At 40.4% G+C, this 60,948-nt stretch overlaps 1 protein-coding gene across 1 annotated transcript; it reads right to left on the bottom strand.

Moving 5' to 3' along the window:
• Positions 1 to 1,709: 1,709 nt before the first annotated feature.
• C7 (complement C7) lies at positions 1,710 to 59,065 on the bottom strand. Its single transcript, XM_057789991.1, has 18 exons — positions 58,926 to 59,065; positions 54,348 to 54,403; positions 51,539 to 51,614; positions 46,227 to 46,368; positions 43,260 to 43,407; positions 42,210 to 42,348; positions 35,109 to 35,279; positions 33,699 to 33,942; positions 30,741 to 30,854; positions 27,822 to 27,988; positions 24,927 to 25,155; positions 23,835 to 24,006; positions 20,493 to 20,580; positions 18,205 to 18,337; positions 15,441 to 15,632; positions 6,932 to 7,025; positions 3,715 to 3,899; positions 1,710 to 2,167 (listed from the first exon to the last, which is right to left on the bottom strand). The coding sequence occupies exons 1-18, from the start codon at positions 58,929 to 58,931 to the stop codon at positions 1,986 to 1,988; spliced, it is 2,538 nt and encodes an 845-aa protein (XP_057645974.1). The 5' UTR covers positions 58,932 to 59,065; the 3' UTR covers positions 1,710 to 1,985.
• Positions 59,066 to 60,948: the final 1,883 nt, after the last annotated feature.

Raw genomic sequence — 60,948 nt, 5'->3', positions numbered from 1 at the left:
CAGGAAGGATTTATTCCCTTCGCCTTTTTTTTACTTATGACATAAACAGTCCTTTCTTGCTTTCCTTGCAGACTTCTGCTTACAGAGCTTATTTTTAAATTTTCAAAATATCTTCCATGAGTCATTATCAAAAATAACTTTCTTCTTGAAGACCTGTGACAACTGTTCTGATTCTTTGTAGGTAATTGTGGATTCTCTGCCTGGATTGAGAAAAGGTCAGTAGGCATAAAAATGTTTGGAGCAGGACACACACACACACACACTACACAAATCCCTCAAAATGCCTTTTGACTGCTCCTTCCCTCCTCCCATCCTTCCTGTGACTCATCAGTCCTTTGTGTCTCCTCCAGGAATGCTGTTGAAACTTCTTTCCCACACACCTTAGCCTTTAAATGTGCTCTTCCAAAAGGTTTGACCAGGAGAGTTTGTGATTTCAGATACTTTTGGATTTTAGAATATTCACATGTACATGGTGAACTATTTAAGAGACTAGGATGCAAATCTAAAGACAGATTTCACGTAACCTGAAGGTCATTTTTTAGGATATGTTTAACACTTTGATTGTGACCTGTCACTATGAGAACAGAGGCAAAATTTTCCACTTGTGGACATTTTCTGCCATGTCATCAATAGGTTTCCAATTTTAAAGCATTTGAGAATTTGGATTTTCACATGGGAGGTACTCATAAGTAGCTGAAATGTAACTCCAAACTAGAAAAGTAAATAAAGGAAAGACTGGAGGATGTTGAGATTGGTCCTCCTACATCATTCCTTATCTAGTTCTTCTTTGTGCAGGGTAGAAGTCTAAACCCACAGCTCCCTCTAACCAGGGCGCTTAACATGTTAAATGTATTGTTTTCAATAAGTGAAATCTACCTCTGTGTATCTTCCATATATTACATCTGCAGCAACTCTCAAGGGAGATTCTAGTATAAAAAGCTAAATCTGGCTCAGTCATATCAAACACTATACACTTCAAAAAGTTGAATAACAGTATCTTGGTTGTCTAACTCTTAGCAACTTTAAGTTTGTTTGGAATGTATCTATCAGCCTCAAAAAATATATACAGAGATAGTGTTTGTGCATTCTTTAAATTCTACATCAGCCCACACACTTCACCCCACAGCTCATTTTTTGTTTATTTTTGATGAAAGATGAATAAGAAATAAACCAAATGCCAATGTTGTGTTCTTCTGGAAAAATCTAGGGGAGTAGCCACTTTAGAGAAGACTATTCTCAAATATGCATCACTCAATAGCTCTAGCAGAAACTGGTGCTTCTTTGAATAACAGAGGTGATTTCAGCACTTGCATTTGACACATAATAAAGAAAACCTCCCAAAAGACTGAATCGTATTTGTTCCCAGACAAGAAAGCAGACGGTGCCCTGTGACCACAGCATGATGAATTCTGCTCTGACATTTGAATGGTTCAATCTTCTGACAAGTATAAAGATCCCACACATGGGGCTGACTTTGTAGGACAAAGCATGACATTCCCCCTCAGGATGGAAATAACTGCATCTGTTTCTTTCAATTTGTGTGAGTGAGTGTGTGTGTGTGGGGGGGGGGGTGTTTGATTTCACTGAGGAAAGTCAACCTTGCTAATTAGGAAATTATGTTCCTTCTGTTTTTCTCACCAATCCATAGGCCATGGACTAGGTCATTCATATTTAACAGAATCATAGGATGAATGGAGAATGAAACCATCTCTAGTCCCATCCTTTAATTTTACAAACACACACACACACAAAGTCAAAGACCAACATGTTTTTCCAAGAGCTCACAAGTAGCTCATACCGTAAGGAAAATAAAGATTGTTTGCACAGGTGTCTGAACACAGAAGGAAGGAATATATACCGGAGGGAAAGGAGAAAAGATGGTGCCTTCATGGTAGGAAAGTCATCTAAGTGCCAGGTACAGATGTTTTAACTCATCATTCATTGACCATTAGACTCTGATGAAAAGGACCAAGGCTCCCTGGATCCTACTGGGCTTCTTCAGCACAGGGCTTTATGGCTGTTATAGAGATGCTCTGCCCTCTGCATCTTAAGACACCTGCCTCACACTCGGACATTGTCTCCTCCTTGCCATTCACATCCACGCAGATGCTGTACCCTGCTTCCTGGCACTCCGAAGCTTCTCTGCAGACACATTTGCTGTTCTGAGCTGAAAGAACAAGTGGGAGAGACTTAATGGCACATTGTGGACGTGGGAGACTCAGAGCACATTCCCTGCAAACCAATGGCACGGTGATTAGGGAGCCCCTGCCTTGAGTGATCCAATAAACTATCTGCTGGAAAGGAAGGAAGACCAGGAAATGGGGCTATTTTGTTTCACTTGGTATAAATGCGCTTTGAAATTGGTGCCAAGCTTTCTACTGGCTAGACACATCTGAGGCAGGTCTATCCAAGTCAAGAATTCTTCCTCTCTTTCCCCATATGGGCAGCACTCCTTGTGGCCAGAAATCAAGGATAATTCCTTGTTCCCCAGACCAAATAAGAAGGTTTCAGCAGACAGTGAAGGGAGAATCAAAGCTCAGAGACACAGAAAGAAAAGAAGAAAAAGTTTTTTGAAAGTATGGCATTGAGAAGGGCACTTGTCCTATAAAAACTAATCAGAAACAAGGATAAAATGTGGGAGGTAGCTTGGTGGGAATCCATCACCTGGGTCCCCTGGGGGAGAATAAGCAGGTCAGCCAGAGAACAGTAAAGCAGGAATGAGCCTGATGTGGTTAGAGTTACATATATTGTCATCCTACTGCAAATTATGAAGAACGGAGGGAAAGGTCCCCATGTAGCACACGGGACAGAGAATCAGGAAGCTTACAGATGTCACTATATATCACATAGTTTTATTTCCATGTCTACAAGGACAGAAACCCTGGGCAGAAGCTTGGTTCCTGCAGCCTAGCCCTTCCCCTTTCGCCATATTCCCCAAAGTATGGGTGGTGTTGAATATCATTGCTAATCTCTGGTTAGCCATATCGTGGGATAATGAACCACAGTCTGAGAAAGCAGCTCCTTTGTCTAGTCTCTTCAGGATTCCGATTATTTCAAGAAGGGTCAGCTTGGCACTCTAACACTTTTTAAACACCCCTTACAACAAGGAGAGGTTTCTTTAATCTCAGAGAAGCACCTGGCTCAAATCTTCAACTTTACTTTGTTCCACTGTATGTATGTATGTATGTGTGTATGTGTGTGTGTTTGTGTACATGTGTGTGTGTGTATTCACAAACCATGATGTGCATGTGGATTCCAGGGACAGAACTCAGGATGTCAGACTTAGCCATAAGCACCTTTACCCACCGAGCCATCTAATCAGCCCAGGGAAACTTCTTCACAGGGGTGTAAAATACAATGATCCAATTTTTAGAAGGTATTTTTCTGTAAGTCCTCTTTTTCCTTTAATATTTTTCATTTTTATTTTATGTACACGGGTGTTTTGCCTGTATGCATGCATACAATGAAGATATACTGAGAATTAGTGGGGCTTGGAGGGACACTTAGATGATCAGGAATGGATTTTTGCCCTTTGACACTCATCATCCAACCCCCTCTCTGGGGAGAGAACTCAAGAGGAAGTTTACTGTCAAGCTAATCTAATATATTTAATATTTTGAGGTATCTGCTGATAAATTGGAAAGTACATTGCTCAAAACTCTTGGCACCGTCGCCTTCGCATTCGTACAGTCACAAACATGGAAGGTTCCTTACCATCACATTTGCTCCATGGCGGACATGCGCCACAAGCTTTCTCAGCTGACGCAGGAGGAGTACAGCTGTCCTTGCCAACGAGAGTGTAATTTCTTCCCTGACAGTGGAGAATGTGCATCTTGCACACGGTCAGAGACAATACCCTTCTGCCTCTTGCGTCTCGAGCACATACATCCAAGGAAGATCTAGAAAGAGCATTTTAATTATGTTATTGGCAAGATTTATTTTCTTCAGAGCTGAGGAAGGTAAACAAAAGTAAGAGTTCATGTTCACGACTCTACAATGCAACCAACACAACAACAACAAAAGCTATGTTTTCTCTTCATGTGCTTACAGTTTTCATATGCCCAGATACCTAGCACTGGTTTATTTTCATCTAGGACAGACCAGACGCAGCAAATTGGATGAGGTGAGGTCTGCCAGCAACTGCAGATGGATTGATACCAAAGGAAACAGAAAACCAGCAAAGACCAAACAACCCCAAGAGATTATGTGAAACCACTGACCTCCCAGCTCAGCAACCCTCTGAGGCTATAATTGTGCGTTGTTCACTAGAGTCCTTAAGTAAACAAGTGAAGATGGAGCTATTTCTCGATGCTGTCTTAAAGGCTTATTTGTATTGTTTTAATTAAGTATATATAGATCTGTGTGCATGCGGCTGTGCACACATGAGTGTAAGTGCCTGCAGAAGCCAGAGGGCTGAGATTTCCTAGAGCTGGAATTACAGATGATTTTGCCTGATGTGGGTTCTGGGAAGCAAATTCAGGTCCTCTGGAGGAGCAGCAAGTGCTCTTAATCACTGAGTCATCCCTCCAACCCCTACAATGTGATTATATATATATAATATATATTTATGATTATATATATATGATTATATATGTGTGTGTATGTGTGTGAATCCAGTGATATAGATTGTTGAATAAAGACATTTGCCACCAAATCTAACGATGTGAGTTTGATCCCCAGAACCAACAGGGTGGAAAAAAAGAGCCAAATCCAGCAAGCTATCTTCGGACTTTCTCACTTGTGCTGTGACTTGGTAACCTCCCCCTGCTGATAGACATGACTGTGCTTACAAAGAATTTAGAAATACTTCCACTAAACATGCTAGTGTGGGTTTTTTTTTTTCTGTTGTTAAAATGGTTTGTGGTGATTTGAAAGAAAATGGCTCCCAAAGGGAATGGCACTACTGGGGGATGTGACCGTGTTGGAGTAGGTACGGCTTTGCTGGAGGAAGTGTGTCACTGTGGAGGCAGACGCTGAGGTCTCATATATGCTCAAGTCATGCCCAGTGAGACAGACCACTTTCTGCAAGTCAAGATGTAGGACTCTCAGATCCTTCTTCAACACCGTGTTTGCCTGGATGCCGCCATGTCTCACTATGATGATAGTGGACTGAACTTCTGGAAATGTAAGCCACCCCAAAAAAATGTTTTTCCTTTCTAAGAGTTGCTGTGGTCATGGTGTCTCTTCACAGTAGTAGAAACCCTAACTAAGACATGGTATGATATAGCTATTTAGAAACATCATTTTAAAAAGGAATATTCCCTAAAGTGGGCAGAGTGGCACACATAGTCTCAGAATTTGAGAAAAGGAAGCAGGAGGATGAGATGTTCAAGGCTAGCCTGGATATACAAGACTTGTTTCAAATTTCCCCTGAACCCTATATTCTCTCCACAAAAAAAAAATCCATTTCTGAATAATGATGGATATGGAAAGTATTGTTGCAGGGAAAAGTCTTACACAACAAAGCATGTTTTATATACTTGTCATGAAGATTTTACTTTCACATACTTCATTTTCTTTTTCTCTTTGCCCTAGAGCTAAATTTCTCTGGAGTAGCTTATGTAGAAAAAAAATTATTATGGATAAATCTTTTTCTCTTTTTATTTAAAATTTGAATATAGCTACTTATAGTGGTTTAAGAAGAAGAAACTTTACAATGCGATGTTGATATTGGCATCCTAAACTGTGAAATTATACTAAAAATCATGCCATGGCTATGAATGACAGAGTGAGAATAAACTGAGAGAGATGAAGGAGTTAGAAAGAGAAAAAAATGATTGAAATAAATAACAGCTATAAGACAGCAATAGCAGAGTTGGGACACTAGGATAAAAACATATCTGGACTGATCACAATCTCACTAATTTTCTGCATATGAAAAGAAATAATAGGTTATCATTATCATCTAACATTAATTCAAGAAGTAGATATTGGTTTTGAGGAGCATGGAAATTACAAAATATTCAGTAAATTGCTGTTTTGATTCCTAAAGGTGAACCAATTTAAGTTCTTAATCTTAAAAATGAAAATGGTCCAGAGACTGAATATCTCCTATGTCTCCCAGGCCCATCTCCATTCCTGCTCATCTTCTTTGAAATCTGGCATGGAAAGACCATATGAGACCATGCTTATCCTGTAGTTGTGAGTGATTCTGTCATTGTGGAGCCCTGGTGGAGCGGTTTTAACCACGGAAGGAAGTGTTTATAACCCTGGATTAGACCTGTGGTGCCTCTCAAGTTCCTAAAGGGAGTCTGCTCCTCCTTAGCAACCATCCCGCCATAGCCGCATCTGTCTTCACATTTCATAAATGTCTTTCTCCCTCTTTCAGGCCTGGGCATGGATATACACACATACGAGATTATCGTTTGCTTAATTCTGCTTATGTTTTTGTAGGCATGCTGATAAACCTCTCCTAGGTTTGGAGAGGTCCAAATTGTACAAACTGCATCTTGCTAGGCTCCTGACACAGGCATCCAGGAGCTACTTCCCAAATCCTCCTAAAAGCAGGGACCAGAAACTGGTAGCATTCCTAGAAGGCAGATCTAGAAAGGAAGCTTCTGACATCAGAAAAGCAGCTGCTCTATCATCTATTGGCATTGCTTTTCGAATTTTATGTCCAACGGGAATCTCAGCCTAACCCTCCAAGGCTCTAAATCGTCAGGTGACAGTACCGTCATTTTGCTTCAGTTTATATATAGAACAAGCAGTGTTCAAGCGGCCCTTCAGTGCCTTGCCCCTTCAGATTAGAATCCTGCTTAACACCATGGCTGTCACCCTAGGTATGACCTGCAACGGCAGCAATGGGACAGACCAAAGTGCAAAGACCCTTAGCTATTCAAAGCTATACCTTCATCCAATAAGCTGTTCGAAGCCACCCCATTTACCCTGGCTAAAAGCGAACGGAAGAGGAGGTGCCAAAGACAGAGCTTACCCACACTCGTAGGGCATTTTACAGACGCACTTTGAGTTCTGCAGTTTCTCCCAGGGCTGACATGCAGGAGCTGCTGGTGGGAGAGGGGTGGTGTCTGAAAGAAACGTTGAAGAGAGATGTGATTCTTAGTAGAAGACAACTGTTTTACAGTAGAACTTGCTGGATCAGGATCTATAGGAGTCTCAGTTGTAAGGATTTCCTATAGTTAAAAGGTGTGGATTTGGGTGGGTGGGGTAGTGGGGAGGATGAGGTTGGGGGAAGGGGAACCAGAAAAAAATTGTGTGAAAAAAAATGCATTTTCAATTTTAAAAATTCAAAAAAAACTGTCACCTCTCATGCCTAACCAAGCAGCCATCTCTAATTGGCATCTGCTTGCAAAGGAAAAATGAGTTTTCTCCAGTAGCATCTCCCTGGGTATATTAAGCACACTTAAGGGTGGGCTCTGTGCCCAGCAGGGAGAGGACAACACACAATGAACTCTATGGTATTTCTGTAAATTTTTTGTCTCATATTGCTTGTTGGAGCATTTTTTTTTTTTGCATTACTGGTCTTTTACTTGTATATTATGGTCTCCAGTTTTGTGTTTTTATGGTGTGTATATAGTTTGTATACGTCTGCGTATTTCTTTTTTTTAAATTCTGGTTTGTTTGAATTTGTTGTTGTTTACCTGTTGTTTTCTAAAGAAAGAGAAAAAGGGCATGGAATTTTGGTAAGGATCTGGGGAGGGCGCAGGAGGAGTTGGGGAAGAGAAACCATAATCAGAATATATTATATAAAAAAATAGTTTCCAGTTAAAAATTATTTACATATTTAGGTGTGTGTGTGTGTGTGTGTGTGTGTGTGTGTGTGTGTGTAACAGCAATTAAATAAATAGAATGCCATGAATTTGAGAGAAAGCCAGCAGGTGCATGGAAATGGTTGGAATGAGGAAAGGGAAGCAGAAAAATGATGTAATTGTATTTTAATTTCAGAAAATAAGAAAATTTAATGTATACGTTATAAAACTCTGAAGCATTTCACGCTATAAAACCCTGCAGAGTGGCAACAGCTACCCCTTCCCAGGCATGTTGAACTGATCATGCACGGTTCATACACTCGATGCTTGATCCCTGCTAACAAGCTCCTATGCAAGAGATGAAAAGCCTAAAAATGGAAGCTATTTCAAATATTTAACAAATGTTCACATTTGAATCCAGGGTTATGAAGCAGGTTCCCTTTAACGAAACCAAACCTTGAAAACTGTCATTTTAGACTACACTTCACCACAAGGCCCACACTGGCCACAAAGCCACAGAAGAACTCAGAGCACTGGAGCGATGGTTCGGCACTTATGAGCCCTTCTTAATTTTCCAGAGAATTTGGATCTGATTCCCAGTGCCCACATGGCAGCTCACAACTATCTGAAACTCCCATTCCATGGGATCTTATGTCCTCTTCTTTTGTGGGTACCAACCATGCTTGTGATACACATAAATACATGCAGACAGAACACCTATATACATTAAATAAATAAACTAGTTTGTGGGTTTTTTGTTGTTGTTGTTGTTTGGTTGGTTTTTTTGTTGTTTTTTTTTTTTGATTTTCAAGACAGGGTTTCTCTGTAGTTTTTGGTGCCTGTCCCAGAACTAGTAGACCAGGCTGGCCTCGAACTCACAGAGATCCGCCTGCCTCTGCCTCCTGAGTGCTGGGATTAAAGGCGTGTGCCACCACCGCCCGGCTTAATAAACTAGTTTTTAAAAGGAACATATGTTGGAGAATTTTCTGGTACCCAAGGTACAAAGGTACCAGAGCCTCTCACATGCAAATGTCCATGTGGTCTTCCCTCAACAGTGTGCTCATGTCTGGAGTTGCTTACATTAAAAATATTCTATGTAGAAATTCATTATTTTAAGTAAACTATTGTTTGAATTTTGCTAGGAAAGCACCTTGGTGTGGCTTACAGTACCATAGATTGAAAACCTTTGCCTTGACTCTGGCAGATGGCAATGTGAAGTCTAAAACACTCATTTTTTTTCCACTTTCTGCTTGCTTCATTTTAATGAAACTTATTTGCATCAAACTTTTGGGCATAAAACTAGATATTTATATAGTAGATTGTAAAGAGTTTTATTAGAAGAACATGTTTTCTTATTTTTAACTGTGTGTGCATGTATACGGCACACATGTAGAGATCAAAAGACAACTTTCCACTGTGTTAGTCCTGGGGCACCAAACTTAGGCCACCAAGTTTGGCAGAAAGTGGCTTCATACACTGAGCCATCTCACTGTCCTAAGGGCATAATTTTATAAGTAAAAGCAGCATAGAATACATATGTCCCTTCCTGTAGGAAATATGAAAAAGTTAGACAAGATACTACAATCTCCCAAGAAATTCACAAAATGGGAGAAACGGTAACAATATGAACCGTCTTCCACAGCTAGAAATCTCAATAACAGTCCCTGTTCTCTAAACACTTCAACTTGATGCGATGGCACTCCAAATGCAAAGCAGAAGCTGAATCAGATCCTAGAAATTACAACTGCATAGGAGGAAACATGGTTCTGAATAATAGGTTAGTCGGTAGCCTCCTAGTAACGTTACTTTCTCAATTTGTTTTTGCTTTGTTGTTTCCTTTGCTTTTGAGACCAAGTCTTATAGCTCAGGTTAGCCTCAAAGTTGAGATCCTCCTATCTCGGTTGTCAAATACTACCATGGCTTGGGAAGTGGTCTAAATAAGAATGTCCCTATCCACACCATGGACTCATATATTTTCATTCTTAATCCCCAGTTAAACTGTTTGAAAGGTTTAGGAAGAGTGTCCTTGGTGGAGGAGGTGTGTTATTAGCGGTGGGCTTTGAGGTTTCAATACCCATACCAGACCCAGTCTCTCTCTCTCTCTCTCTCTCTCTCTCTCTCTCTCTCTCTCTCTCTCTCTCTCTCTCTCTCTTTCTCTCTGTGCCTGATGTCTGCAGATCAGGAATGGAAAGTTCTCAGCTGCTTCTCCAGCACCATGCCTGCCATGATGATAATGGACTAACCGTCTAAAACTATAAGCAAACCCCCAATTAAATTCTTCCTTTCCTAAGAGTCACTTTGGTCACAGTGTCTCTGAAGAGCAATAAAACAGTAACTAAGATAACAGATATGGGCCACCACAACTGGCCGTTTCTTTGCTTTCATCAACTATGTTATGTCAATTTAAAAAAAAGTGAAGATAGGTGAAGATGTATAGAATCGATATTTTGCAACTTTTCTGAGATCTAAAATTATTTCAAAGCAAAATGGTTTTCTATTTTTTTAGGAGCATGTATTTTGGACTGAATTAAAAATATCTCCCATAAGCTCATGCATTTGGGCACTTGGTGGCACCCTCTGAGGAGATATGGAAACTTTAAGGGGTACAGTCTTCCTAGTGAAAATATACCATTAGAGATGGGCTTTGAGAATTCAGCCTTTGATCAAACTGGTTTCGTCCCAGAGATGAAGGGATGGTTTAATATATAAAATTCTATCAATATAATCTACCATATAAAAAAGCTGAGAATTCACCCGGGGCCCCACCTCCAATTCTCCCTCTTTGCTTCCTAGGTGCAGCTGTGATGTAATCAGCCAGCTTTCAGCCTCTGTCACCTGATCCCACCCCCAGCACCAACACCATTATAGACTTCCCCTCTGGAACCAAATAAACTCTTCTGTAAATTGCTTTGGGTCATAGCATTTTATCAAAGCAACAGAAAAGTCATGAATACAACTCATAAGCTAATAGATTTCATTATATCTTCATTTATGAGAATCATTGTATGTTGTTATATTAAGCTCCCTATTACTCTCTCACCTTCCTCTCCCTCTTGCTGGTTCCCTTCTTCCCTCTAAATAGCCATCTACTTTAATATCAAATACATTTAGTACTGTTGCTTTTATTTTTGTTGTTGTTTATATGTGCACACAGGGACATAAGTATCACAGTGTCTGTGCGTGTGTGTGTGTGTCTGTGTGTGTCTGTGTGTGTGTGTAGGTCAGAGAACAACTCTCAGAAGCAAGTTCACTTTTTCTACCCATTTTGGAGACAGGGTTTCTTGTTTCACCCCACACTCCAGATAGCTGACCTATAGCCTTCCATTTCACCATAGAAGGGCTAGGATTACAGACACTCACTACTGTATCTGTTTTTTTTTTTTTAACTTGGGTCCCAAGGGTCAAACTCAAGTCGGCAGGCCTGTATAGCACATGCAACACCTCTTAGCCACATTACCAAGTCTCACACACATATTTCTAAGTGTGCATTGTACATATGAGAGGAAAACATGTTTGTCTCATTCTGCTTGCCACAGTGATCTCCAGCTCCACTATTTTCTTTCAAATAATACAGTTTTCTTTTTGAGGTAATAAAACCCCTCTGTGTTTATATGCCACATTTTATTCTTGTTCTAATTTTTTTTTGTTTTTTTGTTTTTCGAGACAGGGTTTCTCTGTGGTTTTGGAGCCTGTCCTGGAACTAGCTCTTGTAGACCAGGCTGGTCTCGAACTCACAGAGATCCGCCTGCCTCTGCCTCCCAAGTGCTGGGATTAAAGGCGTGCGCCACCACCGCCCGGCTTCTTGTTCTAATTTTTAAATTTGTATTTAATATTAATATTTTTAAAGTATCAAACTTACACCTCATTCTCTCCCCTCGAATACTTCTACTCTCCTCCCCCACACACTGCTATCTCCTCCCAACTTCTTATGCTCTTTTTTTTTAACCCAGTGAGTCCACTTAGTGCTGCCTATATGTGGGTGGGTGTTTGACCATCTACTGGGGCAAGGGTAGCCTCTCACAGGCTGCGTTCCTGAAGAAAACTGTTTCCACACACAGCAGCCATCAATTACCCAGCTTCTCAGCTAGCAGGGGAACTTCATGACTTTCTTCCTCATGCATGCTGGGATTTCTTTTCCAGTTTGATCTTAGGCAGGTCTTGTGCATAATAAATCAAATTTTGTTCGTTCATTCATCTGTTGGTACAAATCTAAGCCGATTCCATCTTTGCTGTTGTGAGTGCTGTGATAAATATGCATGTGTGGGTATGTATGTCCTATGATGACTTAGATCCCATCAGGTAAGTAGTGTCATTGGAATATATGGTACTTCTAGTTTTGATTTTTTTTTTTAAAGATTTATTTATTATGTATACGATAGTCTCAGTACTCTGCCTGCAGGCCAGAAGAGGGCACCAGATCTCATTACAGATGGTTGTGAGCCACCATGTGGTTGCTGGGAATTGAACTCAGGACCTTTGGAAGAGCAGGCGGTGCTCTTAACCACTGAGCCATCTCTCCAGCCCCTCTAGTTTTGATTTTTTTGAGGCATCTGTGAACTGGTTTCCAAAGTGATTGGACTAATTTACATTCCCATTAGTAGTGTATAAGGGTTCCTTGCACTCCCAGAAGTTGTGATTGTTTGGTTGAAATATTTTTTATTTTATTTGCTAGATCAAAACACATTTATATGCAAAATCTTGGAGACAGGTAGAGATGATAGCTATTCATCACGGGGTGTGCTTTATATTAGTTATCTGCGTATTAAAATGATTAAAATAGTGAATCTTATGTATATCTTAGCAAAATTCTTAAATGACTCAATATTTAGACATTAAAAGATCTAGTACTTCATTCACATATCTATCACTTAGCTGATATTTGTGTGTGAGTTTGTATGTGTGTGGAACATGCATGTGTTCGTGCGCTTAGCACGGTTTCTAAAGGATTAAATATTCAGAGGCTAGTACATTATTCACTTATTATTTAATATTGTGTGTGTGGTGGTAATGGTGGTGTGTATGTGTGTGTGTGAACATGTGTGTTAGAGGTGTGGGTGTTGGTGGTAGTGAGTGTGTATATGAATGCGTGTTATTATGTGTGTGTGTCTATGTGTGAGTGTGAATGTGTGTGTTAGAGGTGTGGGTTTTGGTGGTGGTATGTGTGAATGTGAATGTGCGTGTTACTATGTGTGTGTGTCTATATGTGTGTGTGTTAGAGGTGTGTGTGGTGGTGGTGGTATGTGTATATGTGTGTTAGTATGTGTGTGTGCCTATGTGTGAGTGTGCATGTGCATGCGTGCAAGTGTATGCGTATATGGAAGCAAGAGATCAATGTTGGGGTGTCTTTATCACCCTGAACCTTATTTTTGAAACAAGGCATATCTCTGCACCTGGAGCTCACCATTTTGGCTGGACTGGCCAACCAGCCAGCTGCCAGCATCCGCCTGTCCCCACGCCCTCAGTGCTGGGAGTAAGGATAGCACAACACCCGGCTTTTCTCTGAAAGCTGCAGATCTGAACTGGGCTCCTAGCGCCTTTGCAGCAGACACTGCACTCTCTGAGCCATCTCCCCATCCCCGTGCTCAACTAATATTTTAAAGCACTAGCTCTGAAGGCTGATAAACATGGGAACTTTAGTTTGTTATAGGTTTATTTTAAGTGCACCTATTTTTATTATCTACATATTCAGAAAAATACACAGGTCCATAAAACATCCTTAATTAGAACCAACCATAATACCATTTTCTTTTACTGAGTGGGGGGATGGAGCACACTAAATTATACAATAAAGTGACAGAAGCAAGCATTTCAGAAAAACAGCTACCTAATTTCCTCTGGAACCAAAATATATCTTCATTAAGTGTATATTGTTCTCTTTCCTCTTAGAATCACAGGTACAGGTGCCTTACTTGACACAACGCTATGCTAGAGGGAATGCAGGAGACAGCAATTGTTTTCTGATGTGTTCAGAAGAGAGTTCGCACCAGAGCTAATGCAGAAGGTACTCTCCATTAATCCACTCTCCTCCTCTCTACTGTCTGTACGTCACCACAGTTCAGGTCTAATGCAGGGGAATAGGGTTCCAAGAAGTCTGATCTTTTCTGTTGTAAGCATCGAATTCACTTAACTGGGTTTGTTATAGAATCTAGTACTTCATCCTCCTAAGTACAGACAGATTTTAGTTGTGCATTAAAATGTTTATACTGATGACATATTATGTAGAATAGCACGTCCATGAGATTTCCCTCTTTCCTGGTTATAATTACTAAAAGCATCTTTCCAGGCTGGAGAGCTGGAGCAGCAGTCAGGAGGACTTGCTGTTCTTGAGCAGCCCTGGGCTCAGCCCGTGTCACACACACACCTCTCACTACTGTCCTTAACTGCAATTCCAGGGCTTCCAGTGCTCTCTTTTAGCCTCTGCATGCCTTGGTCACACATGCAGTGCACTTACATACATGCAGGCGAAACATGCATACACACACAATACAAACAAATTCATCTTCTTAAATTATTAAGTAAATAACACACTCACATTTATCAATATATAATCACTCAATGAATAAACTTTAAAAACATATTCGGCCCATTTCAAAACCTCTGAAAATACATAATTTTGTCTTCCTAAATTGTTTTTTACTGTCTTTGGTGTTTGTTTTTTGAGACAAGGTCTCTCTACATACCCCTGACTGTCCTGGAATTCACTAGGTAGACAAGGTTGATCTCCAGCTCACAAAGATCTACCTCCTCTGCCTCTGAGTGGTGGGATTAAAGATGTGCACCACAACACCCAATTTATCTTGGCTTCTTAAAAGAATATTCGCAAGTGACTAATGCTTAGAATAATAGTTTGCTAAGAGTAAAAGAAGCCCCCCCCAGCTCCCACACCCCCACTCTCAGCTGAAAGCCAAGGGCCTGAAACTGAGCTCAAAGTCCCAGCAAGCAGCTATTCGGGATCTGACACCAACTCCAGGAGCTAGTGGTTGTAGAGACAGCAGACCCTGCAATCACATAGCTCATCTAAGAAAAACAGCTACCTCCCCCCCACTCTGCCCCTAACAAGGCCCTCATGCCCCTTCCCTATCCTTAGCTACAAAAACATTAACCTAAAGCCTAGATCTGCATCTCTTGAACTCCAGTCATTGAGAGATTGGGTCCTATGCCTTCATCTTGGGGTGACTAGGATTAGAGACATCACCTCTCTGGTATTAAATAAAGGAAGCTCTACCTGCTGAGCCACCTAGATTCTCATCTTTTCCTTCTTCCTGAAAACTTAATTCTTCCTTACCCTCACAAAGAGTTGCTTCACTAACAACAAGATTTTTCTTTGACTAATGTCTACTTTGCGGTGTTAAACACAAATGCCTTTCAAATTTTCAACTTTAATATCAATAAACTCTGAGATTCCAGAAACAAAGCATTCAAAGTTGAAAATAAATTATCATGTTGACTCTGAGTTTCGGACATCAGAAGAAAACTAAACATCAGCTGGCAAAAAGCCTTCTTGGTACTCTGGCAGATATAACTTTCTATGGAGGAGTGAAATTCTGTGTGCGGCATCTTCTCCTGCCCCTGCACTCCACGAGTCTATCGTGAACCGTAAATGGCTGTTACACCATCTACACACTGACCTCCTCCTCCCAGGGAGCCAGATGCAGAGAATGATGTGACGGTCACCATAAGGACGTTCACCTGTCTGAGCACAGGTGGCACTGAGGAGACACAGGGACCACTCACCTTTTTGCACACAGCGGGCATTCTTCAGCTCAGGACTCCACTTAAGGCTGGAGCCGCACAGGAATGCTGAAGGACCTTCTAAGGACATGCCAGCGGCACAGGAGAGGGTCACCTTCTCACCGACCGTGTAAAAGGGTTTCTGGGGGTGGCTCTGCAAGCCATTCATCAATACAGGGAGAGCGCAGGCAATTTCTGAAGATGAAGGAGAACACAATGCAAGGGTCACTGCTTCCCCAAACAACCTTTTTAAAGACAACCTGGCTGTGTGCTAAGACCCAGGCTCTGCCTTTTTGCATCAGAGAAGCAGGGAAAACAGAGTCTACTCATAGGGCGCTTTCAAAGGCAGACTCTGAGGTGTCTGACACATAATTGACCGGCGAATGACTGAAGACAAAACAGCTGTCATCTCCTTCCCCTGCCCTCAAAGCAATGTGACAACCTAAAATGAGCAAGCCTACAAATAGAGTCCCAAAGCCCAGGCTGCTGCTAAACGCAGCCTTCACAGCTGCCTCTTATCTCTGTGGTGAGGTGAGGTCCCACCAGAACTTCCCCCAAGAGCTTCGCTCATTTGCATATCATTCGCTCTAATTAGATGTGTCATTCTCGACAAATCTAAAGCACCACCTTTCACCTTGCAACCCTGAAAGTACGCAGTGCTCTGTATTCTTCCCATTTCAAACTTTCCCTTAATGGCATTCATTAGTCCAAATCTATTTAAAAACAAAACAGCAGGAGAAAAAAAAAAGTGAGAAATATACATAGTTAGGAAGAGCAGGTCAGGAACCATGACTGGAAACAGGAATCTTTGCCAAGTCCCTCATGGATTTCGGACAAGTACGACGTTGCTGTTTCAGCCCTGACTTTATCAGAAGGCCCGTTCATTCATTTATACAAACACAGTATTTATCATTTATTAAGTGCCTGTATTTTGTCCAATGGGTTGTGTACTGGTAGATAAAGCTAAGTACTGGTCACATGCTGTGCCTTCAAAATCTGGCCGTGAGTTTGTTTCTGGCGTGATACATCTGCCAGATCTATTACGAGAATGTCCTTCAGCCTCTCTCCGACCTAGACAGATAGGATGTTTGCTCAAGATTAAAGGAAAATGTTTCTGAGACTCAGAGAGTTGTCAAACGAGTGCAGATTCAAAGGTCCAAGACTTCAGGGAGGAGAAATCTAAGGCAGTGGTTACAGATCGGGCAATGCTTTTCTCCATGCGGTATTTGCAAGTTTGATAAACTAACACAAAATAAAAACTAAGAAGGTAAGGTAGAACAGACAACCTGGGGGGAAAACTGCAGCTCAAAGATTAAACTGTTTCTGGAGCCTGCATTAGAGTCACAGGGTAGAGAATCCAGGGCTCTCATACTGTCAAGAAAAAGAGGGCGGGGCAAACAGCCAAGAAGAAAGTCCAGACTTTTCCTCGCGAGCACTTAGTGACTAGACACCATTGGAATAAAGGTTAACCAGTCGAAAAGCTGCTTCATTGTTGCCGCCTCCAAAGATGTCATCAAAGCCTCAAATTGTTCTTAAAGTTTTCATGTGTAGAGTGGCATTTGGTTAGAACTAATCTAACGTTCAAAAACATAAGACACGCCGGGCGGTGGTGGCGCACGCCTTTAATCCCAGCACTCGGGAGGCAGAGGCAGGCGGATCTCTGTGAGTTCGAGGCCAGCCTGGTCTACAAGAGCTAGTCCCAGGACAGGAACCAAAAAGCTACGGAGAAACCCTGTCTCAAAAATAAAAAAATAAATAAATAAAAATAATAAAAAAAAACATAAGACTGACCAAAGTTTGACCACTAAAAATAAAACAGAAACAAGAGGTGCAAATAAAGAGATTGCTAGAAATTTATTAACTAGCGCCTTGAAAAAACCACAGTTACTTTGTTGAGAAATCTAAATGATGTCAAGTGTCATTTTTCAGCCCTAGGAGGCTGAGGCAGAAGGACTGCCATTAGTTGTGATCAGGTGAATTCCGTGACAGCTTGACTATTGAGTAAAATTTTTCCTCGAAAACAAAACAAAAACAAAACAAAAAAAAAACTAAATGACAAGATGGAAATTTTCCACAGAACACTGGAAAATAGCAAAGGCAGTAGTGGTGCGCACTCGAGAGTCAGAGGAAGGGAGATCTCTGAGTTCGAGGCCATCCTGGTCTGCAGCATGAGTTCCAGGGCAGCCAGGGCCACACAGAGAAACCTTGTCTCGAAAAACATAACAAAACAAAACAAAAAATAGGAAAATATAAATATACAAAATATTAACAATTCAATAGGATTCTTTTAAAAAAAAACTATAACCACGATTACGCAGAAAATTTATGAGTGAAAGATAAACCAATAGAAATACTTACCATGAAAAGCAAAGCAAATTATATAAAGTATTATACATACAGTGATTTGAGCACCAGCATCCATTTCTCTCAGCTTTCTGGCTGAGGATGCTATGGGAACAGCCACCCAATCTCCCTCCACCAAGGCTTCCTCATCATGAATATACCTTCCCTGTGAACTGTGAGCCAACATAAGTCTTTATTTCCTTAACTTGCTTTGACCTGGTATCTTTGTCACTGTGGTGAGAAAAACAGCTGATGCAGGCTCCTGACAGCCTTTCAGGAAAAGGAGATGAGTTGCTGATGTCATAGAGTTGGCAGTGATTTGTTCTAGAGTATTGGGGTTAACATGAGTGCTATTTATCTTGATTCACCTCTTTCTCTATCATTCTGTCACCTTAGGATATATCCTACAGCCAAGACCACTCACTCTGACAACGCATTTCTCCGACAAGCCACTGCAAATCTTCTCCACATCTGGCAATGGGATCTCCAACAAGGGAATACCCTTCATTGCAAGCATATACTATGGTTTTCCCAACAGGAAACATGGTACCTTCATCCTAAACAAAGGCAAAAGATGGAGAAAGGTTGAGTTTGCATGTTTCTCATTAATGAAATGTTTCTTTAGGCTTATTTGTCCTACAAACCATAATTAACTTTAAGCATTGGTGAACCTGCTTTCAAGCAATTGATTTAGAAAACCAATATAAAGCATTTTACCCTGTAAGGGTCTATTCAACAACACTAGTACCACCATTGATTGAAATAAAGCCATAAATGCCAACATATAGCAGATGTATAGACTGTTCCCCAAATATCAAGTGCTGCACTGAGCATTTGACTAAAATCACTTTAGTGGACACTATTATAGTGATTTCCTTCCCTTACACTTGCAGTAAAAAGCAGTTTGCCATCAGATTTTGGAAGCAGTTTTTTTTTCCCATCAATTCTTCATCTGAAGGATGCATATTCTGTTCATTGACAATGCTACCTAATAAAATATCAGCATAACAAAAATATTCCCATCTTCTCAATATCATCATGAAAGTCTTTCTCATTGATGATATTTTACCAGGTCGTTGTTTGCTTTGCTTTTTGAGATAGGGTCTCACTGTGCCTCTCAGGCTAACCTGAAATTTGCTAAGGAGCCCTACCTGGCCTCAAGCTCAGAACCTTCCCCTTCTAACTCCCAAGTGCTGGGATTACCACCATGTGCTACCACACCTAGCTCACTGATTACTTAAAATAAAAACCATGCTGTTCATCTCCTCCCACTCTTCACTATAGTTATGGAAACGCTGCTATGAATGGATTACATATGTTATTAGCCTATAATGTTGGGAGGGAAATTGTCATAATAAAGGAAGGAATTTCAAATCCCAGCCTAAGAGGAGATAATTTTAATAACCATATTTGGGGTTCTTGCTTCCTTCCTTACTCTCTGGTTCTCCCCACCCTGGGGAAATTTCACTTTTCTGGTGCCTCATTATCATTGCCAGACATAGTACTCCAGACTTAGTCTGCCTCCTTCATAGAAGCTAAAGAAAACAATAGAGAAGGTACATGTCAGTTTTTTTTACTGTAGCCCTGAGGCCTTCTGCTACGTTGCAAGAGGGACTTCATGATGAGGAGGTTTGACTCAACACCATCCAAATATTTCTATACAGAAACCACTTTCAGAAACCAGGAAAGAAGATTTCCAGGCTCCACCTGCCACCTACTGAGTCCGAAAGGGTTGGAGGATGGGAATCAAGCACTGTCTCTTCGGAGGCTCCTCAGTGACCTATGTGGACATTCTGAAACAGTATTTAAAAATGTTGGCTCCTTAAAAAAGTAAAAGAGCTTCAGAGGCTAAGATGTATGAGTTTGCAATATATTGCTCTAAACGTGTTTCATTCAAGCTCCACAGATCATGGTGAGTGTGTAGAACATTCTACCACTCTCTACCTCATCTCCTTCTTCCTCTGCCTCCTCATTTTCTCAACAATATATACATTTGTGGAAACTTAAGCAAACTCTCATTATTGAAAGCTTAAGAGCCTAGAATTTAAGAATCAAAATGTTCCCTGAAGGAGATAAAGTTGGCAGCATTGAAGGCATCCTCATGAAGCATATCTATTGTGTGAGCCATCAAAAGATCTCATTGAATTTGGACTCAAAACTCAATTGTAAGAAAAACTTGGAGCAGAACTAATTAAGACCATCACAATGCCAAGTGACATTACTAGAACAACCAATGGAAATGACCAGGGTCCTTTCATGACAATAAAGATTGGTAAAAGTACAATAGCCTCCATCCATCAGACAGTGGTTAAAAATATCTCTGGAGGTAAATAAAATACATCATGATGAAACTTTTTAAGATAAGCCTTTTTCAATGAAAAGAATAAAGAAGATTCTTTAGTCTTAAGAATTTGTGTGTACATTCACACAGTAACATTGGCAATGTTGACTAGCCCTCCGGTATGATGGTAGCTCCCATTCATTAGGTGGCAGTAGTGACATCCCAGACCATAGAAGGAATGTTACCTTCTACAAAATTTGAATCACCTTGGGACAAAGAAGAAATGTCACAAATGAAGTCCTCCACTACTGAAGTTTAAGCACCTATAAAATAGTTTACCACTATTTCACCGGGGAGAAGGAGATAGATTATAGCCAAGAGACAAAAGCAGTAATATTTATAAAGGAAAAAGATATCTTTTCATAACCAACTTGAACAAATCCATCTTTTAAGGCAGGAGGTGATGGGCAGAATCCTTTGGGAACCAAAGACAAAGGAAAGCAATGTGGTTCAAGTAATCTGGAAGGAAAAAAAAAACAGAAACAAATGGAAAGCAATGTGATTGGTTTCCACAATTTAGATAGTATATTATATTATATTATACTATATTTTCCATTTATATCTGAACATATGCAAGTAGAAAGTACAAGACCATGGGTAAATATTTTGGTCATTCTCAGAACCAAATATGTGACCACATTATATTTTTTGAATACCTTGGGTATAAACTCAATCTAGCAAAAGACAGTGATTTAAGTATCTACAGGATCAGTAGTATGAGAAGCAAGAAGGAAGAAAGATGAAAGCCTTTGGGTAATGCATCCACATTATATGATTTCTAGAGTTTATCTCTTTCAGATATTGCTGTCTCCTGCTGTTGGGTTCTGAAATTCTTTGATCACAAAATTAATTCTATCTACCTGGTGAAAGAATAGCAAGTCTAAAAGGAGCAGAGATCTTTAACGCCACATCACCACAGTATTCTTGAAAATTTACCATCACTGTGATCATTCCAGCAGAAGCTTAGAATTGTAATGATAATGGAGACACCATCACTAAACAGTGATTGTCCATGGTGTCTCTGTGCTCATTTTACTACCAGTCCTCTCCAGCGAGCGAAATCTGAATGAGAGGAACCCAAGTAGGCTGTGACACTTCCTTCTCAGCCAAATTTTTCATCTTTTGCAACACCCCAAGGAAACCAGAAATGTGAAGTAATAATCAAAAATTTCCTATATCTACCAATCAGGAGAACACATTCCCTCATTAGAGGAGGAGGAGGAGAAGAAGAAGAAGAGGAGGAGGAGGAGGAGGAGGAGGAGGAGGAGGAGGAGGAGGAGGAGGAGGAGAAGGAGAAGAAGAAGAAGAAGAAGAAGAAGAAGAAGAAGAAGAAGAAGAAGAAGAAGAAGAAGAAGAAGAAGAAGAAGAAGAAGAAGAAGAAGAAGAAGAAAGAAGAACAGGAGGCAGAGTTCACTTCCATGTCTCCTTTAAAATGTTCCCCTACTCTCTGGCTTTGTATATAAAGGTTTGTTATTCCTCCATCTGATAGACTTAGTTCTGTGTAAAAGGCAGAGACCGACTTCCCACACTCATCCTCTTGGAGGTACAGTGCATTCTCACAATAACCCACATGTCCTTCCCCATTGACACTGGTTATTGTCATTTTACAAGGCATGAAAGACCGAAGGTCAAGGCAGCCTATGCTTTCATTTATCACACACCTTGTTTCTTTCGTTAACTCACATGGCCTCCAAATTATCTTACTGAAATCTTTTGTATAGTTTCTGAACTTTTGGAATGTGGCACAAATGGACCAACAAATGCACTTTGGGAGTCTTTCAGATAGGTCCACTGGAAAAGTACCACAAATGCCACACACGATACCCCCATTCAGCTGTCTAAAATGAGATCAGTCATTACTCCAATTCCAAAATGGCAACTAGCATTTTTTTTCTTCAGAGTGGAAATGATGAGGAGATAAAAATTGACTCAAAAGACCCAAAAGAAAAGGAGCCTGTTTCTTTTGTGGCTAAAAGCCAAAAATTACTTTGTACCTCGTTGGCCAACTCATCTTTGCCAGGTACTATGGATTCCAGAAGCACTGAGGGCTGTGATCCATGGTCTGGCTCCTAAATGATTTTAGGGTTACGACTTTACAACAATAAAGCCGCAGTAGGAGGAAACTCCTCTGGGGCTGGAGAGATAGCCCAGTGGTCGAGGAGACTTACTGTCCTTGCAGAGGACCAGAGTGCTGTTCCCAGCCTCCAAGTCAGAGGGCTTATAACAGCCTGGAACTCTAGCTCCAGGGGAATCTTTAACCTCTAACCTTCTTGGGTATGGGCACCTACATATACATATACAAAATTAAAAGTAAGAAAATAATTTTAAAAGAGAAAAAAAAAACGCCTTCTGGTCAAAATAATAAAGTCTCTAGGGAGACCAAAAATTTTAGTGAAGCCAGATCAATCACTTGGCCCCTAAGTGGGCAGGCTCACCTTAAGCTATGCTATATTTAGACAGAATAATATTTCTGTTAGGCAGAATAATTATCCCTTTATTGAGATACTATACTTTGCCTTCGCTGAGCACTCCCTAGCATGGTCTCTTATAGAGCACCACCATGTTGCTTCACACATTAACTACTCAGGGAAATATAGCTTTTCCTTGTCTGTCTGTCTGTCTCTGCTCAACTTTGGATTTCCCTGCGTGTGACACTTTTTTCTTTGTTCCCTAAAGCTCCCCTCCCCATCACATGACTGCTAGTGTGTCACATGTCTGACCTCCATGTTAGTTTAAATAGCATGGCTTTCTTCCTTCTTTCCTCCCCTTCCTTCTTTTCTCCCTCCCTCCCTTTCTTCCTTCCTTCCCTTCCCCCCTTCCTTCCTTCCCTCTTTACTCTTCCATTTTTCTCCTCTGGGAAGTTGATGAGATTTATAGCTCACTCGCCATAAGAGTGTTTCTTTTAAACTCTAATAAAATTGCCTCCATGCTTAGAAAAATAAAATAACTCTGCAACAGAAAACAAAAACAAAGAAAACAAAAATCGTGGTCCTAGTGACGCAAACCATAATCCCAACGCTTGGAAAGATCAGGAGTTCAAGACCATCCTTATTCACCTGGCGAGTTTGAGGACAGCCCGGGCTACATGAAACCCGGGCTCAATTAAGTGAATAAGTAAATGCTTTAAAATAAGTCTGGCATAGAGGTTCACTTCAATCAAGAAAGCTGAGAGAGCTTCTGCTTGATCCTCACCAATGTAAAGTTAGAGTCAGATCATCACTAGACCAGTCAGGCAAAATATCATCCATCTAAAGTGTCTGACTTTATGCTTGTGCCAGAGATCAAGAAAGTAGGAGACAGTGCTGTACCTGACCATCTACATGTTTATTGGCGTTTTCCACAAGCCTGTGTCAGTCACTTTTACGTGGTGGATTTCATTTAGCTCTTATATCATATTATCGGTTTACCTACAACTATTATTCTGACTTTAAGGGTCGGTCAAGTGACTTGCTCAGGGCTACACAGCAAGGAGGAGGCAAAGCCACCAGCCCACTCCCAATTACTAGCCTTGTATATCCCTGGTGTCTGGAACACCTGAAGTTCACAGTCAGTGATACTGACCATGACCAGCCTTCAGTGCTAAGGGACAAAGCAAACAGTGGTAAAAATCACCACTCCCCTGCTGGTCATCTAAGGGCAGCTATCATCAACCTTGTGCTCACTGCATAGGATATATTCTCGACGTAACAGCCAAGAAGTTTGGTCTCCATTACCGCAAGTGCTCCAAGTCCTGGTCTTCACATTGCCGGCTTTCAGTTGTTTCTCCAATACAGGCCTTTCCACCAGCACTGGGACGGGGATTATTGCATTCTCGACTCCTTGATTTCTTCCCTTGAATGCAGGGGCCCCAAGAGGACCAACAACTCCAACCTCCATCAACCCCTCCTAGAAAGTAAGAAAGAGGCTCTTGACTTCTGGAGAGCAAGACTTCAGAGCTTAATGCTGGTCTTGCTGCTTATGTGTTTACTGGGGAACAGGGATAATGAATGACCTTGTGAGAGATTTAAAACAGGCACATTGTAAGCTTGGAAGTGGCTGGGTGGGAATCCAGCGATGGTATTTTATTAGTTCATGGACTTGGACAAGTCGTTCAGACTTCTTGTTCCTTTGTTATTCTCCAAGTACTTCCAAGTGTTCTCTAGAATGTTTTACAACAGCCAGAAAGGCTCTCCCCTCTGACGTGAAGTATCCATATCCAGCCTGCTATAGCGAACATCTTGCAATACCTTAAGTGTGTTAAATATTTTGAGAGTGTCAAAGTACATTCACGTACATTGTATCATTTCTTTGCTTCTCCAGACAATGACCAAAGTGAAGGGGGGAAGACATTACCATTTACACTTTAAATTCCAATTCCTACTAGCAAAGGATGCTTCCATTTGAATAGATATTTGAAAACCCACCTGTCTATTGAAAAACATTGACTAATGGTACACAATACAAAATTGTAGGCATGGTCCAAAGAGCTTGCTGTCAGAAAGGCTAGGCAGGCGACACAAGAGCTGTTGTAAAGCAAAGCCTTGTGAGACAATTATGAGAAGCTGGGTGATATTTTAAACATAATTCTATTCTACAGAGAATTCAAGAATGAGGAGTCAAACCAGAATGGTGTTTTGAATTCACACGAGTAAGAAGAGAGAGCAAAGGACTTAACCTTAAAAGCTATACTGTGGAGATGGAAAACCAACGGAATCTGAGTACAAACGCAACTTCACATCTGCAAACACCAAGCAGTGCATGTCAAGGGCCAAGGCGTTTCCTTTGCGGTGTATCCCTCTTGATGAGTGAAGACCCATCCCACTGACCTGCTTGATTTCCGACAAGGACGCCTTGCTCACATGCTATTCCAAATGTGTATGGTTTGCAGTGACACTGACACTGTGTCCCCACGACAATAGCGAGGCCACCATTCCGACAAGGCTGGCAATGGCAAGGGTCAAATTCATCCAGGTACTCCTCAAGAGCCCGCTTCAGGTACAGTCTTTTGACAGCGGCACAGGGCACCTCCTTGACCAGCTCATACAATGGCGTCAGCTACAAAGAGAAGACCTCAATCATTGCTCAGACTTCAGTGAGACTGTGTTTCTTATGATATGTATACACAGTCCCACTGGAACAAAAGGAAAAGTCACTCTTGCTTTCGCTATAGCTGCTTCAGTAGTTCATATGGCTGAAGATTTCCAATATAGTCCCCAAAGCAAGAAAGAACCAAATCCTACATAGGCTGCTTCTTCCTGTTTATATGCACCTCTGATAAAGCATTAAAATGCTCTCTCATTCTCTCCATCTCTCTCTCCCTCTCTCTCTCTCACTGTGTGTGGTGTGTGAGTGTGGTGTGTGTCTGTGTGTCTGTGAAAGAATGGTATATGTATGCAGGTGCCTGCAGAAGCAAGAAGAGAATGTCACTAATTACAGGCAGACAGGCAGTTGTGAGCCTTCCAACATGAGTGACAGGAACCAAAGTGGGGTCCCCCAGAAGAGCAGCAAGTGCTCCTAACTGATGAGCCATCACTCCAACTCACTGTGACAGAGTTTGGTTTAGAAACAAGGCTGAACATGGAATTAACAATAACAGTTAATAATAAAATGAAACTTGTGAATTGCCTATTTCCCGATTTTCCGTGAAATGTCTTCAGACTGTGAAAGCAAGGGAACTGAAAGGACTGAGGAGTGTGTGCTCTGTACAACTGCTTCTTGTTGAACGTTTTTAAAAATAAATAAATAAATAAATAAATAAATAAATAAATAAAAGGGGGGGGACTCGCTCTCCTTGCAACAAAATCTCCACAAACCTAGGAAAATTTAGAACAGATAGTGGAAAAATATTGCTTACATCTTGAACATGCATTAAACTAAAAAACAAAAAGCCAAAGAACATTCATTGTCTAGTTAATTAAAGATTGTTTTAAAGACAATGCTTTATCGCCTCCATAGAGCACAGAAGAATACAGAAGAAAAGAAATTGGGTTTGAATTACAGCAAGTAAGCAATTTCAATTACACATAGGATTAAATTTCCTGACTTACAGATGTAATATCTCTTTCCTGGAGATCAAGGCCCTCTGCTGAAGAAATGTAAAGCAGGGAGACTTTATTACTTTGTGTTTGGTTTTTTTTTTTTCTCAGAAGAAAAGCAACTTTGAAGTCAAAGGTGCGGTGGCTAACCTTTAACAGCAAGGCTTCTGCGAAAACATGCTTTCCCAGGAACAAGAAGGCGCCGCTAAAATTCCCTACACCCTGTTGTGATGGCTACATTCAGATGCCACAATGATGTCACCAAGGGCTCGAGTGGAAGGAGGAGTGACCGCCAAACTCTTCTGAGCAATGGCCTTCAATGATCATAAAGCTGGATGGTGTCTGTTCATTCCTCTTACTTTCCTGCCCAACAGGAAGTTGGCTCACCTGCGACATTTTATGTGCCTTGTAGAAAAGAATGTAGTTGAAGCTGTGAAAAAATGCCTTCTTTCCTCTCAAGACTTTCATTGCTAAAGAAAGAATGGAACGGTGAAAATGGCCCCATTCCAAATACTGAAAATGTCCTCATTTAAGGTAAACAGGTAGAGTATGTTAGGGATGCCTGATGGGCTGGTGTAGGTTTATTTTTATTATTATTATTATTATTATATAAAGTATGTATGGTCTCTTAATTGCTTCAAATTGCTTAGATTGCTTAGACATCATCTGGGATACTGACTACCATAAAGAAAATAGATCATACAATCAGTTTCACCAAAATGTTTCCTTAGGAAATGTGGATTTGCTCTATTGAGGTTGACACGATAGAGAACAACATAAGCATTTTGCAAATTTTGTGTTTTCTTTTGTGTAGTTGTATCAACAGATGCTCAGAGTGAGTGGGCACAGAACCTCACTGCTCAGGAACACATGTGGCATGCATGCACACACAGCTCAGGCATCCATGCCTTTTCACCTACAGTATTATAAACAATGTACACCCATCCATCTGGGGAACTGTCTACCAGATTTCTGATTGTTCTACTTCATGATCTAGAATACTGCAAACTTCTAGTGCCCAGGAAGCTTCAGTGTTTTCTAGACAAACTGCCTTATTTATGGCAGCATCAGTGCATTAATTAATAATTTAACATGCATGAAACCTTGCATTTATTGTTATCAATGCCCCCCCTTTTTTTGAGACAGGGTTTCTCTGTAGCTCTGGAGCAATAGAATCCGTTACTAAGGCACATACATCATGTACATACACTGATAATAAATCAAAGAAAGTAATTTTTTTTTGAGACAGGGTTTTTCTCTGTATTGCTTTAGAGCCAGTCTTGGAACTTAGCTCTTGTACACCAGGCTGGCCTCGAACTCACAGAGACCCCCCTGCCTCTGCCTCCTGAGTGCTGGGATTAAAGGCGTGCGCCACCACCACCCGGCAAGAAAGTAATTTTTAAAAGAAAACATAATCATATTTAAGGCAAAAATTAAAACACGAATTCCCTCACTAATTTGCCCTGGGGTTGACAGGACATTTGAGCTTTACTGCTGATCTGTGAACAAACCACATCCCCTGCTTCTTATTATCATGTGTGCATTCATTTTCTATATAAAGCCTAATTGAGATGCACAAATGCTAATTGCAGCCAATTCTGTTTAATCACCTTGATGTAATCTCATTTTCCCAACACAAATAAACACAACTGCTCCCCTCCCTGCTTCAAGCAGAGCATCACATACCTTTTGTTTTATGACGTCAGGAAGACTGGTTACAGATTCGGCCCAGGAAGAGTACCTCTCTTTGTTTCCAGCAGGATTATCCAGCTCCAGGTAGCTAAGGTCAGAAACAAAGCCAGAACGTCCACCTCTGACAAAGGGTTTTCCTTCAAGCTTCCTGCCCTGGCTTCCTACACAGGAGGAAACAAGTCAGCATAAGCAAATCAAGCAAAATCAACAAGGTAAAGTGTAAACTCCGTCAAGTGTTTTCAAAACAACTCCATCAAACGGTGTGGCATCTTGAGAAGAGCAAAAGACAACAAACCAGATGGACAGGCAGAACCCACGGAGGAGTTTCAGAAAAGCTCAACATTCCGGACAACACTGCAGTCATTATTATCCATCGAGACATCCTTAAGAAGAGACATAAAATACACAATACCAAGAGCAAACCCTAATGTCGATTGGTGTCATCTGAAAAGCCAATTAAGTCGATGAGATTCGTTGTTTTAATAATCGCTCCACTATAGTAGAAGATGAGGCTAGTGTGAGAAGTCTGGGGGCAGGAATTATACGGCACATCTTTATCTTTTCCTCTTGTTCTGCTGTGACTCTCAATGAACAGAAAAAATAAGATTGAAAAGTAGGCGACTGGGGCTATAATTTAGGTGGTACAGCACTTGCTAACCTTTGGGAAACCCTGAGCTCACACCTGCAGTACATAAAACTAGTTATAGGAGCGAGCCCAGGCCTATAATCTCAGCATTCATTCAGGAGGAAGATGGGATCGGGCGTTCAAAGTCACCCTCTACTACAGAAAAAGTTGACTGTCTACCTGGGACCCTTGAGACTCTATCTAAATGACGATGGAGAAGAAAAAGAAGAAAACATCTGTGGACTGAGATAAAGGATATTATAAAATTAGTTTTAAATACCTTATTTCAATAAGAATATCATGCATGCTTTGTAAAACATCATTAGAAGAAGCATACGTATATTAAAGGATGAAGTATCATGAAGATGAAACTTACTTTCAAATAATTTCATAACTCACATAAGCTTTTTAAACACATGATCATTGATGTTGTTAAATAACCTGTCAATATTATAAACATTTATGTATATGTGTGGCAAAAGGTCAAATAAAGTTATTATGTATAGGTAATCGGTATAGAAACAACTATTATGTCCCCTACATTTTCTGTATTTGAAATTCTTTGTGATAAAATATTGGAGAAAAAAACAATAGCCCTACATATAGCATATTAACAATTTTTAAAAGCTGTTACTTAACAGGAAGACATTACCTAAAATATGAGAAGTGCTCTGAAAAGTTTGAATGCTAATTGAATTCCTATTTTCCATTTATGTGCCTCATAATTTCAGACATATTTTTATCTCCACTTATAATTGGCTCTTACAAAGGTCACAACCAGACATTTCTAATCTTACAGATCACATTTTGAATGATTTCCATTTCCTTTCTTGTAACTGTCCAAATTTTGCAATTTTTTTTCAAATGAACACACTGTACTTTTATAATGAGAAATTATGAAAACCTGGTATTTTTAATGAATTATCTGAGTGTCTCCTCATTTTCATTGTTAATTCTGGGTTTGATATGCAAATAGTAGCCTTTTTAATGTAATATCTCACAAGTCCAAGCCATGAGTTAATGAGTCACCACCAGTTGGGGTGTCTGGAGATTTCTGAGCTCAAGCAAGACCTATAAGAATATCCGGGGAGGTTGAGAGATGCCTCGTGGTTAAGAGCACTGACTGCTCTTCCAGAGAACCCAGTATCAATTCCCAGCACCCACATGGCAGCTGACAACTGTCCATGATGCCAAGATTTTACACCCTCACACACATCCATGCAGGCCGAACGCAAATGCAAAACATTAAAATAAATAATCATTATTTTAAAAAGAGAGAGTGAGAAAATATCTGAGGAAAAATACCTCGGAATCTACATTTTCTCTCTTTCCCCAAGTGGCACTTGTGAGCATGAAAGATTGGGAATCGTTGCCTTACTGACAAACCAGATTAGGATGAGCAGCTTCTACAAAATTAGTGCAGTTTTTCTGCTTTTGTGTGCTCTGTCTCCAGACCCCATAAACCCTCTGCTCTGGCTAAATCACTCCCCCTCCCCAAGAAAGCATGGCAAGTGCAGCAACAAAAACCCAAATCCATGCATTTACATCTGCAGCAAGCTTTCTTCATGGATTAGCTTTGGGGCCCCAACCTGCAAATAATGATTCAGAGACTTATTAGTTATGAAAGCTTGGCCTTAGCTTACGCTTTTTCCTAACTACTTTTTATAACTTAAATTAACCCATATTTTAAAGTCTACATTCTAACATGTGGTTCATTATCTTATCTCCATAGAGCTCACCCTGCTTCCTCTGCCTCTGCCTCTCTTCTTCCCAGAATCCTCTCTGTCCCTGGAAGTCCTGCCTAACCTGTTCCTGCCTAGATATTGGCTATTCATTCATCTCTTTATTAAATCAAAATCAGAAGGTGCCTTAGGCAGAGAAACATCTATATAGCGTAAATAAATATTTCACAATATACATCTCATGTTCTTGTGAGGTAATATTGTCCACAAACTTTCTAGTCAATTCATTTTTAAATTATTTAATCAACAATACTAGGACTCTAAAGAGGCCCTAATTTTCCTGGTATCACACAGTGCCCAATATGGGGGTCCCCAAATTTCCTTGTGACAGAAGAATAATAAGAACCCAGAGATTCAAGTGTAGATTAGTAACATAGTGAGAACCTATCTCAAAAATAGTAAAATAATAAAAAATAAAAATAATCAAATAAATTTTTGAAGCAGAATGCCTGCTAATGATTAAAAAGCCTTGGAAATCAAAACTTAATTAATTATAAGACAATCCAGGCCAAGCTAGTAATGAAAATTGAACTCTTTATCATTTACCTGAAGCTGATTTGAAAGCGTCATCCAGCTCCTTGCATCTCTCATATGATGAACGCACAAAATAAAGCTTAACAGCCGAGGAAGAACATTTCTTCCTCTGGTCTGACGCAGCATCTGGGAAGAAAGGCAAAAACCAAGGTTTAGTTTATGTGTTCATTAAAGAAGTTCTTTGGGATATAGCCAGGGGTGAACGTGGGAATTAGAAGTGGTTTCCATGATGACAATTACGGTAGTCACCAATCTGATTATAGGGGAAGACGAGTTCAGGCACCCTGCCCACTACTGCTAGGACTCTTATCTGGGGTCATCCTTCTAGATTCCTGGGAATTTCCCTAGTTCCAGGTTTCTCCCTAGCCCCTCAATGGCTCCCTCAATCAAGATATCTCTTTCATTGCTCCCCCCTCTTCATCCCTTCCTCAACTCGGCCATTCCAAGCCCTCATGTTCCCATTACCCATCTTACCCTTCTATCCCCTCCCCAGTTTACCTTGGAAATCTTAACTATTTCTCTTTCCTGGGACCCGCCATGTGTGTCCCTCTTAGGGTCCTTTTTACCTAGCTGCTCTATGGGATGGGGGTAGGAGGGGACGAAAGAAGGGAAGGGAGGGAGAACTGGGGCTGTTATATAACATGAAAAAATAAATAAAATTATAATAGAAACTCTTTAGAAAATAACTGTAGTCACTCCGAGTTCCACCATCTTGTGGGATTAAAGGAATGTTCAATAAAATACTAAACTAATTCCATTTTAATGGATATTAATTGTGATTTTCCCAATTATGCATGATTATAGATGATGATGGAATAAACAACTTTCTGTATAATAAAAAGGAGTGGTTTCCAGCTGTCTGTGGCAATTTCCTGAAGAGTAACAAAATACATGCAGTTTCAAGTGCCCTCTAAGGGCAAAGTTCAGAAAAGAGGATGCTTGGATTTTGTTATTTTCCTCCTATTAGCGTTGGCTGAAGGGTGGGAGTGGGAAGAAACCCAAATAACTTTCACATAAAGGCATAGAGGAAGCAGAAACTGAAACTTCACAGAGCTGCATTTCATACTCACTCACGGTCAGTTTCTTAGAAATAAAACAAATAGATAAACACGGGCGTGTGAGGGCTTCCTACTCACTTGCTGGAGATTCTAAAAGGTGAATTTTGACCCTATATGAACTAATTCCTAAACTCCTAGCCCTACTCACTTGGTTTCTGTGGTTCCTAATGAAAGGAATTAGGAGCAAGATAGCCCTCCTTTGTGGCCAATGTGGTCAGGGGTACAAGACGAAAGAAAACAGAATATCTACACGCCCTGGTGAAAAACGTAGTCAATGCCAAGAGAATCAAGACTGAACAAGAGACTCTACCTAATTGTTGAGCTGAGGGGCTAAACCCAGAAGGCTCTGACTCACCAATAATCTGTTCAACTCTTGATGGACATCTAGGCTGATCTCATAGTTTCGTTCTTATGAGTATAACTGATGTTGTGATGTCATTAGTGCAATGACATACTGCTTAGATATCCAGGAGTGGTATGGCTGGATCATATGTAGGCCTATTTTCAATTTTTCAATGCTGACTCCACAGAAGTTGGACAAATTGATAGCCCCGTCATCACTATACAAGGTTCTTTTTCTCTGTAACCTCAATAGCCCTTATTGTTTTCTTAAAGATTGCTTGATGGAGTAGGGTGGAATCTCAATGTAGTTGCAACCTACATGTAAATGCCACAAAATTTTGGATTTAGCAGTGAAACTAAGTTTATACCAAGCCATTTGCAAGATTAATCTTTCAAAGAAATAATGCTAAAAAAGACAAAACTAAACAATATTTGTGAATTCATTTTCAACTTATGAAACAAGAGAAGTTGAAATTCTATTTGAATTTAACTTGTAGGAAATTGAAAAGGTTCATGGAAGCAAAGAAAAGATTATAATTACCCCATAAGGAAAAACTACAAGCTCTTCTTAAATCCCATGGAAGAATTTTTATTCATCTTCAAGTTCAGAACAGAATTTTTACTGAAGTGGAAGACCTTGAAGAGATGAGTTGCAATGAAGGAATTGTAGGCAATTGCCCAAGGTGAAAGAAAAGGTTTGACATGAAACATTACTTAGGCAGACAGAAAATTCTCTGGAGAGATGGGACAGGGAAAGTGCCCCTCATCTGAGCAGATGGTGAGGGCCATCATTTCAAGGTGGAATCCCCAAAGCAAGAATTCCAGAGGCATGTTCATTTTCTAACAAAAATCCATCACCTGTAGCAGCACAAAGGGGAAACTAGGTTGGTTATGATACCAGTTTATTCTGACTTCAAACCCTTTCCCTGCCGTTTACGGACCCCAGAGAGTTTCATCATAAAACCAAGCAAGCCTCTGTTTTTCAGTGTGCGTGTAGTGGTGGTGGGGATCATGGTACCCACCTCAGGAAATGAAAGTGAGAATTCTGGGTATCAATGTGATTTAGTTCTCACTAGCTAAGCACAAACTAGAGTTACCTGGGGAGAAGGAACCTTGACTGAGGAATTGTCTCCATCATAACTGATCTGTCTTTGGGGCATTTTTTATGAATAATTGATACAGGAGGGGCCAGTCCACTGTGGGAGATGCCACCCCAGCAGCTAGTCATAAGATCTATAAGCAAACAGACTGAACAAGTGTGGAAGCTAACTTAGACATCTGTTTAAAATAGAAGTACTATTTAATCCGAGAAATGGGAAAGACAATCAAGTATTATGAAAATCTAACACTCTCTAGAGACAGCTGATAATGGTAACAGTTTAACTTGATATTATTCAAAAGAGTAGGCAGACATTTCTTAAATCATGTGAGAATTTAAGTAGAGTATAATAGATTCCTGCAATTTTGGACTCCTCTGTAGTTTATCGAATTCTGCAGCTTCAAAGTGTAAGTATATCCTCTCCCATTTAGGCTCTTCAGATGCTTTCAGATAACAGTTTTAATACCATACCATTGTGTTTGACATTTCCTGAATCCAGATAAAAGAGAACTCTGTATTCTCCTCCTAGGGACCCGGACTGCAAATAATGTGTCCCGTATTGGTCAATTAGTCGTCGGTAGGCACTGTAGTCATACAGAGTGGGAAGATGGGAGAGCTCCTTCCAGAATGGCTCAGCAAGTTGTAAAAATTCAGGATTATTATTAATGAACTGGGCCACTTCAACACTGTTCTTAACAACCAACAATTGATAGCTCTGGGGGGGGGGAGAAAGAGCAAAAGGAGTTTTAGGTAGAAGCTAAAATCATACAATAAATATTTGCCTACCCATCATCTTGATCAGATGTCCATTCCTGTCACCTAGTCTGATTTTTCTTAAGATAGAATGAGGTTTCTGCTGAGCTCACCTTCATGAAGAAACCTGAAGTTTTCTGGAGCCCAAATAAGGATAGCATTACTCCTGCTAAACTAGTTTTGTAGAAAGTGTTCAGCGTAATATATTTTAAAGTCACAGTTTGACCATAACTTATAGGTAAGGAGAATATATTACTTATCTCTCTTACTGGGATATTTACAGGTTAAGCCATTTATTTAAGGAGCTCTTTTGAACATTTTCTAGTAACCTTTCAATAATATTTAAAGTGGACCTTGCACTAAGTCTCTACAGTGTGAACAGTGTAATCCAGAGATGATAAACATCTTAACTCATTCATATTTCACAGCTGGCTTCTTAGTTATAAAACAAATAAAATCTGTTTTCCTTATGCTGCCCTTTCATAATTAAACAAACCGCTAACTTTGCAAATCAATCAGACATGATGGTTCATGCCTGTTAACCCGGAACTCTAGAGGCAGGAATATCTGGAGTTTAAGGCCAGAATGAACTGCATGAGATCCGCCCACAAAAAAGAAAAAGAAAGGAAGGAAGGGAGGGAGGGAGGGAGGGAGGGAGGGAGGGAGGGAGGGAGGGAGGGAGGGAAGGGGAAAGGTGGCAAGAGAGAAGGGAGGGAAAAGAAGAGGGAGAGCAGAGAAGACAGGAGGCAGGGAGGCAGGGAATAATGAAACTAGTCAGGCACCATAATGCACACCTATAATCCCAACACTTGAAAGGTGGAGAAAGCAAGATGATCAGCAGTAGTGCAAAGTTGGCCTCAGCTGCATAGCAAATTCAAGGCCAGACTGGGAATACACAAGACTCTGTCTTTAATAACAATAATAAATATTTAATGAGAAAAAGATAAATATATTATCAAATAACAAAACAATGTACCTCTAAAGAATGCATTGTCTGTTAAAGGAGTTATTTTGCCTTAATATAAAACAGAAAATTAGTATGTTTGCTAAATACACCTTTGTTAATGCCAATAACACTCAGTACTTGGTAAAAACAGAAAAAAAAAATGGTTAATGTTTCCTACTAACCTTTTTCATGTAGTTGTTGTTGTCCCCTGAATTATGATTCCGGTCATCAGATGAGAAAGAGAAAATTAGGAATTTGCCTGAAGAGGATGATTCAGATTCTCTGGATTCATGTTTTACATAAGCCCAGCTACTGTTGTAAAACTCATAGTCAAAATCATTATTTATTTTGACCTGTAAGAAAAAGAAAACCTTTTACTATAACCAAATAAGGACTTGGCATATATCCAAGATGCTTTTGTTGTACCATTTAAGATGCATGCTTTTGGGTCTGGAGAGATGACTCAGTAGTTAAAAGCACTGACTGCTTTTCCAGAGGACCCAGGTCCAATTCCCAGCACCCTACCATCTATAAATCCAAAATCTAACACCCTCACACAGACATACATGTAAGCAAAACACAAATGCATAAAAAATAAAAATAAATAAATTGAAAAAGGAATGCATCCTTTCTTCACACTGTGTCCCATGAACACAAATCTCTGCACTTACACAAAGCAACTAAAACTCGCAACAAAGTCAGGCCTGTGTACAGAAAGTGTTTGTTCTAAGACAGCGCTGCTGCGCAGGAGCTGTAGTATCAATGACAGTAACGCCATGTGATTCACAAGACACATTTGTGTACACATATATTCCGTTTTCTTTACTCAGCATTCATCCCGGAAGTGAACGAACCCAGACAGCTATACCAAGGGAGAACTGGAAGCATTCGGCTCTTGATTTCCATGTTGAGAACAGAGAAACAAATGGATGACATAAAACAATGAGATCATTAGGACTTTGTGACAAGATGCCAGTTTAAACTTCCTGATTTTATTGAATTAATGCTAAAATTCAATTTTCTTTTTCCAATAATAAATGATAGCAAAAAAAAAAAAAGGATGATCCCACAAGAATTTTAAAACAGACCACAGGTCAGTCACATGTGGTAGAGAAGTGTCCTTCTTGGAGAGACAAATGACTCATTTGTCATTGACGTCACCTTGCATCAGAGGAAAATAAGCACAAGAACTGGCAAGTCCCATAAATAGAACAAGAATCTTGTGGAAAGCACGATAGTAACCACTTTAGGCTGCCTCCTGTGTAAAGGGTACCCAACACTGAATACATACAATCATACTCTAAAGCTATAGGCTCCAGAGCTACAGAATGGCATACTTTTTTCACTATTTTGCAAGACAATTCCTTGTGTAAAAGTCTCTTAGTATCTTAATCTTATAGGCAACAAATCTGCTTAAAATGTGAGTTTGCATAGTATAAAACAGACTTGCTAAAAGGTTTCTTTCCTCAGTTTCTATTTTATGCAGCAGTCAAATTGGAACTCACCTTTCACAAGCATTTCTATTTCACATACATCTGCTTTCATGATAAAAACATAAATAAATATTACTAAAACTCAAGGAACATATGGACTGTGTACACCATACACAGTATTCTTCAATAAAATACTGGAATTATGTCATTTGCAGAAAAATAAATGGAAGTAAAGACCATCATTAGTGAACTAAGCCAAACTCAGAAAGTCAACTGCTATGTGCTTTCTCCCATATGTGGAATCTACAATTAAAGATGAGAGAGAGAGAGAGAGAGAGAGAGAGAATAGATAGTAGATAGATAGATAGATAGATAGATAGATAGATAGATAGATAGATAGACAGACAGACAGATAGTTGATATATAGACAGACAGACAAGCAGAAGGCTATTTGGTAGAAGAAAGGACATCAGTAGGAGAAGAAAAAGGAACACAAAGTAATGTAAATGAATATGAGCAAGCAGGGTGACAGGCACATATAAAAATATCATGATACAAGCATTGTCAAACAGTGTTGTAATTAATATAGTTTCTGTATGATCATTTGGGTCAGAGTGACCAAGAAACAAAACCGCAGTCTGCAGCTACAAATGACACCTGAACGTTTGCCTGGGCTCTCTTTGCTAGAGGGGAGCAGAGGCACAGCTTCTTTAAGAGAGGCTTCCTGACTCAGCATTAGTGGCAAAAACTCTCAGCTCTTTTAAGTGTTGCCACCAAACACTTAAATGGTGTTTATGAGGAACCATTGGCATGCTTCTTGGTGGTAGCAAGGACCTAGAAACAGAGTTGTGGGGAAAAAACCTGGCTTCTGCCAGTGTTTCTGCCATGAAGCTAGACTCTGAGAAAGCCAAGGAGTAGGGAGGAAACAACTGCCAAAGCCACGTCTTTAATTCTAGCCATATCACTTAGCAAATTAAAGATTCATGTGGTCAAAAAAAGAGAGATATACAGTAAAGATAGATTCAGATTTAAAAAAACTTCTAAATGGTTTACAGTGTGTTTAAAAATATATGTAGACTTGAAAGAGAAAAGAAAAAAGGTAAGGAAAGTCCTTTTAAAAAAAGAAAGAGTGTAGTTGGGTGTGGTGGCACCCAACTTTAATCCCAGCATTTGGGGAGGCAGAGGCAGGAGGATCTCTGTGAGTTCAAGGGCAGCCTGGTCTACAAAGTGAATTCCAGGATAGACAAAGATGCCCTGACTCAAAACCCCAAAAATTACAAACAAAAATAAAATAGAGTAAAAAATATTAAAGCCATATAAAGATGGAAAATACACAAAGACTTTGGATACTGTATGTTATTGTGTATACTGTTGTCTTTGAATTGTTTGACTGCTGAGGAAGGAAAAACAGTTGCTAAAAGACATTTGATTATAAATATTGCTGGATTAATCATATATATATATATTCCTTTGACTTCAAAATTTAAGTTAAAAAATATTTTACTTTGAAGAAGAGGTTTTGCTTTTGTTTGCACAGAAAATGTGAGGCTGTGGATTCATTCTGGTTAAGAAAAATAAGGTTTGATCAAGAAAGATCCCCTGAAAAATCTCCAATGGGAACAGATGACCCAGATGATGCAAAGTTTCAGAGGACCTCTGATGCAGTTTCCTCTAAGTTCTGTATCTAGGACAGCCTCAAGACTGCTGACTGAGATTATCCAGTCTCACATAATATTCAGTTAGGACTTGGCCATAACCCTAAATTTTCTTTATGTCCCCATAAGATCATCAATCAGCAGGAAGTAGCCTGAAAATTATACCTACATTCCCCCCCAAAAAAATGGATTATGGATGTTTGTCTTCATTTAGAGTGTTGGTTATAAGTTGTTATGGACAATGATCAGGAATAAAACTAAACAAAAGAGATTAGATTCAGAGTTCTTGTTTTAAAAAGGCAAAAGGGAGAGATGCTGTAGGATCATGCTCTTGTAGCCTGTAAAGATTTGTCACTTGTATTGGTTTAATAAAATGCTGATTGACCAGTAGCCAGACAGAAAGTTTAGGCAGGGAAACCAGACTAGGAGAATTCTGGGAAAGAAAACACTCAGTCTGTGGTCACAAGCCAGACACGAAAAAGCAAAATAAAAATGCTGCACTGAGAAAAGGCGCCAAGCCGTGTAACTAACCATAGATAAGAATTATGGGTTAATTTAAGATGTAAGAGCTAGCTAGAAATATGCCTGAGCCATTGGCCAAACAGTGTTGTAATTAATATAGTTTCTGTGTGATTATTTGGCTCAGGGTGGCTGGGAAATGTATGCACAGTCTCCAGCTACAAAGGTAAATGAAGTCATTTTAGCTGTCATCCTCATATCAATAAAGGAAGTAGAGGCACCAGTAATTTAATATTGAAGTGAGCTTTTTCATTATTCCTTTGTATGTATGCAAGGTCTCTCTTCAAACAACATGATGAAATATGAAACACATTCATAACCAAAATCAGAAGACTCAATGACCTGTGTCCAGTGTGGTCTGTAATTCACTCTCATCTACAACAGGCCCCATGCTGAGAATGAAGGGAGCCGAGTGTCACCTTTCCAAGCAACTCTGGGGCCCTAACGTGTGCTTGGTAGCCTTTTGTGTGTGAAAAGTATGAATAAGTAGGGAATGTGTAGGTGGCTTGGTCAAGAGGAAGCCAGACTTTCCCTAAAGCCTGCCTTGCTAATAACCAACATCCAGATTATAAGCGATCATACATGTTTTATGCTTATTAATATTGATGTCCCAAATAATTCCAAAGCTACCCTCTATGGGGTGGAGAGTAGACCACACAGTGAGCACTGGGTCTGTTTATTTGAACTCTGGGGAGCTCTCGCCGCCCTCATCTCCACAGCTGTATTTAGCACTCAGACGACTGGCTCACTGCCTGTCCTCCCTTCCACCTCACTTCACTCAGGCTGGATTTGCAAATCAGTACTGTTCCACATTCAGTAGCAGGCTATAATTTCCCTCTACTTCTGACAACACCTTCACTCAGTGATGGGAAAGACATTTCAGACGTCAGCCCCCAAACCAAGCCCTGCTGAGGAAAATGAGTGTCAGGAGCAGGCTGCTGTTAAATCATTTTCTTCAGAGGCCACAGGCTTCTAGTGTGTCTCTCTTCCAGCTAACTCGAAAATAATCTTCCTCATTATTTCCTCTTCTCTGTGATGTTCTAAATGTGTGTGACCCTTTTGAAAATACATATGCAATTTCGCTCCCTTCTAATTATGAAAGAATTAGTAACGTATCCTTCCAGGAATGGAAGCTGAACAATAATTATTAGTATCTACATGCTCATATCCCATGCTCTCCCTCCTAGCCAGAGGTTAAATTATAATACATGTCACTTATTATATAGAATTCAGAATTGAAATGCAAAAATGAGGAAACAAAATGTGACATAAAATAAAGGGCTTCAGAATTTGAACCTCTCAAGCTAGGTCACACTGTTTTAATGTGGAAAAAGTCAAAGTCCTCCAAGCCTCAATTTACACGTGACAAACTAGCAAATATTACCTTCCAAAATAGTGCAAGGATTAAATCTATACCTGTTGCTTAAAACAGAACAAATGCAGAGTAGATATTTAAAATTTGGTGACTATACTTGTTTCTAAGTTAGTTTGATGTCACACTTACATGACTCAATAAGTTTTTTTAGCGTATTGTAACTGCACAAAAGTTAGAGGTTTTATGATGGCATTTCCATACACAAATATCATGCCCTTACGTCATATTCATCCCTGCTATCACCTGTATTCCTCTTTTCCTTGCTGTACTCGCTGTAAGTAACTCCATCTACTGTAAATTGGAGGTTAATCCTTAGTAATCATAGTCAAAGCTGCTTCCCCAAAGGGCTCATCTGGGTGGGCAGAGGGTCCTCCTTCTAGCAGTCATTTTTGTTTAAAAAACTGAAAGCTAAATGTAAGGATAACTCAACTGGAAATATAGGCGATGCTGAGATGAAGGAAAGAAAAGGAGTAAAAAGGTAGCTGTTGGGAGATGAAATTGACAAAGAGGTCAAAACAGAATGAGACCAGAAACTCCACTTTGGGGCTGGAGAAATGGCTCAGCGGTTAAGAGCATCGCCTGTTCTTCCAAAGGTCCTGAGTTCAATTCCCAGCAACCACATGGTGGCTCACAACCATCTGTAATGAGGCTGGTGCCCTCTTCTGGCCTGCAGGCATACATACAGACAGAACATTGTATACATAGTAAATAAATAAATTTATTAAAAAAAAAAAACTCCACTTTGGTGAGGCTGTGAAGACAGTTTTGAGGGTCAGGATATGAACTGGATTGGGTGCAATGTGTTCAGGGTACTGGACTGGAAAACCCTCTTCCTCCACCCGAATCCCCAGGAAATTCTCCAAAACCCTAAGTATTTTGTGTGAGCATATTTGGTGTTGGTACCAAGAATCAGGATGAGTGCAACAGGGGCATCTGAAGAGCTGGAGCTTGGAGCAAGAGGGGACTCTGATCAAAAGCAGAGACGAGTAGTCAGGTAGGACCAACAAGGACAGCATGGAGCCATGCCCACTTATCCACACTGCTGTTATAATATAAACTGATGGAGTCAATTTGGAATCACAGTAAGACTTCATTGTGCAGATCCCACAAAACAGCGATCTGTGTGTGCTATGTGTACAACCCAAAGAATTTGTGTGAGACTAGTGCACAGGAACATTGAAAGCATTTTCTTAAGAAAAAAAAATGGGAACAGGGATGACAATTCCATCTTCATTAACATGAATAAATCTTAAAAACCTAATTCAGCAAGAAAAACATAACTCATAAAATAATTAATATTATTCTATTTCTGTAAATAACAAAATCAGGCAAAACTAAGTCACAAGCAGTTATTTAGAGACGCCTGGATACATGTAAATATGTATGTGACAAACATTCAGAGCCAAACAAGGGAAGCATTAGTACAAAGCCTAGGACAGTGGCTTCCTGCAGGTGAGAGAAATGTTATCAAGGATTAGTATGTAGGAACCTGTGAGTCACTGGATATATGCTACTCCAACATATGGATAATAGAAACACATAGGCATTTGTAAAATTGGTTTTCTTCCAATTGCAAGCATATGTTACCAGACGTCTTTGTAAATATAAGTTGCTTCACAATTTTAAAATAACTCATTTTAAATGAACTGCCACTATGACAGAGGAAGGAAATCGCCGTAACCAGTCCCAGCCAGAACCTTGGATGTCAACACTCATATAGAGCAGATGATAAAAGGTCCTGAGCTCAAATGAAACATGAACTTAAGAGACATATTAAAAGTAGTATTGACCTGTATGCTAGACTTCAAAACCATGAACTCCTTTTAAACATACATAAAATGCTTATGAAATTGACCACATGAATTCACAGCAGCTAGGGCTGGCTCTCCAAGGCCTGCTCAAGATCCAGCAGCCAGACTCCCAGGATGAATAATGGAGGGGCTAAGGAAGACTCACCCCTGGCTGGGGAGGTATTGGCAACTGATGATGGCTGCCAGGAGAGAGATGATGATTTTCCCCAGAGATGCGGAACCTGAGAGGCTGCCCATGCCCCATTGCCTAGCTCCACACCCGTGCACATACGGATAGTAGTAAATCGACTCAGTGGTTTGGTTTTTTGCTTTTCCTAACAAACAGTGCATGAAGTTAGGAGGTGAAAGTAAGGATGATAGGGGAGAAATGAGAAAGATGGACATATTAGGCCATAAACAAACTCCCAACTAGTACTAAAATTTTGATGCATATAAAAATGATCGCTACAAAGTCGCGGGTTACAGTGGATTAACTGGTGTAATTAAGTACCTGAAATGTATACGAGAGGATGTTTCCACTCAGTCTGTAGAAGTCTTTCCCATCCCCACTGAACACTTTCCGGCATTGACCACCGAAACTTTTGGTGTTGAGGACTCTCTTCCCAAACTGGCCAGTGAGTGCGTTGTAACTGTGAGGAGGAGAGAGACGAGAAGGGGGAGGGGTGGCAATTAAAATCCAGAACTAGTACCTGCTGGAGAAACAAATATGAGTAAAGTCTTCTAGAAGCCAACGATTAAAATCCTCTACACCTAACACCTGAGACGCTGAACAAATGGAGCAACACCCTAGCGTCTCCCCCTGGTAGCAGGAAAGCTAACACTAACAGCAGAGGAAACCCAACATTCTGTCAGCCTGAGGACATATAAGGGGACTTGGGTCTGTTGTATCTATGGCAACAGCTGCTTTAAAATTGATTCTATAGATAAAACCAATACAATTAAGGTTACTGCTGGAGCAGAGATTGCTTTCAACCGGGAGTTCCGTCCTGACTCTCTTGGCATGCTGAAGAGTGTTCCTTAAAGTCACTCTGCCCTCTTCTTCTGTTAATAAACTTGACACTATTGTAGGGAAATTCACGTTGATTCTTCTAAGATAGATAATTTTAGAAAATAGAGGCTAGAATTGACTTGGTCCTAAATTTTTAAAAGATGGTTTCCCTTTTACTTTCAGCTATGCTCCCTCTTCTCCTCCTCCTCTTCCTTTCTCTCACTCTGTCTCTCTTTCTTTGTTTCTCTCTCCTTCTCCTCCTCTTTTCCCCTCTTACACTGACCAACTCTCCAGATTTTCCTATAGTCGAGAGGTTTCCCTCGATGTGAGACTATCAGCTCTAAATCCCTGTGTATTTGGAACAAAAACTGGCTCTACATCTTACCCCATGTATCTATAGATATTCAACTATGAATTTTTAATTGGAGCAGGATGTGGCGAAGATGTCTGAGCTGTTGGGTAACTTATTATTAGACTCGTCAAGCCCTAAAACACAACAGAAGTAAAACCTACAACTCATTGGCATTCTCGGAAGGCCTCTCAGCACCTTACCCATTGCCAGTAAGTTCTATGTTGGGAGGAGGTTTATCAGTGTCACAGGAAGGCCTGCTTTCTGCATCCTCACATCTGTCTTCATCGGCACCATCTTCGTCACAGTCGGAATCCCCATTGCAAACCAAGGATTTGCTGATGCACTGACCTGGGCAGGAGAGAAACTCCCAGAACATACAAAGGAGGGAGGAGGGGAAACTGTGATCACTCCAGCACCACACTGATAGCCTAGTGTAGGTCTCTGACAGATCTTCAGATTGTCTGGAAAAGAACTAGTGATAGTTTTTCCTCCATTTTGAAACACACAGAACTGATTTTTACCTTTTCTGAGTACAAATTGAAAACAGACCTGAACTCAAAAGTCCAGAGTCAGAGCCATAAGCCTCAAGTCTACATTCTCCAAGATGCACACAATTCCGCTTACAGGTAAAACAGGTTGACTTTTTTGTTTTGTTTCTGTAGTTGTTAACCTAGATGCCAAACTAGTGATTTTCTTGGTGATTAAGATGCATGATATTTTTAGAGGAAAGAAACTAGATCAAGGGGCTGGAGAGATGGCTCAGCAGTTAAGAGCACAGACTGCTCTTCCAGAGGACCCGAGTTCAATTCCCAGTAACCACATGGCAGCTCACAACTGTCTGTGACTCCAGTTCCAGGAAACCCAATACCCATGGCAAAACATCAAGGCAAATAAAATATAAATAAATAAATAAAATGAAACTAGATCAAGAGGTTGAAACTCAGCATTTTTTCAGCATCTACTCTGTGGAAGACTTCCTGGTTCTGAGAAACAAATTTGTATGGTGTGGTCATTGCCAGACTTTTCATATGCTGTATAATCTGCTAGTAAAGGCAATGATGACAGGACTCGATATAAATCAGCAACATCACTGTTATGATAACTCAGAACACCAAGAGAGCACCAGTGAGTACCAGGTGATCTTGGCGGTGTCTTTCTCCCCAGCATCATCCCAGCCTTTTCCTTATCAGTCTTCCTATGGTCTCTGCACATTTGGACCATTTGTATGCAGGTCCAAGTTTTCTGTCATCTCAATGACCTAATACCTCATTCTCTCTGTCTAGAAGGATTTTCTCTACTCCTCTCTGATGCACCTTTCAAATATCGAATTAAATATTATCCCGTTTTGAAAACGAGCCTTGTCCCTCAGGCTATGAAGGCCATTCTTTCTCTATTTCTTCAAAGGCTGCTCCGTGCACAGGAGTCTTTACAGTGCAGCATGCAGCTCACTCTGTATCACTCAAGGCAACACAGCGAACATCTGTTGAGAGCCTGCCCATGCACCAGGCATTCCTCATGAGAAAATAACCAAATAGAGCTTATGTCTACCAAGCTTCAGAGAGATGGAAGGTCACCAATTTGGATTACGGACAGTGTAAGATCCACAGTGAGCACAGAGAAGTGATTTGCTGGCTAATTCTATCTCCTGGGGGATTAGTAAAAGCTTCCTGAAGCAGATATCACCTGATTTGAGTTCTCAAAATAAAATAGGAGCTTTACAAGTACTATTTAAGAGCAACTGCAGACCTCCATGTACTCAGTCCTAAAAGGAAAGTCTTGATCGAAGCCCTCTCCTTAGTGCTCAGGGATCTATGTGGAAGAGGAAGTGAAAAGACTGTAAGGGTTAGATGAGGAGTGTCGCAAGCAAATAGCGTTTTCTAGGGAGGAAAATACACACGTGGATATATGACAACATGCCACACACGAGACCTGCGTAAGTTCAGATCAAACAGGGTTTCAACCCTGAGAAGGGAAAGTGGGCACAGGGTCTCATGCCTACCAAGAAGCTATTTGCAATGTATACCCACTATCAAAGAGAAAATCATTTTCTCCAGTGGAGTGATACTGAGTGTATCAACCATACTCTGGGACAGGCCTCATGCTCAGGGGTGGCTGGCCAATACAAAGGGACTCCATGATTTCCTGGGTGTTATTATGGTTTTCTTTTTTTATTAGTTTGGGTGCTTTTTTCTGTTTTGAGAACACAAAATTGGGAGGTGGAGAAGTAGGGATGATCTGAGAGGACTTGGGGAAGGGAAAAAATATGATCTAAATATATTGTATGAAAAAAATGTAAAATAATAGTAAAAGAAAAATCTAACACACTGACTCTTGATCTACTAATCTGTTCATAAAACTCCAATTGATGTTGCAGAGTGGTAGCACACAGTTTTGAGCCCAGCATGTGGGAGGCAGAAACACGAGGATCTCTGAGTTCAAGGCCAGCTTAGTTTACAGAGTAAGTTCCAGAACAACCAGGGCTACACAGAGAAATCCTCTCTCAGGAAAAAAAAAAGGGGGGGGGTTGAAAAAACCTTCAATACGTTGTTTTTTGTTGAGTGTGGGGGTTCCCACATGTAACCTCAGCACTGGGAAGGTGGAAGATCAGGAGTTCAAAGTCACACTCTGCTACATAGAGAGTTTAATGTCAGCCTCATCTACAAGACACCAGGTCTCAAAAAGAAAAAAGAAAGAAATTAGCGCCGGGCGGTGGTGGCACACGCCTTTAATCCCAGCACTTGGGAGGCAGAGGCAGGCGGATCTCTGTGAGTTCAAGACCAGCCTGGTCTACAGAGCTAGTTCCAGGACAGGCTCCAAAACCACAGAGAAACCCTGTCTTGAAAAACCAAAAAAAAAAGAAAGAAAGAAAGAAAGAAAGAAAGAAAGAAAGAAAGAAAGAAAGAAATTAGCTGAGGCTGTTAATAGCTTTAATTCTATCAACACACCAAAGAATGCCCAGGCCTTTACGTCTCTCTTGCTTTTGAATAAATGCTATCTAAGTGTGTAATTTATCTGACTATGCAATTACTATACTAGCAAAAGTCTTGCTTATAGTAGGGGAAAATTCATTTGGAGGCCAATATAAATTTAAACAAATATGTATGGAGCCAGTTAACAAATAACATTTGAATTATGTTGGCATGCTGAGCCCATGGAAAACAACTCACCTGAGAAACATCTAAAACGTTCTCCACAGCCCTCCTCGGTTGGACAGCCTTGTTCAGGGTTGCAGGACTGTGTTTCAAAAGCACTTCCCACACAGGGGAAGCCTCCATACTGCCCGTAAACAGCAACCGGACGCCTTCGAGTCTGGAAACAAAGCAAATCTCTTTGTATTTTCTATGTGAGTTATCCCAAGTTTCCTTGAGGAATAAAATCTAAGAATTAATTCAATTTGAGAAACACTGACCAGAAACGTGTTCTCGTGTGGTACAGAAGTAAAACCCACGAAATCAATGAACTTGCAGGTTCAATGACAGTTGGATTGCTATTTACACAGAGCTTCGAACCATAGATTTACTTTCAGTGTTGAGTGAGGGGAAAGAAACCTTCCTGACAACTCTTTGAAAAAGTAACTTGAGAGAGAAATACATTACAATGCAGAATGATTAACATTTTGGCCAGATCTATATTCTGGGAGTTAAGCAGAAGGAAAATGAAATGCATTTTGTTGGAGGAAAGGGCAGGGAAGGTTCCAGGGAAAAGAGTTAAGATGTAGTGACAGTGGTGGCATGCGCCTTTAATCCCAGCACTTGGTAGGCAGAGGCCGGGGGATCTCTGTGAAACCCTGTCTGGAGGGTGGGGAGATGAAGTGAAGAAAACCTTGATAAACATGATAGGTGATTGACTTGAGCTGAGCCTTCCAGGGAAAAAAAAATGAGACATGAAAAAGAGCCCAGAAAGACAAGTACTGATATGGAGGCCAAGTGTACAAACTGAGCATGAGCAATCCAAATGCTAAGGGTGTTAACAATGGGATCTTACTAGCTGATGGAGAATTGCGCTCTGACAGGAGAAGTGCGTTAAAAGCAGACCTCTTTTAGAAAATAAGAAAAAAAAAATGGGAGAATTTACTGCACTAAGTGAAAAAGTCCTAAGATGTCCTAAAGTTCACTTGGTCCACATTAAGTATGGAACCATGTACCTAACGCTTAAACAACCCCAAGATCTGCTCCTCGCACTAGTGGTCTCCTCCGTACTTGCCTCTTGTGCGGTCTAGTTTTATGTCAATTTGCACAAGCTGGAGTTATCTGAAAGGAGGGAGCTTCAACTGAGAAAAATGTCGCCATGATTTCCAGCTGTGGGGCATCTTCTTAATTGGTTATTGATAGGGGAAGTCCCAGCCCATTAATGGGCAGTGTGGGCCTGGGTTCTATAAGAAAGCAGATTGAGCAGGTCAGTAAGAAGCAGTCTTCCATGGCCTCTGCATCAGCTCCTGCCTCCAGCTTCCTATCCTCACTGCCTGTGATAATTTAACAGTTTTAGTTTTAAATGTACTCGTCCATCTTACGTTGGGTTGGCAGTGGGTATCCCCTGGAACAAGTAGTCACACTGTAGTGTGGACTCTGAGTGAGTCTTCATGAGCCTCAGCCTGGCACTGGTACCTTGCCCTGCAGTTAAGAGCAGAGCTGTAAGAAATGGGACCAGAAAAGTTTCTGGATATGTTTCTAGTCTCTCTCTCTCTCTCTCTCTCTCTCTCTCTCTCTCTCTCTCTCTCTCTCTCTCTCTCTGTTTTTTTGAGACAGGGTTTCTCTGTGTAGCTTTGGTGCCTGTCCTGGAACTTACCCTGTAGACCAGGTTGACCATGAACTCATAGAGATCCACCTGCCTCTGCTTCCTGGGTGCTGGGATTAGAGGCGTGTGCCACCATCGCCTGGCTTATTCTCTCTTTGTAACTGACTAAGCCTTGCCACATATGTAACTTACTGATGTTCCCTATTCCGGGTTCTGAATACAGACAGTATACTCTGCACAGGAATGTTTGCCCTTCTCCACGTTGCCAGCCGGACCCTAAGGACTGCCCAACCTCCACAGACCCATTCTTGCCTCTCTGGTTCTAGTCCTCTGATCCGTTCTCATTTTCACCTGTCTCTTTCTGAATAAAAATTGTGTTTCATCATCTGGGATATAGTCACTGCACAATGACCCCATCAAAGAAAAAAAAAATACTTATATGACAAACACCCTCTGTTTGTCTCTCTAGTTAGAAGGTTTTTTTTTTTTTTGGTTTTGGAATTACAAAAAGGATTTGTGTACTTGCTGTTTCTTTTAATTTGGCCTTGTTGTTCACGTGCATTTTCTCTGTAATCACAGGCGTCATCTATTATGTTTGTTAGATACCAAATTTTTCATTCGTGTAACTTGCTTTGAAAATAGAACTCATATAAATAATAAAAGAATGCTTCATCCAAAAAAATGATGGCCAAATGGCATGGATCATGCCAATAATCTCAGCACTTCAGAAGCTGAGGCAGGAGGATTGCCATGAGTTCAAGGCAGCCTGGGCTACTGAGTAAGACTTTATGCCTAACAATCCCAAGGGTCTGAGTTTGACCACAGAACTGCAAAGAAAATAGGAGGACGGTGGTGCCAATGATGCTTCAAGACAAAACCATCTTCTGTGGAAGGGTTTTGTTCTCTCATGCCTGATCTTAGACAAAAGATTAAGAAGTGACAGTCCTGCTATTCTAAGAGTTTAAACGTGGGGCAGCAAGATGACTCAGTGTTTGAAAGAACTTCCTGCCAAGTCTGATCATCGGAGTTCAAGTCCTAGGACCTGCATGGTAATTAAGATAACTGACTATTACAAATTTTTTCTGACCTCCACACATGTGCTATAGGACACACATATTCATACACATACATACACCCAGATATAATTTTTAAATATTGTAAAAAGGTTTAAACTTCCTTTAAATACATAGTTTATCCATTTAAACTGAACCATTTAAAATATTTAGCCATTTGAATGCTCAGGACCTTTAAAATAACCATTATATTGTAAGAAGATTATGGGAACATATGACTGATGTCTTTATATTAAAATAGCCTCTCACTCATTGGCACAAAAGATAACTTTCTGAACAGAACACTAACAACACAAGTACTAAGATCAACGATTAATAACTGGGACCACATGAAACCTAAAAACTTCTGTAGGGCAAAGGACACTGTCAATAAGACACAGGCATCCTACAGAATGGGAAAAGATTTTCACCAACCCCACATTGACAGAGGGTTAATTTCTGAAATATATAAAGAACTCAAGAAGCTAGACATCAATAAACCAAATAATCAATTAAAAATAGGCTACAGACATAAACGAAAAGTTCTCAACAGAAGAATCTCAAATAACTGAATGGATAAAGAAAATGCAGTACATTTACACAATAGAATATTACTCATGTGTTAAAAATGACATCATGAAATTCACAGGATCATGAAATTCAAATGGATGGAAAAAAGATCATCCAGAGTTAAGTAACTCAGACCAAGAAAAACAAACATGGTATGTACTCACTTATAAGTGGATATTAGCTGTAAAATGAAGGAGAACCATGCTACAATCTACAGACCTAGAGAAGCTAAATAACAAGGAGGGCTCAAGGGAGAACACAGGAATCTCCTTGGGAAGGGGAAATAGAATAAATTTCGTGGATGGACTAAAGGCAGTGGGGTTGGAAACAGGAGGGATCAGATGGGGGGTAAGAAGAAAGAATACTAGGAGAGAATAAACGTATATAATATGAAACTATGGCTAAAGCCATCCACATACAATCTGCCCTGCCTACGAAATGTGCTGGGGCAATGGTGATGCAGACTTTGTGGGAGTGCCCAACCAATGTCTGCTTTAACTTGAGATCCATGCCACAAGAGGGAGCCCATATCTGGCACTGCCTCCATGTCAGGAACCAGAGAATGGATAGCTCAGGGTCCTAGGGCAGAACCAAACACAACTAGAAAAAAAAAAACACTCCTAATGATATTTTGCTATACTCATAAATTGATGTCTTGTTCACTGTCTTCAGAGACAATTCCTTCAGCAGTAGATGGGAGCTCATGGGGAAGAAGGGGAGGAAAGACTGTAGGAGTGAGAGGGGATGGAGGACACCAGGAGAACACGGTCCACTGAATCATCTAAGTAGGGCTCATATGGGCTCACAGAAACTGAAGGAACAAGCACAAGGCCAGCATGGGTCTGCACCAGCTCCTCTGCCTATGTTGTGGTTGTTAGTTAGTATTTTTGTGGGACTCCTAACAGTGTGAGTGGCTGTCTATCTGACTCCTGTGCCTGTGCTTGAGACTCTTTTCCTCCTGTTGGGTTGCCTTGTCCACCCTTGATATAAGGGCCTTTGCTCTGTTTTCTTGTATCTCGTTTTTGTTGTGTTTGGTTGTTGTCCCTTGGAGGCCTCCTTTTTCTAAAGGGAAACAGAGGAAGAGTGGATCTGAGGGAGTATGGTGGCAGGGAGCTGGAAGAAGTGGTGTGAGGGGAAACTATGGCCATGATGTAGTATTTGTTAGAAGAATCTATTTTCAATTTAAAAATCACTGAAAAGAATGTTGATACTGATAATTAAAAACTATAAGCAATAGTAGATTACTCATGAATGAAATTCTCAGCAGATAATAATAAAAATGAGTGTTAAAATGAATAAAATTAAGACTATAAGCATACAGAAAGAAAGCAACCTGAAAGACTAGCAAAACTGTGGTATGTTTGTTTCTTCTAAACAGCAGAATTACGAGTGCTGTTTTCTTTCATTATACATTTCTGTATTCTCATCATTGAGTGTTTTATAAAGAAACACACATTTGTAGAAGTGTTGTGCAATATCCAAGCCAAGTGTTTCATTTTGTATTATTACTTAGGAAATCAATTTAAAACATTGAAGATCCTTAATTCATTCATAGTTGGTCCCTATTTGTGAAGTGAGGTGAAGCATCTCTTTCACTATTGACTGGCATTTAAAGTGGAAGGAAAAGTTGAAACTGTTGAAAAAAAACACAGATTTTTTTAACTTTCTTCTATGCTATTCCTATCTTTTTAAATAAAGAATTGCTGAACTTTCAGCCCATGTTTTGAAAAATTAAAATATATATATATATAAACACGGTATAACAGTATTATAAACAAGTCCTTGTCTCTTCCTTGAAAATTACTAAAATAAGATTCAAAGTACATTAACACTAATTAATGAACATTCAAAAGTTGATTTTGGGGGGCTGGAGAGATGGCTCAGTGGTTAAGAGCACTGGCTGCTCTTCCAGAGGTTCTGAGTTCAATTCCCAGCAACCACATGGTGGCTCACAACCATCTGTAATGAGGTCTGGCACCCTCTTCTGACATTCGGGCATACATGGAGACAGAATCTTGTATACATAATAAATAAATAAATAAATAAATAAATAAATAGTTGATTTTGTTGTGGTCATACCTTCACGTAACAACAACCAAGATGAAAGTTCTGTAGGAGCCTACCTGTGTCTTGGTACAACCATTGCATTCTGACCAAGGGCCAAAGGAGCCCCACTGGCAGTTAACTGGCGAAGAGGCTCTGTCACGGCACCAGATTTGTCCATCAGGAAGCAGGTGGAATGATACGCAAGAGAACACAAAGAACAGATAAGACTAATCAAAAGTCATCAAAAGCACCTCTCCTTGAGACAGTGATCATCTGTAATCCAGGACACACACACACATGCCTGCCCGCCCACCCGCCATGCTGGGAGAAGTCAAATAGAGGCAGGAGGATCAGAAGTTCAAGGTCTTGCTCAGCTACTCAATGAGTTTGAGGATATCCTGAGCTACATAAGAGCCTGTCTCAAAAAAACAGACAACAACAAAAATGTGCTTTAAGATGCCAAATGTAATTATATGAAAATGTCACCATGAAGCGCGTTTTATAAAATTATTATAGGTTGTTTAAAAAGAAAAAAATACTTCCAAAAATTTAAAGTGGTATTAAAAGTATCCTAAAATATATGAAAATGGGAAAAGGGGTACCTATTATTGTTAACTATTTTGTACAAAGTACTACTAACGTACTTTGTTCAATGTATCTGTAAGGATAGGAACACATACATTTCTAATCATCATATACTATATCTAATGTGATAAATTTCATGACAGTGTTTGTACTGGCTAGTTTTACGTCAACTTGACACAAGCTCGAGTCATCAGAGAGGAGGGAGCCTCAATTGAGAAAATGCCTTCACAATGGATCAGGCTGTAGACCAGCCTGAAGAGCATTTTCTTAATTAGTGATTGATGGGAAAGGAAGGGCCCAGCCCATTGTGGGTGGTGCCATTCCTGGTCTGGTAGCCTTGGGTCCTATATGAAGACAAGCTGAAGAAGCCACAATGAGTAAGTCAGTAAGAAGCCGCCTTCCAAGGCCTCTGCATCAGTCCTGCCTCTAGCTTCTTGCCCTGCTTGAGTTCCTGTCCTGACTTCCTTCTATGATGATCTGTGATGTAGAAGCATATGCAGATAAACCCTTTTCTCTCCAATTTGTTTTGGTCATGTAATAGTAACCCTAACCAAGATAATGTTTACATAAAATTTATTGCGGGAATAAAAATAAAGAAGTAGTCAAAATTAAGAGAATAGGTGAGGATATTTGGAAAGAAGGTATTGGACCTTTGAAGAAACTCAATAATGACTTGAACAGCTATTCAAAAACATGAGAGACAAGTTCTAAAATAGCAGAAAAATGCTAGCAAGGCTATGAGACAGCAATTTATATTTAAATAGTCCCCATATTCACTCTGGCCCCTTCTTAAGTGCACATAGGTGAAAAAGGTGAGTTTAAGCAATTCCACTCTTAACAAACATGATCCTAAACCCTGGCTGTGGAGGAAGACACCTGGTTTAGTCCATAAAGGTCAAGGGAGACTTATGAAAAGCTCATGGGACCAGAACTCTCGATTTGTAGATTCATAGCACATTACTGGGCTGGGTGACATCTTGTGTCCAAGTGTTTCTTGACTCCTCAAGCTGTCAGATGATCCTACAAGTAATGAACCCCATTCTGTAGTGTGCATTGAAAGAACTTTGGTAACCTGCTAGCGCATGGTACCAGTGAGCCAAGCATCTAAATGTTTTGACCCTTAAACAGTCTGGTGAATTTGCTGTTGCTTGCCGACCTGTGCCCCAGGGTATGGAGACAGGATGGACACTGTTTGGCCTTCCCTCCTGTCTCCTCACTACTCTGCACAGAGCCCTTAGCGTACCGCACTGCTGGACTCAGGGCCTTGGCCACAGTGGATTCTGCACACTGTCTCAGTCTTTATGATCCCACGTCTTGCACAGCTCCTGAAACTTATGGAACTAAGTTCTATTAAGTGAGGTGGCTCTTTCCATTCCCTTGCAAATAAAAAGAAGGGAATAGGTAAATGGTGCTGACTTTTAGCCAACCTTCAGGAACCAATAAAACTATTTAAAAAAAAAAACTGTTGACCTTTAAAATCTAGAGAATGTTTATCAGGGATCAAATTTAAAGATTAAATATTGCTCTGAGTCCACGGCAACTCTCTGAATTAAGGTGAAATCCTCGAATTGGGACCAAAAAAAGAACATGAAGTATTTTTTTTCCTTGTTTCTTCTTTAAAAGGAAGAAATAAAATAAATTATTGTATTTTCTAAAATCATAGAAAGATGAAATACATGAACACATTCAATGTGCTATATGAAAGTTAAGCCATACTAAACAATTTACTATTCCTTTTATTTTATTTATTTATTTTTGGGTTTTGGGTTTTTTTTTTGTTTTTTTTTTTTTTTTTTGGTTTTTGAGACAGGGTTTTTCTGTGGTTTTGGAGCCTGTCCTGGAACTAGCTCTTGTAGACCAGGCTGGTCTCGAACTCACAGGGTTTTGGGGGGTTTTTTGTTTTTTGTTTTTTTGGAGACAGGGTTTCTCTGTGTAGCTTTGGTGTGCTGGAACTAGCTCTTGTAGACCAGGTTGGCCTCAATAGGGATCTGCCTGCCCCTGCCTCCCAAATGCTGGGATTAAAGGTGTGTGCCACCACTGCCTGGCTAAGAATTTATTATTTCTTACAATTTTAAAATTTCCATACAAGCCGGGCGGTGGTGGCGCACGCCTTTAATCCCAGCACTTGGGAGGCAGAGGCAGGCGGATCTCTGTGAGTTCGAGACCAGCCTGGTCTACAAGAGCTAGTTCCAGGACAGGCTCCAAAACCACAGAGAAACCCTGTCTCGAAAAACCAAAAAAAAAAAAAAAAAAAAAAAAAAAAAAAAAAAAATTTCCATACAAAATACAAAACATTCTCACCTTGAGAAGATTTGAAACTCTGCCATGAATCCTGCCAAAATGAATAAGCTTGTTACCTAGGGTAGAAAACAATGAAATATTGCTTTAGCTTTCATTCCCTTAATGTGTTAAAAATGAATACATCTACTTGCATATGGCTTTGTGGGTTGGGAGAATATGAGTGGAAGAACCATATAAAAGATAAATGACTTTTCTTTATGGGGTAGTGTTTTAAATAGAAGCTTGAAGGTTCTTCAAAAAAAAAACTTAAAAATAGAGCTGCCATATGATTTTACCTTCCCCATCCCAATGAAATGAAATCAGTATGCCAAAAAAAGATATCTGCATTCCCTTATTTATTGCAGTATTAGTCATAATCTCTAAAACAAGAAACCCAACAGTGTCCACCACTGAATGAAAAAATTAAGAAAAAGGTCATAAGAAGCGATGAGGAATGTAGCTTGCTGGTGCTTACCTAATTTGCATGGTACTGTACTTGACCCCCAGTATATTGGGGGGGGAGGGACCAGGGTGGGGAAAGAAAACACACACAATGGAATACCATTGAGCCTTAAAAGAAAAAAAGACCTCCTGTTTGCAACAACACATACGGACTTAGATGGTATTATGTTAAATAAGATAAGCCAAAAACAAAAGGAGAAATACCATAGGGTAAAACTCAATTATAGATGTTATCTAAAAATACTGACCTCACAGGAGGAAAAAGGAGGCTGTGGGGTACCTAACCCCAGCAGGTTTACAGCACCTGCTATAGGACAGTGTACTCTAGACATGACGGGGGTTGCACCTGTGACGTCTCAAGGCTGTCGTTGCCTGAACAAGATCAACATGCTAACAAGGCTGAGGGACTCTCACAAGGCCCTAACTCTAAGTGAAGAGCAATGGAAAATGGATGGTTGCAGAGAGATGGAGAAGCAGTTTCCTACAAGAATGGAGCTATGAGTTATCTAATCCCAAGTGGTCAGCACTAAACACCTGTACGCAAGAGGAACACAAAATGCATCCAACAGGTTTTTGTGATGTGGGATTTCCCTCTGTATGTGGTGGCCATTGATAAATAAAGAAACTGCCTTGGCCTGTTGATAGGACAGAACTTAAGTGGGCGGGGAAAACTAAACTGAAGGCTGGGAGAAGGAAGGCGGAGTCAGAGAGAAGCCATGTAGCTGCCAGAGACGGACTCCAGAATTTTACCCTGTAAGCCACAGCCATGTGGCGATACACAGATTAATAGAAATGGGTTAAGTTAATATGTAAGAGTTAGCCAATAAGAAGCTAGAGGTAATGAGCCAAGCAGTGATTTAATTAATATAGTTTCTGTGTGGTTATTTCTATGCTAAGTGGCCAAGAACTAACCAGTGCCTTCTTACTACATTTTTGTGCATGTACATGTATGTGTGTGTGTTGTGTGTGTGTGTATGTGTGTATGTGTAAGAGAGAGAGAGAAAGAGATGCTACAAGGCAAATTTGTAGATGTATAAGCCACGGAGGCAAACAAGTAAGACTTTGTAACTGACTAGACATGAATATCTAGAAAGGCCAGTGGAATAGTCCGAAAATAATTAGACGATGTTGGGAGGATTATTCACAGGGGATTCTGGATTGTATAAATGAAGAAGAGGACTAAGCATCAGCATTTATTCACTGATTTCTTCTGACCACAGATGTCACGTTCCCAGCTGCAGCAACCTTATTTCCCCCACAAAGGGCTGCGCCTTGCCCTGGAAGCTAAAATAAACCCTTCCTTGGGTCGCCTTTGTCAGAGTACTTTGAAACAAAAACTGTGACAGTCCCTAAAATGTGAGCAATTTGTCTTCCTGCCCTTTAGAAGGAGAAAAAAGCACATGAAAATAGAACAGTCCTGTGCACAAGCTGACTATAAACAACCAGTTCAGAATTTGCTGTGCTGAAAAATGGGAATGAACTATATCTGTGACGCTCAGCGAGACCTTCAGCCCCTGCAGTTCTTTTCTCTGGCTTTTCATCCCCAAATGAACACTACCTTGCCTGGTTCCACTAACACGTTCCAGCTGATGTGTTGATCTGAGACATCGCTGTGCCCGGCATGAACCAACCCCTGCTTCACTCTGGGCTGAGCTCAGATCAAGAGAGCAGACTGCATAACTGGCCTGTAGCTAGCTCAGAGGGAAGCTCCTTGGCTATGAACTCTTCTTCAACAGCTCAGCCCCAAGTTACCACATATTCAAGTGCTAATGAGAGAACTAAGGGGAATTCTGGAGCATGGATGGAGAAGAAGGTCTAAGATCATCCCTCCTTAAAATGCCAGACATAGAGATCACTTATGCTATTTGATAGCTCAGGGCTTTCCCATGTCTCCCTTTCTGGAAACATATCACAAAAGCATCCCTTTCAGGTTTACTAAGAGTGTAAACATGTGCTTTGAAATACGAGCAGAAATTCTGCATGCATCTTGGAGTGAAACCATTGCTTCATTTGTTGACATCCTATCAGCCAACTAAAAGGAAAAAAACTATTTATTATCACAACATTAAAATGTCATAAATTAATGACTGTGAAACACATTTTAAACATAAAACAATTATTAAGATGTCTCATCATAAAATAAGGAAGGAAGTTGATTGACAGTTAATTCAAATATTGGGGAAAACAGGTTAGCTAGGTGACTTTAGCAAGTATATCATGTTCCTTTTTGAACTAACAAGTATTCTAAATTGTTAAATAAACCCACAAAGCTCAGTAAAATAAATACCAGATCACACTGTAAATCTAACTTTGTAAATTGCCTTGGTACTGTAGCATTGTAGCCCCAAGTGTATCAACTTTGTAATTTGTGTTCAACTTTTAACTATAGAATTCAAAAGTTACCAAAGATCTACGTCTTGGTCCTTCTCCAGCCTCACTAGTGAGCACAAATTCTGTGAAACAAGCCGACAGTGCAGTGACTGGGGTAACCCCACAGCTGGCAGGGCAGCAGAATTGGTCCTTCGGGGTGATAACGCAACAGTTTTATTTTAAATACCAAATCTGCAATAGTGAAAGTGGGTCTGGAAAAACAGGTAATGCACCTGCTGTGCAAAAAAAAAAAAAAAGTGTCTGGGTTTGATTCCCAGCATTTGTAGAAGACATTAGGTCGTTGGCCCCGGCATCCATAGGAGGCATGTAGATGTGTGTGCTCGCAGATAAGTACTACGAAACCAGGAATGTTAGACACACAGGGATGTCTCTTCCAAGAGAGTCATATAACCTGTTTTCTACCCAGAAGGCTGGGAATGGACATGCTGAACAGCTGGGTGACCTCTACATTAACTGGGTGGCCAGGCTGTACTGGTTTTTTCTGGCCTTTATCTTAGCTTGTTTATCTCGCCAATCTACAGGACTTTTCTCCCCTAGGCCCTAACCATAAGCATCGTTTTCCTTGAGCCTGCTTCCTTAGTTCATCTATAGAACCTATCTTTTATAAAAGATGTCACTTGTACTTCACAGGAAGTTTGATGTAATCATGTCTTAAGCACACAGGGTTGTGTTATAGCAGGAAACTTTTTCCCAAATTGTGCTGTGCTTAAATATGACTAAAATACACTATCCAGTGTCAGACTCTCGAAGTTAGACCCAACCTTGGCTATTGTGCGATACCGAATTTCCTGCTTGCCTCCCCTGGATTGGCATTCTGAGGGCCATGGTGTTTGTAGACATTCTCCCCAACCCCATTTCATGAGCACACACACACAGATACACACACACACACACACACATACAAACATACACACACATGCACACAAGCATCCACATAGAAAGCCAAGCATAGGAGTAGATGCCTATGATCCCAACTGTGGGGAGGAAGAGACAGGAGGATCCCTGGGTTTGCTAACCAAGGAAAGAGAGGGGAAAAAGGGGGAGCAGTTGAGGAAGACACCCTGTGGCCTGCACACATATATGTGAACACACAAATTATTACAGCATTTCCAACTTATTTTTCCATCCTACAATTTCATTCTATAATAATGATTTCTGTCTTTGGTCTTTAGTGTGTGTGATAACTTTTTTTGTTTTAGGTTTTTGGGGTTTTTTGTAATAACTTTTTAGAGATATTGGATTGTTGTATGTTGGTCCAACACATGTGTATGATAAACTCATCGATTCACTCCATGAACTTATATTGTCTGCCCTCACGGTCCTTTTCTCATCCATGATTCTAAATTCTAACTTCCCAAAGCTACAGATTCAGTTTTCTATAAAGGTCTTACATCATCCAATCAAAACCCCAAAATTAAAATGAACAAGCAATCAAGCTGGAGAGAAGTTTGCCTTAGAAGTAACAATGGACCTACTGTATTCCTTTATTGCTTTCTCAGGAATTGTTTTCTTCATAAACATTGCCTTCCATTCCTTTTTTCCCAGCTCTCTCAGTCTGAAAAACTGATTTACTTTGGCTGAACTATTAAAAACCTGTTTAGATAAGGACATTTGTTAAAAGTCACCCCCCCACACCTTCTCACTCTGTGTTTTCCACATTCTTCTCTTTATCTGATTTCATTCAGTTAAGTATGTCCTCCTCTTGGAGATGCCTTTAAGTAGATAAGTCATAAATTATTATCTTACCTTCATGCTTGGGAAACATTCAGGGTAGACAAGAACAAGACAATTTCATCTGCAAAGACAGGCAGGCTTTTGTCTCCCCACAGTCTCTCCTCCTCTGGATTCTTTCTCCACTCATTTATAGAGCCAGCAGTACCGAGACTCGGCTCCCACCCCAGCTGGATTCTCCAGGGACGTGGAGCGCCTGCCTCTGTACTTGATCTGTGCCTTGAAACCAGATGCATTTTGTCAGTTACACAGACCCTTCCTGCAGCCAGCTGGGACCGTTTGGAAGTTAGAGATATCTTTCTGGGAAATGTATCTGCTAATCGGAAAAGACAGCAAATGTGCTCAGCTCAGCATCGAAGTGATTTCCAATCAAAGGAAATTCTGTAAAGCAAGGGCTGAATCTCCTTGCTATCTTCTCCTAAACAGAGTGCATGTTTTCATGACTCTCTCTCTCTCTCTCTAAATAAAAGGCATAAATTTATTTTAAAGATTCCAGGTGATGTCCCAATGTCAGTGAGTGGTTCCATTTCTTGTAGCTTCCATCAACCACATCCCTTTACAGTTGTTCATAAGAAGCAAGGCATGTGAGTGCCCCAGAGTCAGAAGCACTAGCTTCTTCCCTGCACATGCAGTACTTGGTTAGGAAGAAGTCCCCAATGGTTGGTTACTAGTCTTTGCTAAGCTTCAGTTAAGAAGAAGCACACATTCCATGGGTAATCCAGCTAACTGAGGCTGGCAACATGAGATCATAGTACCAGAGCAAACAGAAAACATTTCCCTTTCTTCAGCAACTTCAAGAGGCCCTGGCCACCAACACATCACCTCCCTGCCCTCTTGGCAATACAAAATATTACTTTTGATGAGATCTTTTATATCCTATTTAGAAAAAAATCTTAAGTTGATCCTTAGAAGAATTTTTCTTTTTAACAGCTTCCCACAACTATCTGGTGACTCCCTATAAGGATGCTATAAAGCAGACTTGGAGATTGCTTTGTGAGAGAAGAGTTCTTTGCTCATTTTCTGTTTTTGTAATAAGAAACTTGAGACTCGGACCTTTAAAATATAGAAGTGTGCTTGGCTCGTACTTCTGGAAACCAGGGAGTTCAAGAGCATGGTGCTGGCTGGCGTCCGTGTAACATCTGGTAAGAGCTGGTCTTTATGCATCATGCACAAAAGAGGATATGACATGGTGAGACACCCTAAGTGTGGTAGCACAACTCTAGTCCACGTCATAGAAAACCACTAATGCTAAAACTAGGAGCCCATTCTCATGATGACCTCATCTAATCTCTGGAGGTCCTACCTCCAGATACTACTAATGGATGTAACGGATACTACTAAATTTTCAACACAGGAATATTGGGTGAACTTAAACCATAATAGATCTGGATGAGGTTCTGTCTGAGAAACATAAATGGAATGTTCTAGAATGGAATCTTTCTGGAAACAAAATAGAGCATAACAGCATCACATTCATCCTTCTGTCTTTAACTTCCACAGATTAATCACAGAAAGTATTCGGGGGCCACAGCTTGCGTGTGGAGTCTGTTCTCGTCTTCCAACTTGTGGGATCTGAGACTCAAACACACAGTTTCAGGGTTGGTAGCATGCACCTTCACACAGCCAGCTGTCTTGATGGCCAGCTTTCAGTTTTCTTTTTCTCTCTTTAAGAGTTATTTTATTTCACATGCATGAGTGTTTGCATACATGTATGTATGGGTACCATGTGTATGCCCAGTGCCCTCAAAGGTCAGAAGAGGGCATTGGGTTCCTTGAACTGGAGTTATGGATGATTGTGAGTAACCATGTGGGTGCTGGGAACTGAACTCCGGGATATCCCCTTTGAGAGCACAAGTGTTCTTAACTCCTGAGCCATCTCTCCAGCCCTGATTCACCTATTTAAAGAAGCAGGCTTATAAAATGTGTCTCCACAATTTCACCAGTGATGTGGAGCTCACTGCTCCCTTTGTCCTGGTCCTGGAGGGATAGGGAAGTATGCTTGGGCTCCGGCAATATCTGAGTTAGGATGCAGAAGGGC

Source organism: Chionomys nivalis, chromosome 15 (assembly GCF_950005125.1).
Source record: "Chionomys nivalis chromosome 15, mChiNiv1.1, whole genome shotgun sequence".
NCBI classification, from domain to species: domain Eukaryota; kingdom Metazoa; phylum Chordata; class Mammalia; order Rodentia; family Cricetidae; genus Chionomys; species Chionomys nivalis.
This window is presented reverse-complemented; position numbering and strand designations above follow the sequence as displayed.

Coding starts and splice junctions, on each gene's coding strand:
- C7 (XM_057789991.1), bottom strand. Junction 27,989..30,740: donor CGCTTTCAAATCAGCTTCAG/GTAAATGATAAA, acceptor CCTCCTGTGTAG/GAAGCCAGGGCAGGAAGCTT. Junction 20,581..23,834: donor CAGGACTTGGAGCACTTGCG/GTAATGGAGACC, acceptor TTTTCCTTCCAG/ATTACTTGAACCACATTGCT.